At 36.8% G+C, this 72,089-nt stretch overlaps 2 protein-coding genes across 2 annotated transcripts; both read right to left on the bottom strand.

The window, feature by feature from the left end:
- Positions 1-31,405: 31,405 nt before the first annotated feature.
- LOC131615093 (BTB/POZ domain-containing protein POB1-like) lies at positions 31,406-35,736 on the bottom strand. The gene is made up of 7 exons (XM_058886598.1): positions 35,343-35,736; positions 34,019-34,147; positions 33,633-33,721; positions 32,893-33,039; positions 32,749-32,812; positions 32,369-32,648; positions 31,406-32,228 (listed from the first exon to the last, which is right to left on the bottom strand). The coding sequence occupies exons 1-7, from the start codon at positions 35,734-35,736 to the stop codon at positions 31,406-31,408; spliced, it is 1,926 nt and encodes a 641-aa protein (XP_058742581.1).
- Positions 35,737-35,989: 253 nt separating this feature from the next.
- On the bottom strand, positions 35,990-59,374 carry LOC131615092 (uncharacterized). The gene is made up of 5 exons (XM_058886597.1): positions 59,069-59,374; positions 58,125-58,987; positions 53,883-57,164; positions 51,132-53,614; positions 35,990-36,036 (listed from the first exon to the last, which is right to left on the bottom strand). Exons 1-5 carry the CDS (start codon positions 59,372-59,374, stop codon positions 35,990-35,992), a joined length of 6,981 nt encoding a protein of 2,326 aa, XP_058742580.1.
- Between the last annotated feature and the right edge of the window lie 12,715 nt (positions 59,375-72,089).

Below are 72,089 nucleotides of genomic sequence, written 5' to 3'. Positions count from 1 at the left end.
TAGCTGAAGATTTTGTTCGAGAAGAATGTTCTTCGAAGAGTTGGAATTTAAAAGAGGATGGTTACTGATGATCATCTTTGAAGATAAAAATGGCTACTGATGGCCATGCTTCGAGAATGATATTTAAGTCGGAACTAAAGACAGTGAGCGCTGAAGCTAAATTCGAAAAGAATGATCTTTGGGACTTAGAAGTTTTTGCGAAATATGCGAAGTATTGAAGCTTAGCATGTTTTCGTGGCATTCTCGATTACAATTATGTTGCCACGCTCGAAGGAAGATTCAGGCAGGATGATTTGAATTTCGAAGTAGTTTATGTAACCACACGAAGACAGATGGCATCCCTGGATTTTCTATGGGCAACGTGGCATTAGATTAGTGTAGGACCGTTAGGGTCGAAACTAGTATAAATAAGGGTTTTAATGTTAGGATTCCGTGTGTTCATTTTGTATAAATCACTCACATATTGCTCAAGTGCTCAAGTGTTAAGAGAAAGAGTTCAGAAATGTACGTATGACACCAACACCATTTTAAATACATGTGTATTTTCTTTTATTCAAGTATCTTTCGATATTACTACGTTTCATTTACTTTCTGTCATTTACATTCCTGCACTCTTTATTTTCATGTCATTTATCTTCGAAGCATTTAACTTTTCTCCACTTTAAGACTCTTGCACTTTTACAGTTTTGTCTTATGTTTTATCTTTAACTTACCTTTCGCTGACGTTATATTTACGTGTATAACAAGGTGATTGCTAATCTTTATTTCTTTGATTAAGTATTTCTTATTTCGAGACACACCAATCATAGACATAATTCAAACTATCATGAATAACAACCTATTTGACTATGTCCTAGGATCAATCTAGTCGATCCTGCGAGTAACCAAATCATATTTATTATAGTTTGGAAGACTAGCGGTTGTTTACTGGAAATCACCGTAAACAGCTCTGCACTCATAATCCGTCATATTTGGCTCCACACCCAGATAGTCCACCATCCACTCAATGGCCTCCTCCTCCGCATCATCCTCGCCGGGCTCAGGGTGAACATCGGGTATCTCCTCCTCAACTCCCACGTCATCCTCATCCTCACGTACCTCATCCTCACAGGAATAAGACGCCCGAGCCAACCGACTCCTCGATCCAGATGAGGAACCTGCAGGCGCCTCATCCATTTGGACGGGTACTCGTACTTGACCTTGTCCGCGTGTTACTGCTAGCTGTGCAGCCTTCTCGCGTCGAGCCGATTTCGTCTGAGTCTCTCTACCTGTCTAAGGCGTGCTTGGTTTCACGACATTTTCTTGAAAAAATTAAAACTGGTAAGACGTTGAGACAATTTAGAAAAAAACAATTGAGACTACATTTCGGAAGTGCATTTCCGAAACTGGTCAGATGTGATTTCGGAAATGCACTTTCGAAAACACTTGCGAGACACCATTTCTGCAGAAACCCAGTTCTTGCCCTAAATGATTCAAAATCCATTTTTTCCTATCTAAACACACTCATTGAAATACAATGACTTAACCCTATAACATTTTGCTAATTTATAAGTGCCCTAACAACATAAACAACCTAGAAATCAAAATAAGAGAGCTTACAACTTGTTGATGATTGGAGTTGATGTTGAATGAGACTTTGAATGCTTGTCAATAGTTAGAATGAGTTGTAGAACAAATTTCGTTTGTGTAGTAGTTGGAAGAAATGGGTATTGTGTTGAAAATTTTGTGTTTTGGGTAGAATAAAAAGAGGAAGAGGCTGCTTTGAATTAATAGAAAAACGCGGGTGTTTTTAAAGATGTATTTCCGAATCAATTTTTTTTGGTGTTTTCGGAGATGCGTCTCCGAAAACACCTTTTTTTTTCATAAAAAATGATTTCGGAGATGCATCTCAGAAATAACCGTTTTTTACGTCTTCGGAGATACATCTCCGAATTATAGGGACATTTATGGAATTTTGTCAGGGATTGCCAAAAAGGCAAGGAGGTAGATAAAGAAATTGTCTTAAGAAGTTAATAGTTGGGCCACTCAAATTTCAAGCCCAATTACAACTCTATAAATTATATTTTAATTTTAAAAATGAAAAATTAATTGATGTTGATGTTTTATAAATAAACCTATTAATTATTTGGATGAAAAATGTACTAATTATTTGTACATAGGACTATTTTGAATCATTTTAGATAAACATAATAGAAATCAATTGTCCATCATCCAACACAAAGTTATTGTACAAGTCATATTTGTTACAAATTCTATAATATTATTATAAATTATAGCAAACATTCAAATATATAATGAGTCATATGGAGAGATAAATGTGTTATGTCCATATTTTCTCCAACTCATTCATGCAAGCAATATATGGCATAAAAATTTTAAACAAGAGATAATAGTTAACAAAAAAAGAGAAATCAATAATGAATAATGATCAATATTAATGATAAATTAAGAGAGATTGTGTCTTAATCTAAAGACAAAAATTTGAACAAAATGAAATAACAATCTTGAAAATATGCAAGACACTTAACTTTTATCACTCACAAGATCATAAAATGTGTATTCATTTAGTTAAATCTTCATCTAAGATTTGCATCTATGCGACTGTTTCAAGTTTTTCATACAAGTTTCTTATTTCTACAATACTGTTTAGTGTCTCTTCAGTAGTAAAAAATGGTGAACATGAACCTTTTGTAAACAAAGATACAACTTTGTTTCAGTAACTCAATTGAAAATGACAAAACTATGCAGTCTAAGGATGAATAAAGACCTGTCTCTGAAGCTGATTCTGATACCTCAAGATCTCTGCATCACCTCTAACTTGAAAATCTGCAACAAACATAACCATTTTATAGTAGTTATATACTTACTCATAAATTAGGGTCATGTAAACATATTTTAAAATTCCAAAATTTATATAGTTGATCTAACCCATGAGGGATAAATCCCTTGATCTTGTTGAGAATAATGCAAGTGTGAGTGTGGATAATAATCCCACATTGGAAATGCATGTGGTGACTTGAGCATATATAAGTGGGAGAACCCACTCACCTATCACCTTAAGGTTTTAGGTGGAGAAGTGGTGTCTCTCACACAAAGGTGTGTTGCTCAAAGGAATGTCGTGTTAGAACAAGATTTGTTCTTATCAATTATCTTAGTTTTGATGATAACAATAATATGAATTTTGCTTAAGATAATATGGTACTCTAATCCAATGCAATTTCCCTTTCAGGAAATATATATAAAGAGTACGCATAATTCAGCGCTCAGAAGTTGTGTCTCAAATGGTTCAGCATGCAACATCAGAACATGGTCTGGCAAGACATCAGAAGATGGTCGAAGCAGAATCAGAACATGGTCTGGCAAGACATCAGAAGATGGTCGAAGCAGAATCAGAACATGGGTCTATGGAAGCATCAGAAGAACATGAGATCAGAAGCACTGAAGATCAGAAGATGGTATCACGCAACAGAAGCACTTCAAGATCAGAAGATCAGAAGATGCTATGCACCAAGCTGTTTTGACTCTGATGATATTCAAACGTTGTATTCACAAACATCAGATCAGAAGGAAGTACAGGTGGCAAGCTACGCTGACTGACAAAAGGAACGTTAAAAGCTACTAAAGGCTACGTCAGTAGACACAGCGTGAACAAGGCTCGAGGTAGTTGACAAAAGCGTATAACATTAAATGCGATGCTGTACGGAACACGCAAAGCATTAAATGCATCCAACGGTCATCTTCTCAACTGTAAGTATAAGAGTGCGCCTAAGAGGGGGGGTGAATTAGGTTTTCAAAAATTTAATCGGTTTTATGAGAATACTTCTAATAATTTTTGGTTAAGTGTTTGAAGGTTTTTTTTAAGGTTCTTTTCTTTTCTTTGGTAATGGTGATGAATGCAATAAAGTGCGGAAAAGTAAAGAACGCAACGATATATACTGGTTCCCCTCACAATCCGAGAGTACTCCAGTCCCCTTTCAAACACGAAAGAGATTTCACTATAGTTAGAATTATTGTACAAGCCTATGCCTACTATCTAACCTATAGGGTGATCAAAGGTTCTTAACACCTTTAAGATCAAATCAATACTAATGTGAGTGAAGAACAATCCTCTTCAAACACAACACTTACTTCCAACAATCCTGGATAGTAAGGAGATAATACTTTTGAATTTATACAAGAGATTTAGATGAAATTTGTATAGCACTATCAATCTTGGATTGATCTTCTTCTTCAAATAAACAATTCTAACAATGAATATAAATGTTCACAATGTATGCATGAAACTTTGAATAGATTTCTCAATGAAAATGTGTATGGAAAGTTTCACTTGAAAATGAGAATTTATGAACACTTGAGAATATTGAAAGATGAAGAATATGGTTTATGAATTGTTAATGAAGAAGGTGATTTTTGAATATGAAAGATGTGTAATATATAGTGTGTAAAACACCTCTTCAAAAGGTTATTATTCCATGAAACAATGCAATGTTTAAAAGATATAAAGACAATTTCGTTTGAGTGTAAAATGCAATGGAAAAACACACTGGTTCAGTAGGAACCGGTTCCTGCCTGGGACAACCCGGTTCCTGCTGAACGTTACAGCAGAAAATTTGAATTTTGAACGTGGGAACCGGTTCCTGCATAGGGACAACCCGGTTCCCCATAGTAAACCACAGATTGCTGAAATTTGAGAATGCTGGGAACCGGTTCCCCCATAGGGACAACCCGGTTCCTAAAACCTTTATTTTAAATTTTAACTATGAAAAAGGTTTTAAATGAACTCTTTGATATATGAGACTTGTTCATGATTATGATATGCATGAGAGTATATTTTGTGAACAATTATATGTCAAAGTGAGTATTGTTTATACCTTTGCCATTTATTGCTTGATTCTTGAATCTTTATTATTTCTTCAAGACTTTGAAATTGTGTGTTCTTTGCTTAAGACTTGAGATTCTTTTTGCACATCCTTTATGAAAGCTTGATGTCCATATTGTCTTCATCAAAACAAACTATGCTTGAGATGCTTTTGCAATTACATTCTCCCCCTTTTTGATGATGACAACCAAGACTTGAAAACGTTTTTGAAGAGAGTTGTTTTGTGCTTTTGAAAAAGTGTTTGAATCAATGCAAGGCTCCCCCTATGTTAGAGACTCCCCCTAAATCCATGATTCCTTGATTTATGGTGATGAGTTTCATTTGATAATTTTAACAATGGCCTGCACTTTCTTTGAAACAAAACAACAACAATACAAGCATATCCTTCTCCCCCTTTGTTATTATCAAAAAGGATGGGGAAAAAGCGAGAAAAAATATGTGAAATATAACACACACAATGTAAAGTACCAAAAAGGTTAACACACAAATGAAATACTAGAAACAATACGAAACGGAGTTTTTTACGGTTACAACATAAAACAATAATAATCCTAAACATCACGAACATGAATGGAACATTGTCTAGAAAGCATAAGTAAAATACGAATAATAGAAAGAAAACATTACAAAGAAATTAAAGGAAATAAATTAATCACTTTCATCCATGTGTTCTTCATCATCATCATCATCATCATGTTCATCTTCTTCTTCATCACTTCCTTCCTCTCCCTCATAATGAGCTAAGATACGCCTTTGAGTCCTTTGAATTTCCCGCATTTGTCTTCTTATAAGGTTATGCTCATAGTTATTCTCCCTCTTGTTGTTATCAATGGATGTTTGAATAGAACAAAGCTTGGCAAACATCATATCCATTGTGTATCCACCTTCGGGACGTTGAGGATCTTGTGGCACGGCTGGCTCAAAATCAACTTTGTAAACGAATCGACCTTCACGATCCGTAACTATTCCTGTATTTTTAAGAGCAGTAGCGGTGGTGATGGCACACTCTTGTTCATCCATATTTTTCTTTGGTTCTCGTTGGAGGAGAACACCAGCATTCCGAACAATATGAGAGATGGCCCTTGCATAAGGTAAGCCTCCTTTAAGGGAAGCCATAAGCTGCATGTGGCGCATAATTGAAAGCGCCCAATTGACTTCAATGCCCCGCCTTAGAGCAAGCAAAACCATCAACTCGAACTCATTGACCCTGGAATGGTTAGAATTCTTTGGAAATAAAACATAAGCAATGATAAGATGGAGCATCCTATCACTCACCGATAAGCTTGAACCGAACATGTTAAACTTGATAGCAAGCTGTTGGCGAACTGACTCGCGTTGAGTTGGTCGGCACATATCCACAAAAACATCAATCTTACTATAGGGTTGCCAATCCTCCGGTATGTTACCTTGAAGGAGCACTAAGCCTTGAGATGGAATTCCTAATACTCTTCCAAATTCCTCAACATCTAAGCATATTTCCTTATTTGAAACTTTTGACAATAATGTAAAATCATCAAATTCATCGGTTACTATCCTAAGATTGTGGTAAAACTCTCTAACCAAATCCGGATAATAATCACCATGGTCAAGCACAAAATTAGCTACCCCTGCATTAGCTAGTCTACCCGGAAAATTGAAGCTGTGATTAGGGAAATCGGGTAGTTTACCGTATTTTGCCGCAAGGAGTTTTCGACTCCGGATGTTGAATGTGAGTCTCCGACTCTTGACCGTTGGTTGAATCTCTTGAGGATCTTCACTTGTCTCTCCCATTTTGTTCTTTCCCTTTGCACTTCTTGAAACTTTGGGTGCCATTGTTGAAAGGAGGTGAAAGTTAGGGTTTGGGATTTTAGGATTTGGTGAGTGGAGAAGGATTTGAGTGAATTTTGTGAAAGAGTGGAGGATTATATAGTGTTTAGAGGTAGTGGGTAATTAAATTTGGAGAGTTATGGAGAGATAATGGAGCTTTGATTGGGGTTTGACTATGGAGGTGGAAGGTTGAAGAAGATGAAGATGAATGTTGAATGAAGATAAATGTGAGTGAATGTGTGGTGTAAATGATATAATGTGAATTAAATAAAAATAAGAAGTAAAATAAAATAAGAAAATATATATAAAACAACTATTCACGTACAGCCACAAAGAGAAAAAAAATCTGGAACAAGTACGTGGGAACCGGTTCGTCCCTACATGGGAACCGGTTCCTGAGACACAAAGAAAACACGCCTCTGGAAATTAGTATGGGGAACCGGTTCGTCCCTACATGGGAACCGGTTCCTGGAGTGAAAATTTCCAAAAACTTTTATTTTATGAAATATAAAGCATATATACCATATAAAATTATCAAGACATAATAAATGAACATTTATAAAGCATTTTTTATCACATAAAATGTTAGAAACATGTACCTTTGATGTATGAACATATTTTAAACATCACCTTCGTCTAAAATTCCAAGCTCTCGTCGAATTTTGTAAAAAGATTCTTTTGGGAGAGGCTTGGTGAAGATATCCGCAAGTTGATTATGAGTATCTACAAAAGTGACTTCAACATCTCCTTTAAGCACATGATCGCGAAGAAAATGATGTCGAATGTCTATGTGTTTGGTTCTTGAATGCATGACCGGATTCTTTGTAATATTTATAGCACTTGTATTGTCGCATCGAAGAGGAATGCATCCGAGATCAAGTCCGTAGTCACGAAGTTGTTGCTTAAGCCAAAGAATTTGTGCACAACAACTACCCGCTGCTATGTATTCTGCTTCGGCCGTACTAAGAGCAACACATGCTTGCTTTTTACAAGCCCATGATACTAATGCATTTCCAAGAATGTGACAAGTGCCACTTGTGCTTTTACGATCAGTTTTACATCCTGCATAATCCGCGTCAGAATAACCAATTAAATTGCAAACACTACCTTTAGGATACCATAAGCCAACGTTGGTTGTTCCTTTGAGATACTTCATGATCCTTTTAACCGCCATAAGATGTGATTCCTTTGGATTTGCTTGAAAGCGAGCACAAAGACAAACACTAAACATTATGTCAGGACGGCTTGCCGTCAAATACAATAAAGAACCAATCATACCTCGATACTTGGTAATATCAATTGGAGTACCGGATTCATCTTGATCAACATATGTACCGGAGCCCATTGGAGTATTCATTGCTTTGCAATTATCCATATCAAACTTCTTCAATAGTTCTTTACAATATTTGGATTGATTGATAAAGATTCCATCTTTGAGTTGCTTAATTTGTAGTCCAAGAAAGTAATTCATCTTTCCCATCATAGACATCTCGAATTCTCCTTGCATCATCAATGAGAATTCCTCACACATTTCTTTGTTAGTCGATCCAAAAATGATATCATCAACATAGACTTGAACCAATAAAGTGTTACTCTTGATTTTCTTAATGAACAAAGTTTTATCAACCTTACCCTTTTCGAAACCCTTTTCACACAAAAAATTGCTAAGTCTATCATACCATGCTCTAGGTGCTTGCTTTAATCCATAAAGAGCCTTTCTCAACTTAAAGACATGTGAAGGATTTTTGAAGTCTTCAAATCCCGGGGGTTGTTTGACATAGACTTCTTCATTGATGTAGCCATTTAAGAATGCGCTCTTGACGTCCATTTGATAAAGCTGAAAATTTAATGAACATGCATAAGCAAGTAAAAGACGGATAGCTTCTAACCTTGCAACCGGAGCAAATGTTTCTTCAAAGTCGATTCCTTCTTCTTGATTGTAACCTTGGGCCACCAATCTTGCTTTGTTTCGAACAATTATACCATTCTCATCAAGTTTGTTCTTAAACACCCATCGAGTACCTATGATATGTTTATTACTTGGTCTAGGAACAAGTTCCCAAACTTGATTTCTTTCGAATTGATTTAATTCTTCTTGCATTGCATTTATCCATTGATCGTCTCCTAAGGCTTCATCAACTTTTGAAGGTTCAATTTGAGAAACAAAAGCCATGTGTAAGCAAGCATCTTTGAGATTTAATCTTGTTGCAACTCCTTGACTAATATCACCAATAACTTTATCAATAGGATGATCTCTATGAGTTCTCCATTCTTTTGGTAGATCATTGGTGTTTGATTCTTGTTGTACACTTTCTTGTTGAACACTTTCTTGTTGTACTTCCGGTGCCTTCTCAATTATATCATTTGAAAGTTCTTCCGGTGCCTTTACAATTGTATTATTTGAAGGTTCTTCCGGGGGTAAATCTAAAGGATCATCATCATCACAAACAACTTCTTCCTCTTTGGAAGTGTTAGTCTCATCAAAAGATACATGCATGGATTCTTCAATAGTTAAAGTTCTTTTATTATAAATTCTATATGCTTTACTAGAAAGAGAATAACCAAGAAATATACCTTCATCGGATTTCTCATCAAACTTACCAAGATTGTCTTTGTCATTGTTGAGAACAAAGCACTTGCATCCAAAAATGTGAAAGTGAGCAATGTTTGGCTTTCTTCCTTTGAAGAGTTCATATGGAGTCTTCTTTAAGATAGGTCTAATGATTACTCGATTTCCAACATAACATGCCGTACTAACCGCATCCGCCCAAAAATATTTAGGAAGATTTGCATCACTAAGCATTGTTCTTGCAAGTTCCACTAGAAACCTATTTTTCCTTTCAACTACTCCATTTTGTTGTGGAGTTCTTGGTGCTGAAAAATTATGAGAGATACCATGTTCTTCACAAAATTCTTCAAATGATGCATTTTGAAACTCTCCACCATGATCACTTCTTATGGATACAATCTTTAATGATTTCTCATTTTGGATTTGTTTTGCATACTTCTTAAAGGCTCTAAAAGCATCACTTTTCTGCACAAGAAACAAGGTCCAAGAATATCTAGAATAATCATCAACAATAACTAAAGCGTATACATTACCTCCGAAGCTTCTTGTCCTTGATGGACCAAATAAATCCATATGTAACAATTGAAGTGGTCTTGTTGTAGTCACCACATTCTTTGGTTTGAAAGATGATTTGGTTTGCTTTCCTTTTTGACAAGCATCACATAGTTTATCTTTGACAAACTTTATCTTAGGTAAGCCAATGACAAGATCATGTTTGGTTAACTTATTTAAATGATCCATATGAATATGGGCTGCTCTCTTATGCCATAACCATGATTCATTATTGTTTACCAAAAGACATTTTACTTTCAAAGATAAATCATTTAAAGAAATCATAAAAATGTTATTAATTCTTGTACCTTTGAGTTTTACCTCATTGGTGACTTCATCGATGATCAAACATTCTTCCTTAGTGAATTTGATCTTGAAGCCTTTGTCACAAAGTTGGCTAATGCTTAGAAGATTATGCTTTAGTCCTTCAACATAAAGAACATCTTCAATGGATGTGAAAGGTGGTGCACCAACTTTGCCTTTGCCAAGAATTCTTCCCTTATTGTTGTCTCCATAAGTGACAAAACCCTTGGCCTTTAACTTTAGATCTGAAAATTGGTTTAAGTCACCCGTCATATGCTTTGAACAACCACTATCTAGATACCATAGGTTTGAAGTGGTCTTCAAGCATACCTACAAAACAAATTAAGTTTTGTTAGGTACCCAAATGGCTTTGGGTCCATCATAGTTAGTTCCTTTCTTCACCCATACATAATGTCCACTAGGAACACTAAAGTTCCTTACATAACAAGCATTGGGTGTGTGACCAATAATACCACAATAAAAACAAGTAGGTTCGAAGTTACTTCTATATCTAGGAGGATAAGATTTCTTCTTAATAAAGTTCTTCCTTTTAGGATAATGTTGCATTACTTTAGGCTTAATCACTTTCTCTTGAATTGGTTGGTTACTAGCTTTGACAAAGATAGTCTTGTTGGATGTTGGTTTATCAAATTTAGAGAAACCAAGTCCGCTCTTATCATTGGAGTATCTTTGTGTGCTAAGAACATTTTCCAATCCAATTTGCCCTTTTTCATATCTTTCTAAAACACGTTTTAATTGGACAATTTGGAAGGAAAGTGATTCACAATTCTTGCATGCAACATTATCTTCTTGAACACTAATCATTTTTTCTTTGTCATTTTTATGTTCTTCTTCAATTATCTTAACTTTCTCTTCTAAAGATGATATTATCTTCTTTTGAGATGAGATAGTTTTATAGAGAATTTTACACTCATTTAACAATTCATTTATTGCACCTTGTGCACCATTATTAAAAAGAGAATCATCGTAACTAACCTCGCCTTCTTCATCATCGGAGTGGTGTGATGCCATCAGTGCTAGATTTGCACTTTCGTCACTATCGGAGTCCGATGAAGAACTTACTTCATTATCTTCCCATGCTATGTAGGCCCTTTTCTTTTTGAATTCATTCTTGCCTTTGAAACCATTCTTCTTAGAAAGTTTTGGACATTCCGGCTTTATGTGTCCTTGTTTCCCACATTCATAGTATGTTACTTCTTGTGATGAAGTGGATGCTTCTTTATCTTTATGCTTTGAGAATTTCTTCCTTTTGACAAAGTTAGCATTATCAATATTATTTTTATTACCAAAAAATTTGCCTAACCTTTTTACAAGAAGCATGAAGTTTTCATCTTCATCCGATGTATCTTTCATTTTGCTTTCCTTTGAATCTACCTTTAATGCAATGCCTTTGGATTTCTTCTCTAAGTTTTCATGCTTTTCTAATCTTCCAAGTTCCGTCTCATATTCTTGAAGTTTACCGAACAATGTTGCGGAAGTCATTCTAGATAGATTCTTTTTCTCGGATATCGCTGTTACTTTCGGTTGCCATTCTCTAGTTAAGGATCTGAGCACTTTAAGATTAAGTTCTTCGGTAGTGAGAGTCTTACCAAGTGCCTTCAAGTGATTTGTCAAATGTACGAATCGTTTTTGCAAATCGAGAATAGTTTCTCCGGGCTTCATTCTAAACAGTTCGTACTCTTGACTTAAAGTATTCAACCTTGATCTTTTAACTTCAGCGGTACCTTCATGAGTTTCTACAAGAGTATCCCAAATTTCCTTTGATGTTGTACATGTTGATATTCGGAAGAATTCATCCATACTAAGAGCACCATGAAGGAGACTGATCGCTTTTTTGTCAGCAAGAACCCTTTTTCTATCATTATCATCCCACGACGCTTTAGGTTTCTCCGATCCAACACCATTAACGACCGTTGTAGGAACATGAGGACCTTGTAGGACAGCCTCCCAAACTTCTTCTCCTTGTGCTTCTAGATGAGCCTTCATTTGGATTTTCCAAAAGTCAAAATATTCACCACAAAACAATGGAGGCTTGTTGTTAGAACCACCATCTTTGAAAACCGGTCTTTGATTTGCGGAAGCCATTCTGGATCTTTAGGAACAAGTTACCTATAACTTGCTCTGATGCCAAATGTAAGTATAAGAGTGCGCCTAAGAGGGGGGGTGAATTAGGTTTTCAAAAATTTAATCGGTTTTATGAGAATACTTCTAATAATTTTTGGTTAAGTGTTTGAAGGTTTTTTTTAAGGTTCTTTTCTTTTCTTTGGTAATGGTGATGAATGCAATAAAGTGCGGAAAAGTAAAGAACGCAACGATATATACTGGTTCCCCTCACAATCCGAGAGTACTCCAGTCCCCTTTCAAACACGAAAGAGATTTCACTATAGTTAGAATTATTGTACAAGCCTATGCCTACTATCTAACCTATAGGGTGATCAAAGGTTCTTAACACCTTTAAGATCAAATCAATACTAATGTGAGTGAAGAACAATCCTCTTCAAACACAACACTTACTTCCAACAATCCTGGATAGTAAGGAGATAATACTTTTGAATTTATACAAGAGATTTAGATGAAATTTGTATAGCACTATCAATCTTGGATTGATCTTCTTCTTCAAATAAACAATTCTAACAATGAATATAAATGTTCACAATGTATGCATGAAACTTTGAATAGATTTCTCAATGAAAATGTGTATGGAAAGTTTCACTTGAAAATGAGAATTTATGAACACTTGAGAATATTGAAAGATGAAGAATATGGTTTATGAATTGTTAATGAAGAAGGTGATTTTTGAATATGAAAGATGTGTAATATATAGTGTGTAAAACACCTCTTCAAAAGGTTATTATTCCATGAAACAATGCAATGTTTAAAAGATATAAAGACAATTTCGTTTGAGTGTAAAATGCAATGGAAAAACACACTGGTTCAGTAGGAACCGGTTCCTGCCTGGGACAACCCGGTTCCTGCTGAACGTTACAGCAGAAAATTTGAATTTTGAACGTGGGAACCGGTTCCTGCATAGGGACAACCCGGTTCCCCATAGTAAACCACAGATTGCTGAAATTTGAGAATGCTGGGAACCGGTTCCCCCATAGGGACAACCCGGTTCCTAAAACCTTTATTTTAAATTTTAACTATGAAAAAGGTTTTAAATGAACTCTTTGATATATGAGACTTGTTCATGATTATGATATGCATGAGAGTATATTTTGTGAACAATTATATGTCAAAGTGAGTATTGTTTATACCTTTGCCATTTATTGCTTGATTCTTGAATCTTTATTATTTCTTCAAGACTTTGAAATTGTGTGTTCTTTGCTTAAGACTTGAGATTCTTTTTGCACATCCTTTATGAAAGCTTGATGTCCATATTGTCTTCATCAAAACAAACTATGCTTGAGATGCTTTTGCAATTACATCAACGCCTATAAATATGAAGTTCTGATGAGAAGCAAGGTTAACGATTTTCGCACCAAAACAATTCAAATTAACTTGCTGAAACTCTGTTCAAATCAAAACTCAGAATCTTCATCTTCATCAACTCACTACATTGCTGTTGTAATATATTAGTGAGATTAAGCTTAAACGATTAAGAGAAATATCACAGTTGTGATTATAGCTTTTAAGAAGCATTTGTAAACTCTTGAATAGATTACATTAAGTTGTAAGGAACTAGAGTGATCGTGTGATCAGTATACTCTAGGAAGTCTTAGCAGTTGGCTGAGCAGTTTGTAACTAGAGTGATCAGGTTGATCAGTAGACTCTAGAAAAGTCTTAGAAGTTGTCTAAGTAGTTGTTCCTGGAGTGATCAGTGTGTGATCAGAAGACTCTGGAAGACTTAGTTGCGGACTAAGTGGAAAACCATTGTAATCCGTGCGATTAGTGGATTAAATCCTCAGTTGAGGTAAATCATCTCTGCGGGGGTGGACTGGAGTAGCTTCGTTAACAGCGAACCAGGATAAAAATAATTGTGCAATTTATTTTTATCGTCCAAGATTTAAAGTCACACTTATTCAATCCCCCCCCTTTCTAAGTGTTTTTCTATCCTTCAATTGGCATCAGAGCGCCGGTTCTAAGGTGCAAGCACTTAACCGTGTTTAGAAAAGATTCAGGAAGAGAAAAACGCTTCAGTAAAAGATGGTTGATGAAAGTGAAAAGACTACACCTACACCTGCATCTACATCTGGCTCTGCTGAGCAATACAACGGTAACAATGGTTATACTAGACCGCCGGTATTTGATGGTGAAAACTTTGAATACTGGAAAGATAAACTGGAAAGTTACTTTCTGGGTTTAGATGGTGATCTATGGGATCTTCTGATGGATGGTTACAAACATCCAGTAAATGCCAGTGGCGCAAAGCTGTCAAGGCAAGAAATGAATGATGATCAAAAGAAGCTTTTCAGGAATCATCATAAATGCAGAACTGTTTTGCTGAATGCTATCTCTCATGCTGAGTATGAGAAGATATCTAACAGGGAAACGGCCTATGACATATATGAGTCCTTGAAAATGACTCATGAGGGAAATGCTCAAGTCAAGGAGACTAAAGCTCTAGCTTTAATCCAGAAGTATGAAGCCTTCAAGATGGAGGATGATGAAGACATTGAAAAGATGTTTTCAAGATTTCAAACTCTTACTGCTGGATTGAGAGTTCTTGACAAGGGATACACCAAGGCTGATCACGTAAAGAAGATCATCAGAAGCTTACCCAGAAGATGGGGTCCTATGGTGACTGCATTCAAGATTGCAAAGAATCTGAATGAAGTTTCTCTGGAAGAGCTTATCAGCGCCTTGAGAAGTCATGAAATAGAGCTGGATGCAAATGAGCCTCAAAAGAAAGGTAAATCTATTGCATTAAAATCTAATATCAAGAAATGCACTAACGCTTTTCAGGCCAAAGAAGAAGATCCTGAAGAATCAGAATCTGAAGAAGAAGATGAACTGTCCATGATCTCCAGAAGGCTAAATCAACTCTGGAAGACCAAGCAAAGGAAGTTCAGAGGCTTCAGATGTTCAAGGAAATTTGAACGTGGAGAATCTTCTGATGAAAGAAGATTTGACAAGAAGAAGGTCATGTGCTATGAATGCAATGAGCCTGGACACTACAAGAATGAATGTCCAAATCTTCAGAAGGAAAGTCCCAAGAAAAAGTTTCATAAGAAGAAAGGTCTTATGGCAACCTGGGATGAGTCAGAAGATGATTCAGAAGATGAGCAGGCCAACTGTGCGCTGATGGCGACAGAAGATGACGGATCAGAATCTACATCAGAATCAGATTCTGAAGAGGTATTTTCTGAACTTACTAGAGATGAGTTAGTTTCCGGATTAACTGAACTTCTGGAATCCAAGTCTCAGATTTGTATTAAATACAAAAAGCTGAAAAAGCTATTTGAATTTGAAACAAAGAGGCTTGAATTGGAAAATTCTGAATTGAAAGATAAACTTTTAAAATTATCCAATGATGTTGGATCTCCTTCTAATTCAGAAAAATCCACTCCTAGTCTAAACCATATTATGAAAGAATATGATTTAAGTTTCAGGAAGTTCTTATCTAGAAGTATTGGCAGAAGTCAGCTAGCTTCTATGATATATGCCGTATCTGGAAACAAAAGAGTTGGCATTGGTTATGAGGGAGAAACCCCATACAAACTTGAACCTGTTGATGAAATGAAACTCACATACAAGCCATTGTATGATCAGTTCAAGTATGGCCACTCTCATGATATTAGGCACACTTCACATGCACAAAGTTTTCACATAACACACACCAAGAAGCATGTGACACAACCTAGGAAATATCATGAAACTCATATTAAAAATTATCATGCTGTTCCTCCTATTGCTTATAATGTCAAACCCAAGTTCAATCAGAACTTGAGAAAATCTAACAAGAAAGGACCCAAGAAAATGTGGGTACCTAAGGATAAGATTATTCCTATTGCAGATATCCTTGGCTGCAAGAAGGACAAAGCACAACATGTCATGGTACCTGGACTCTGGATGCTCACGACACATGACAGGAAGAAGGTCTATGTTCCAAGACCTGGTGCTTAAGTCAGGAGGAGAAGTCAAATTCGGAGGAGATCAGAAGGGCAAGATAATTGGCTCTGGAACTATAAAGTCTGGTAACTCTCCTTCCATTTCTAATGTACTTCTTGTAGAAGGATTAACTCATAACCTCTTATCTATCAGTCAATTAAGTGACAATGGTTATGATATAATCTTCAATCAAAAGTCTTGCAAGGCTGTAAATCAGAAGGATGGCTCAATCCTATTTACAGGCAAGAGGAAGAACAACATTTATAAGACAGATCTGCAAGATCTTATGAGTCAGAAGGTGACTTGTCTTATGTCTGTTTCTGAAGAGCAGTGGGTCTGGCACAGAAGATTAGGTCATGCTAGTTTGACAAAGATTTCTCAGATTAACAAACTGAATCTTGTCAGAGGACTCCCTAATCTGAAATTCAAATCAGATGCTCTTTGTGAAGCATGTCAGAAGGGCAAGTTCTCCAAACCTGCATTCAAGTCTAAGAATGTTGTTTCTACCTCAAGGCCATTAGAACTCTTGCACATTGATCTGTTTGGACCAGTCAAAACAGCATCTGTCAGAGGAAAGAAATATGGATTAGTCATCGTAGATGATTATAGCCGCTGGACATGGGTAAAATTCTTGAAACAAAAGGATGAGACTCATTCAGTGTTCTTTGATTTCTGCATTCAGATTCAATCTGAAAAAGAGTGTAAAATCATAAAGGTCAGAAGTGATCATGGTGGTGAATTTGAGAACAAATCCTTTGAAGAATTCTTCAAAGAAAATGGTATTGCCCATGATTTCTCTTGTCCTAGAACTCCTCAGCAAAATGGAGTTGTAGAACGAAAGAATAGGACTCTACAAGAAATGGCCAGAACCATGATCAATGAAACCAATATGGCTAAGCATTTCTGGGCAGAAGCAATAAACACTGCATGCTATATTCAGAATAGAATCTCTATCAGACCTATTCTGAATAAGACTCCCTATGAATTGTGGAAGAATAGAAAGCCCAACATTTCATATTTCCATCCTTTTGGATGTGTATGCTTTATTCTGAACACTAAAGATCATCTTGGTAAGTTTGATTCCAAAGCACAAAAATGTTTCCTTCTTGGATATTCTGAACGCTCAAAAGGCTACAGAGTATACAATACTGAAACATTGGTTGTAGAAGAATCAATCAATATCAGGTTTGATGATAAGCTTGGTTCTGAAAAACCAAAGCAGTTTGATAATTTTGCAGATTGTGATATTGACATATCAGAAGTTGTTGAGCCAAGAAGCAACGCATCAGAAGCAGAGCTTCTCAGAAGCAAAGAATCTGAAGATCAAGTATCAGCTTCTCTGGAGGATCTAAGCATATCCGAAGAACCATCTGTCAGAAGATCATCTAGACTCATCTCTGGTCATTCAGAAGATGTCATTCTTGGAAAGAAGGATGATCCAATCAGAACAAGAGCATTCCTTAAGAACAGTGCAGACTGTCAATTAGGTCTTGTATCTTTGATCGAGCCAACTTCTGTTGATCATGCTCTAGAAGATCCAGACTGGATAATTGCTATGCAAGAAGAACTAAATCAGTTTACAAGGAATGATGTTTGGGATCTTGTTCCTAGACCAGATGGATTCAATATAATTGGTACAAAATGGGTCTTCAGAAACAAGCTCAGTGAGAAAGGTGAAGTGGTAAGGAACAAAGCCAGACTGGTGGCTCAGGGTTATAGTCAGCAAGAAGGGATTGATTATACAGAAACCTTTGCACCAGTGGCCAGGTTAGAATCTATTCGTTTATTAATTTCTTTTGCCACTCAACATAACATCACTCTCTATCAAATGGATGTTAAGAGTGCCTTCTTAAATGGTTACATAGATGAAGAAGTTTATGTCCATCAACCTCCTGGTTTTGAAGACTCAATGTCTCCTAATCATGTTTTTAAACTTAAGAAATCATTGTATGGATTGAAACAGGCTCCCAGAGCTTGGTATGAACGCTTAAGTTCTTTCCTTCTGGATAATGGTTTCACTAGAGGAAAAGTGGACACTACTCTCTTTTGTAAAACCTTTAAAAGGGATATTTTAATTTGTCAAATATATGTGGATGATATTATTTTTGGAACATCTAATGCTACACTTGGAAAGGAGTTTGCTAAGTCTATGCAGGCTGAGTTTGAAATGAGCATGATGGGAGAACTCAAGTACTTCCTGGGAATACAAATAAATCAAACATCAGAAGGAACGTATGTTCACCAAACCAAGTATGTGAAGGAACTTCTGAAGAAGTTTAATCTTCTAGACTGCAAAGAAGCCAAAACTCCTATGCATCCAACATGCATCCTAGGTAAGGATGAGGTAAGTAAGAAGGTAGATCAGAAGTTATACAGAGGTATGATTGGATCTCTCCTATATCTGACTGCTTCTAGACCTGACATTCTGTTCAGTGTTTGTTTGTGTGCTAGATTCCAATCAGATCCTAGAGAATCTCATTTAACTGCTGTTAAGAGAATTCTAAGGTATCTGAAAGGTACTACTAATGTTGGCTTAGTTTACAGAAAATCTAAAGAATACAACTTAGTAGGATTCTGCGATGCTGATTATGCTGGAGACAGAATTGAAAGAAAAAGTACTTCAGGAAGTTGCCAATTTCTTGGAAGTCATTTGATCTCCTGGTACAGCAAGAAGCAAGCAACTATTGCTCTATCAACAACAGAAGCAGAATATGTCGCAGCTGCTGGTTGTAGTACACAGATGCTCTGGATGAAGAGTCAGTATGAAGATTATCAGATATTTGAGAGTAACATTCCTATATTCTGTGATAATACTTCTGCTATATGTTTATCTAAGAATCCTATTCTTCATTCAAAAGCTAAACATATTGAGATAAAACATCATTTCATAAGGGACTATGTTCAGAAGGGTGTTATATCTTTAAACTTTGTTGATACAGACCATCAATGGGCTGATATCTTTACAAAACCCCTGGCTGAAGATAGGTTTAAGTTCATTCTGAAGAACATCAGTATGGATTTATGCCCAGAATGAGAAGATGAGAAGTTCTCATGTATGAGTATCTTCTGAAATGAATGTGGAACATTTCTTTTAATCAGAAGTTCTGATTGAATTCTTTTAGAAATTATGATTCGGTTATTACTAACGTTTCATTGTCTAAGTTGATTCAGAACCTCTTTTAAAGCAAAACAGCTGTTACGTTTTATCTCGGGATGGTAAACCTGTTGTTACTATTCATGGATAAGCGCGCGTGCAGTTGAAGGGACGCCGACCATAGGTAACTGTGCTAGTCACCTCATTTGTCTTTATTATCTCTCCTCACGTCACGTAACATTAAATGCTAGTCATCATTCGTTTCATTTCATTTTCTTTTAAATACTCTTCAAAATGGTTTTTGGTTTCCTATCTCTTTGTTTTCCTCTTAAAGTTTTTTTTTTTCTTCTCTCTCTCTCTCTCTCTCTCGTTTTTTCACTTCTTCTCTCAAAACCTAGCGTTCACCCTAAGCCTGTTGTAGCTCCATGACTCAAAGGCGACAGATCTCTGTGCATCTCGGGATGGCTCTTCTAATACCTCTCAAGTCAGATCCTTCTTTGATGTTGTTATCAACTTTCATCCAAAGACAGAAGACTTTCTTGAGTTGTGGGAAGATAGGCTCAACGTCTATGTTGAGGGAAAGCCCCGTTTGCAACATTAGCTCTCTGTCTGTGAACTGTCCCTCACTTCCTCCTTGGTTCTGGGATCTCTCCTACAGTGGAGGTTTCAGTCTGGAAGACAAGAAGTCCTCCGGGATTCTTGATGGGTTGACACAGAGCGTGTCTAGCTAGGGTTCTGTTTTTAATTTTTGTAGTAATTTCCTCTTTGGAAATTCTACTTTGTATTTGCTAGGAATGTTTCTCATCTTGTTAAACATAGGAACCTTTTGTAATATCTTTTGATTATGAATGAAAAGTTTCTTTGTGTTTTACATTCCAGTAAATGTTTTCTTTTGTCGTTTTATGCATCTGAATCTTTTTAAATATTCTTTTTGATGTTATGACAAAAAGGGGGAGAAGATAAATGATAAATGATTTGATTAAATCTATCAGTTGCTGGGTAAAGAGGCTCCCACACATTCACTAACAAGAACTGCAAGTTCTATATGGTTTAAGTGTTTTGCAGGTACAGAGAAGTGAAGTGAATCTTCAGAAGCAAACACTAGAAGCAAAACCATAAGAAGCGTTATTCTGTAAAAGGAATAAGCTCTTGGAAACTGAAGCAAGCTGAGTGCTGTCAAGCTTCAGAGATCAGAAGCAAGAAAGAAGAATGAATCAGAAGCACTGATAATAGAATTTGAATATCATTGTCTATCCTGTTCTGACAAAATTCTATTTGCTCTGATACATATAATGTTATGGCTCTGATACATTATTTGCTCTGATACATTATTTCAGCCTATATGGCTCTGATACATATAATGTGTTCAAACATACATTTTATGTTCTAACTCGTTCATGCTGACTTTTGTCGTTTAGTTTTTGTTCTGTAACATTTCAGGATGTAGAGATGCTCTGATGATGCTCTGGTACATTCAACAATGTTCTGATACAAATCTAGCATGAAGTGATGTTGGTAGACATTCAAAGTTCTGAAGCTATCCGAGGGAAGCAGAAATCAGAAGATGTGAATGTTCTAAAAGATCCAGAAAACTCAAGTTCTGAAGCTGTCCTGAATGGAAGCAGAAGTCAGAAGCTGTGAATGTTCTGAAGATCAAAGAAATTCAAGTTCTGAAGCTGTCCACGATGGAAGCAGGAATCAGAAGCTGTGAGTGTTCTAAGGATCTAAAGAAATTCAAGTTCTGAAGCTGTCCAATGGAAGCAGAAGTCAGAAGCTATGAATTCTCTGAAGGCAGAAGCTTATATGATCGTCTCTACCGAAATAATCAGGGAAGTCTTTTATTAAAGTTCTTCGAGTATTTATTTCAGGGGGAGATTATTTATCTCAGGGGGAGATTGTTAATCTCAGGGGGAGACATATTCATATGCTTATGCTATAGCTGTGTAATTTGTCTTTTGCCGTCTACTCTTTCTGATCGCAAATTCATATCATTTATATATGTTTTTGTCATCATCAAAAAGGGGGAGATTGTTAGAACAAGATTTGTTCTTATCAATTATCTTAGTTTTGATGATAACAATAATATGAATTTTGCTTAAGATAATATGGTACTCTAATCCAATGCAATTTCCCTTTCAGGAAATATATATAAAGAGTACGCATAATTCAGCGCTCAGAAGTTGTGTCTCAAATGGTTCAGCATGCAACATCAGAACATGGTCTGGCAAGACATCAGAAGATGGTCGAAGCAGAATCAGAACATGGGTCTATGGAAGCATCAGAAGAACATGAGATCAGAAGCACTGAAGATCAGAAGATGGTATCACGCAACAGAAGCACTTCAAGATCAGAAGATCAGAAGATGCTATGCACCAAGCTGTTTTGACTCTGATGATATTCAAACGTTGTATTCACAAACATCAGATCAGAAGGAAGTACAGGTGGCAAGCTACGCTGACTGACAAAAGGAACGTTAAAAGCTACTAAAGGCTACGTCAGTAGACACAGCGTGAACAAGGCTCGAGGTAGTTGACAAAAGCGTATAACATTAAATGCGATGCTGTACGGAACATGCAAAGCATTAAATGCATCCAACGATCATCTTCTCAACGCCTATAAATATGAAGTTCTGATGAGAAGCAAGGTTAACGATTTTCGCACCAAAACAATTCAAATTAACTTGCTGAAACTCTGTTCAAATCAAAACTCAGAATCTTCATCTTCATCAACTCACTACATTGCTGTTGTAATATATTAGTGAGATTAAGCTTAAACGATTAAGAGAAATATCACAGTTGTGATTATAGCTTTTAAGAAGCATTTGTAAACTCTTGAATAGATTACATTAAGTTGTAAGGAACTAGAGTGATCGTGTGATCAGTATACTCTAGGAAGTCTTAGCAGTTGGCTGAGCAGTTTGTAACTAGAGTGATCAGGTTGATCAGTAGACTCTAGAAAAGTCTTAGAAGTTGTCTAAGCAGTTGTTCCTGGAGTGATCAGTGTGTGATCAGAAGACTCTGGAAGACTTAGTTGCGGACTAAGTGGAAAACCATTGTAATCCGTGCGATTAGTGGATTAAATCCTCAGTTGAGGTAAATCATCTCTGCGGGGGTGGACTGGAGTAGCTTCGTTAACAGCGAACCAGGATAAAAATAATTGTGCAATTTATTTTTATCGTCCAAGATTTAAAGTCACACTTATTCAATCCCCCCCCTTTCTAAGTGTTTTTCTATCCTTCATGTCGTGTGTTGCTCAAAGGAATGTCCCAGAAATTAACAATGCTCCCGACTCGACCATCCCCCAAATTGTTGTTCCAACAGATCTTTCACTCAGCAACAATGGCATCCGTTGATCTATCACTCAACTATAAACACAAGATTTCAACACTTTTAGGAATGAAAACCATTCAACACAAGATTTCAACTCAACTATAAACAAAAAAGTGATAACCACCGCAAAATCCAAAAGTATGACAACAACATTAATACCAATAACAAGTATCATGAAGATAGAAGCAAGAATCTACAACCTAGCAATAGTAAAATGAAAGACATCAAAGAAATGAAAGAGAAAATGAAGAATAAAATAGATCAAGGAGTAAAGAATAGAAATAATCTTCTCAGACAGAATATTGAGAGTCACATGTCTGAAGAAAAAACAAGAAATCAAAATACAACCAAAACATATCTAAATTTATCTTAAAGCTCACAAACCCCAAATGTTAAAGTCAAAACCTTAACAAACATTACCTTAAAAGAAGAATCACCCTTCACTCTATCACTAAGTTGAACTTGAAAATCAAAACAAAGCTAAAATTAAAATAGATCTAAATTTATTTTAAAGTTCACAAAACCCAAATGTTGAATCAACGTTTTTAAGACACAAATAATACAGATAAAAAAACCTCTAACTCTATAACACTTTTAGAGATACAGTTAACTAAACCCTAAATAACAACCCTTAAAAATATTAAAAATCAACAAAAAAACCATTGTAAGATTTCTTTTCATCAGAGTGGTATAAATACCACTCGTAGCTCTAAATCACTTCAACATCTGAAAATAAACAATTTACGAAGGTAACATGAGTATGAGAAGACTATGAAGGTAAACATGTGGTGCGGTGATGATAAGAGAAGGAGATAAAGGTGAAACAAGGACGGATGAATGACGATTGACACGGCGGCAGAGAAGAGAAGAAGGAATAAGAGTGAGAGAAAAAAAATTAGGGTTTTTTTAATCTATTGAGAGAGTGAGAATGAATACATATGAGAGAGTGATAGAAGGAATAGGAGTAATATCAATAATATAGACGTATATTTATTGGACTCGGTCGGGTTCGATACCCGACGGGCCCAACATTTTCATCCGAACCAAACCACTGGTACCCACTTAAAACCGAATGGCCAAACCGTTTGACTCGTGAACTCGAAGTTGACCCGATTGAAAGCAATCGGGTAGCATGGGTCGGCCAATTATTAACAGATGGTAGATTTTTGTCCACCCCTAGTATATAGAGAGGAGAAGATAAAAGAAAATATAAATATAAAAAGAAAAATATTGGATGGAGAGATACACCTTAAAATATGATATTATGAAAGATCTAATGTCTCTAAGTCATGGTTCACAATGAACCATTTAAATAACGGTTCACATTAGGCGTCACCAAATCAACAAAAAAAATATATATATTTTTTTTTTTTGTAATTGTAGCGGTGAAAAATTAATACCAAAGCCATTTGATTGACTCAGCTCGTATTTTTAGTGAAAGTCGTCACCGCGCTTTATTGTTTCCAAAGGAAAATGGAAAAAGAGTGAAATAAAACTTAAAGAAGTTTTCAAAATAAAACTAATAAAAAGATAGAGATCTTGGGTTCGGGGGTTGGTTATGCAAGGGGAATATATTAACACCCCTTACATCTGTAGTACTCTACAAGAACCTCTTTGAAAATATATTGTTATTATTCTCATTTATAAACTGTTTTTGCGTTTTGTTTAAATAGAGTGAGATGATGAGAAAAGAAGATTTATTACAAGTGTGTTCGACAAGACATCGCATCTTGTGCCTAGATACCCCTTAAGTGTAATAAGGAAATCCGAGCATTTGTAGTTCCCCTTAAAAGGAAAGTAAAAGAGCCAAGTGGCAAAATATTTTTTGGGTGTTGAGCTTTAACAATACTCAACGGAGTTTTTGAAATGTTAAGCTTTAACAATACTTAACTAGTTTTAAAAAGGTGTCAAGCTTTAACAATACAAAGCAAATGGTAGTTTAAAAGAGTGGTGGTTGAGCTTTAAAAATACAAAACCAATGGTTGAGTTTAAAAAGGTTCAGCTTTAACAATACAAAACCATTTTTAAAACAAGGGAAAAGTGCTAAGCTTTAACAATACTAAGCACAAAGTAAAAGAGATAGGAAAAGCGAGTGAGTACCTTGTCAATTTTAGTCAATACCATTTTCATTCCTTTGGATTTTTAGCATCGATGAGAAATTAAACATCTCAAGTAAGAATATATGATGAGTATCTCAAGTGGTGTGTGAATCATAGCATGTGTATCATGGATACAATCAAAGTGACTATAAACAAAGATATCAATGTATAAACTCAAGTATAAACTCAAGTATAAAAGGTGTTATGAATAAAAGAGATGACATACCTTAAGATCATTTTATGTATGTATGAATATGATGTGATTATGGATGCATGTATCATGGATGTGGGGTTTGTCCAACAATGATATATACAAAGATAAAGACATAACCAAAGTCTAAAAACACAAAGGTATAAGACAACAAGCATATGTACAAATAGATAAATAACAAGAGTTCATAGCAACAAGCTAGTTAATATCAACATGGCATTGCATATAAGATCAAGGAGAATATTAAAGGATAAAAGATTAGAGTTTTGGTATGTGTACACTAACCTAATCATTTTTAAAAGTAGAATAAATCCTAAGTGAAAAAACTATAGGATCACAGTATATGTGTCAAAGGAAGATAATTCCTATCCTAAAGGGATCATAAAATTTTAATCAAGACATTTTAGTGAGAAAATTATTTGGAAAAGGTTTGATTTAAAGGCCTTTTAAAAGGCATAAAACATTATTTTTGATTTTATTTAATATTGGTTAAATAAATAATATTTTTGGGTTTTTTAAAATATATTCACAAAATATCTCAGATGAATAAAGATTGTACAAAAAATCAAGTGAAAATAAGTTGATTTGCTAAGGTAAATAAGTATCCATAGTTGTGAAGAAAATGAATGAAAATAAGTATAAAAAAATGTTTTGGCTCTAGGAAGTCTTGAACCCCCGCCCTCAATATCACAACTTAAAACTTTAGCCATCAGGCCAAGTGTTTATGTTGATCAAAAGGCGCTTCCAAACAATTATATAATAAAACAGGTTAAAAATTAGAAAAATGTACAAAATAGCAAAAGGTGGGATACGAACCCACACCCTTGGAGGCAAGAGACTTAAATCGCGCGTTTCTACCACTAGGGTGGTGATACATCCATTAGAGTATGCACTTCCATTTTATTATATGTGAAACAAAGTTCAAAAACCATATTTTTCACTTCATCTTCAACCTTTAAACAACTAAAAAATTTCAAAATCGTGTTTCTTCATTTCTCAACCAAATGCAGTGATGTAAATATGAAACTTATTCCATTTTTTTTATCACGATCCCAAATATGTATCAATCATAAATTTATTTAACCTGTAGCTCAAGAATCATTGAAACTCGTATGAACCCTAATTTTTCAATTTCAAATTAAATGACATACATGTAACATAAATGGTAACCAATTAGTGGCTTTTGATCCTCACATTGTAACCAGCAGAATATAATCGAGTTTTCCAAAATTTATGCACAAATGATAGAGTTAGAGTTTGAAGAAATTGCCTCTTGCAGTGCAGATCGAAAGCTATTTTGGAGCACTTCCAGATGAGTGTTGATGATTTGAATAGCTTCTTGGGACCTGGGAGATACTAACTGAATGCTCATTTCACTTTGAGATGGCCTGAGTTGCTATACCCGAACCCACTTGCAAATGAAAAAAGTTGAAAATAGAGGATGGTGTTCAAGGTGCTACAGATGCAAAGTCTAGGTTTGGACAATTACTATGAAGTGTATGGATGGTGTTTGGTTGGTTGTTTGACACAGAAGTTGTTTGGAAATCAAAATTCGCATGTGCAAGTTGGAATTTTTAAGCTTTCAAGTGGGAGAGTGAATTGGAGGTTTTCTGTGTGTTTTATTTTAGAAAAAATGCCTCTGTTTATAGGCAAGATTTATGGTTTGTGAGTGAAGAAATCAGATCATTTGAAGTTCCCAAGCTCAAGTTGACTTGGTTTGCTTCACGGTAAAGCAAAGTGAAAGTTATAGCTCCCATGGACTTTGGCAAGCTTTAATCAAGAAATTAGGGAGACTCTTCTAATCTTTTGGGTATTTCTTGTTGGTTTCGTGATGATTCAAAGTCAGAAGCAACAATTTATGGGCTCAAGATCAAAGTGGTTGCGATTAAAGTCAATTTACAAGAATAGAAGTGCCATCTTTATGCCATAAGTGGAATGATCTTGTGAACAAAGGCTTAATCACTTGATCAATAACTCAAATGGCTTAAACTTCAAGATTGGAACCCCAACTTCATCTCTTCTAATCTTTTAGCACACAAATGCTATGGAAGATTTCTTGTACTTTTTGGAAAGCCCTAAACATCCTTTATAACTTTCATATTTGGTGTTTTCTCAAAGTCTCAAAGGATCATGTTGAAAAGTGGCCTCAAAGTCACTTACTTTTAAGGTTTAAAACCATTTTGTAAATTTTCTAAGTGTTGGAGAAAAAGTCATCAACTTCATGGTTCCATAACTTAAAATCCTTTCATTTATGGAAAAATCCTTAGATGGACAAATTTGTAGATCTTGACTTCTGTTAGAACAAGATTTGTTCTCATCAATATTCTATGTTTTGATGATAACATTATATATGAATTTTGTATAAGATAATGTGGTACTCTAATCCTTTGCATTTTCCATTTCTGGAAATACATAAAGAGTATGCACGAATCAACGCTCAGAAGCACTAACTCAGAAGGTTCTGGATGGCTACAACAGAACATGCTCTAGAAAGACCTCAGAAGATGGTGAAGCAGAATCAGAACATGAACTATGAAGCATCAGAAGAACATGAATTCAGAAGTAGAAGCAGTGAAGTTCTGATGGTATCACGCTCAAAGCTCTTCAAAGTCAGAAGACAAGAAGATGCTCTGCACCAAGCTGTTGACTCTGAAATTCAAATGTTGTTATCTACAAATCTGAGTTCAAAAGCAAGTAAAAATATAATCACTTAAGACATCAAAAAAAGAGGCAAACGAAATTTGAGAGGGAAACAAAAAAAATTCTACACCAAGATTAGCATCGGTTAGAGCCTTCGCTATTTAAAAAATAATAATTACTTAAAGTAACAAAAAATAAATGCAAATGAATAAAATGTGGAGATTCGAAATTAGCGTTGGCCTCAACCGACACTACTTTTAATGATTTTAAAAAAATATTAAACAAATGACTTCATGCGTTAGCGTCGGCTTCGTGTGGCGTATTATCAACACTATCAACGTCGGAGTCGTGGCCGACGCTAAAAGCTTGCAGCTAAAACGTGATTTTCTTGTAGTGTTGGATGTTGAAATGTAATGTTTAATTTATGCTAACATCACCTATGCAATGCTTTTTCTATGCTATCAATGGAATTTTTATTTTGTCAACCTACACCTTTTTGTTTTTCTACTTTTCTTCTTTAGTATAATACAAAAATACAAATTCGTATTATTTACAGAGATGCATTTCTAGATGCAACATAACCACAAACCTGAGGCGTGTTTCATATTCAACTTTGGTTTTATGTTTTTGGGTGCGTCCGAAGATGCATCATTGGAATCCAGGGGCATTATTGTATTTTCACATGGTGTACTAGTAATGCATAGGGTGCACTAATAAATTCCCAAAAAAGGAAAACCTAATATTTGTCACATATTCTTTATAATATATACCAGGTAGTAATGAATCCAAAAAAGTAAAGGCTATAGATATGTGACATATATTAGTAAAAGAAAATTGCACGATTACTTCCTTTTATAAATATGCATGAGATGGTGAAAGACCTGAAAAAAACTCGGTGCAAGTATACCATTTGTTTCTTAATTGTCGAGGAACTAAATCAGTTTAATAGATGTAAAAGCTTTGACCACAGTGCTTAAGAATAATTTCACCTACAATTTTCTCCAATCCATCTCTTTGTCTAGTTCAATACAACAAGACATCTTATAAAACTCGTATGAAAGAGAATTCTTCCAAAAGAGTTGTTCAATAAACACAATAACACAACTACCTTTGTTGTTGTGTGCTTTGCCCACATCACATGCTCATTTCAAATAAACTCTATTGTATGGAAGGGAGTCATTGTCCTTTGAAGAAGTTCAATCAGTCTTGTACTCTAAGTATTTGAACAAACGAAATGAGCATAAACCATCGTCTATAGGTGAAGATTTTTCCGTTAAGGTTCTTGAAGGAGGATGGTAAGTTTTACAATAAGAATGGTAAAAGTAAGAAAAAGTCTTATGGTGGTAATTTTCTTGGTATTCGATGTTATCACTGTAAGAATAAGGGTCATACAAGAAAGGTATGCCCTGAACGCCTGAAAGATTAGGGAGGAAAGGATAATGGAAATGCAGCCAATGTTCAAGATGATTTTGACTTATCTGATGTTCTTGTGGTTTCAAGCAGCGACTCGAATAAGGAGTGGATTATGGATTCAAGGTGCACTTAGCACGTGAATCCAAACAAATATTTGTTTGAAGATATATGTGATCAAGATGGTGGGTCAGTGTTGTTGGAAAACAATAAAGCCTATAAGATTGAAGATTGTTGAGGAGTCAATAAGGTTGTTGAGCCTGTGTAGAGGCACGAGAACAAATAGAAAAAAATAGAGTCGTGTGTGAGCCTCCACTTTTTAACACGGCGAATGAACCAACATCAAACACATATTAATTCACAAACCAACAACTTCTAGAAAAAAAACAGCATGAAAGAATAAGTCTCTTTCAAGCCAAACAATCTAACATAAAAAACATAGAATGATACGAATATAAATCAAACTGACAACAATCACGATGACTGATACTCATTTAGAGTTAGCACCAGTGTAGAGGAGACCATTCTTAAATCTTGAAATTTGCATATCTCAACATATATGGAGACAATTTGAGAATCAAAAGCTCAGAATATTAACTCTGCAGTAGAAACACAAAACATGCGACCATGGCAAAATCATTTTCGGTTAAAATATTCACCAGAGAAAAGGTAGGAGATGTTAAAAACCTCCATACTTCAGCATGGAAGAAATTGTAGCACACAATAATCCTTCAGCGAAAATATCTGCCTCTAGAGAACCATAATCTGGTGAGAACTCAGCCGAAAAAATCCCACTAATGAAACATAAACACAATTCGAAGTTGACCCAACTGATTTCCGATCTGGTTGTAGCGTTCATTTGCCAGCGATACCAACCGCTGTTGGAACCAAATCGATGGAGCAAAGGGAAGCAAGAACAACCAAAATATAAGTCTCAAGGAGATAAAGAGAAGAAACCAACAACCACACGCGACAACGCCGTTATGAGAGAACCCCTCAAAGACTACATCAAAGCTATCGACAATGATGATTGAACATCTTCAAGGGTAAAAGGGTGGTGTGGAGGAAGGACCTCATGGCACCACCAAAAAACTTATGTACATGTTGAAACTTGAAAATTGGATTTTGGGAGAAGAAAAGTGGTAAGCTGCGGAAAGGGTTTCCACAATTACTCAACCATAAAATAGTAAATAACATTTATGTTTTATGGTATGGCTTGTAAAAAATTTAGAACAAAATCTATTTTTAAATATTAAAATTTTAAAAGAGATCCAACTATAAAATTTCTACTTAAGATTACACACATTTTAAAGTTAATAATATTTATTATCAAAAACTAATTAGAGAGCAGATAAAAAACTATTAGTAACTGGCTAGAAGATAGATTATCTCATGCTAAAAATTTAGAATATCTTTCGAGGGATCAAATCATAAAATTTCTATTATTATTTTTTAACTAATAAATTTTATCATTAGTAAGTTATTAGAATATAGATCACCCATTATTAGCAACTAACTAGAAGCTAAAAGAAAAAAAATTATCTTATCATTTTCATCATCTTAATTCTTAACCTTAATTAATTGAAAAAAGCAAAGAAAGATCTTAAGAACCTAACAAAAATTAGTAAATGCAAACATAAGTCAACAATAAAACTTATAATTGAAGACATTTGTTTTGCTTGTTGATCATGACTCTCTAACCCATGTCTTCAAAAGTAACTTTTGCGATATTTTAAAGAATCATGCTAAATTGTCTATTTTCTTAACTATACATCATCATTCACAAACCTCTTCCCTTCTTTCTTCAACCCTCGTTTTCTCTTATTTTCATCCATTAAAGAGGGGTGATTTTAGGGTCAATTTTTGATATAAAATACCCCTCTAAATTCTTTTTTATTTCTTTTTTATTCAAATAAGTGATTTCAAATATTTTTTTCTTCGTGATTTCATCGTCTTAGTGTGACATTGTGTTGGTTGACGTCATATTGCAATGTTATTTTGTTTTTCCATCTTAGTGCAGTGTTTGCTCGGTTCAGATTGACAAATTAGTTTCGATTTGGTGCATATTCAATCAATAATTTTGACGTCGTCATTGGTGTAGACTCGAAGGATATTCTGAGCAATTCAATTTTGTCATATGTCTAGGATTTGTCAAATTTGTAGGCATTTTTCTGTTATATTCTATTAACGTGAGTGTTGTGTGTTTTTTTGTAAAATCATCCTTTTCAGTTTATAGCGATTTAGAATTTGTATTATTCGATGTATTCTCTCAATTTGAAAGAATGAATGTCGTTTTTAGTCACGAAAAAAAAAAGAATCACACTAAACTCTGAATAAAATTTACTTGATAGAACAAAAATTAACAAAAATCACTTATTTCAGAGGGTTGAAGGGAAATAGAAAAAAGTGCTACAAAATATCATAACTGCAAATTTATAAGACTAATCTTGCAAGTTTCTCACTATTATCTCTACTTTAAGATAGAGAACATCATTAATAAAGTAGAGGTTGTCCTCCGCCATGAAAGATGTCCATGGTGCGGAAAAAAAATTCTTGAAACCGACTGCTTCTCTTCCCCCGGTAAATATAAAGTTTCCTTTAAATTTGCAAATATAATCTAAGGTTGGCCTCGATCGAACATCAAATTCATAGTCAACACTAAAGTTCGCAGAGTCATTCTCATACATGCCAAAGCACAAGCCGAAGCAATGGTAGGAGCTCTGCGGGTCCATATTGCAATGCGCTGACAAGAAAAACCCATGACCGCCTAAATGGAAGGGTCGTGAACAGACTTGGCCAGAGGGGAACAAGTTGGAGCACTCCTCCCGCCTTAGGTCTAAATATACCACACATTGTTGTTGTGGATGTTCAAATTCCACAACTTTAATAGGGTGGTACTTGTATGACCGCTCAATGAAGAAACGACTAGTGGAAGCCGATTCCGCCGCTAGCATTTGGTTCTGCTGTGGCCCCTCAACCTTGAAATATAAGGCATCTAATACTAGCTTAGAAGTGACTTCATCTTCAAAGTCATTGCAACTGCGGATCATCTTCAGCCTGCGGAACGTCATGTATGGGAAGCGGATGAAGGGGATAAGCTTTTCTCTTAGAATTTCTCTCCTCTCTTCCAGACTAGGGTATTGGGTTTGAGCCCACATCAGCACAAAGTCATATAGTACATCCTCAGATGCGACCTGCAGCTCATCGCTGGATAGTAATGCCATGATCCCAGCAAGTGGCAATCTCATCAACTCCTCCTGATGTCTGTTCAATAATAAAATTTATTGTTAAAAAAATCAGCGATGATTTAGTACACAATTATAAATATATCAACCATTTCCCAAAAATCATCTGTAACATATTTTAAAAAAACTATTTAAACTAAGATAAATTAAAAAACATACTTTATGACATCCTTGTAACGAGCAACCAGATACTTTTTTGCTGCTATAGCCAATGGCCAAACAACTTCAGTCATTAGGACACTATGAGGAAGATCTAGGTAAAGCAACGCAGCCTCTAGTGTAATGGGGATGTTTAGCAATATTCGGATGCAATATCTCATGCAGGACGCCACCCCAAACTTGTCCGCCGCCATCAAGATATCCATCAATCTAGGTGGTGAGGTCACGTATAGAGAATCATTGTACATAAATTTTAAAAGCTCCATGAATGGAGCTTCCTCTAAAACATGAAAAATATATCAACATTAGAAACCAAACTATTGGAAAAAACATATCTGAATAAGAAAATAATCTAAAAAGCTTTTTAAATATGTTTATACCAGATGCAGTGATTCTTACGGTGATGTGCGCCTGCTTGGACTCCTTCATCCTATTAGAAAATAGCTGCAAAATAATACATATAATTAAGCAAACAATATTTTCCAAAAATATTCAAATCTAACAAATAAAGAAGAGACGTCTACCTTGTAGAAGAACGAGCTCTTCTCGGCTAGGATGGAGGAGCTGACATACAATGTCTTCTCTTTAACGACTGCAGAGTAGTCCATATGAAAATTTGCAGTCACACCAGCATTGGCAACCTCATCACCTATATAAATAATAACCCAACTCTAACCAGTGAGTAGAACTGAAAACTTAACATTCATTGAAACGATGTGTTTAGCTTTGCAAGCAAAAGAAACATGTTTTTAGGCTTAAGACCTTGTTGCTACATAAGCAATTCAATCAATGTACTGACACAATTCACAATTACTTCTAGATTGTGCTCCATGTATCAAGAAGATTATCATACATCACAATTAATGTAAGAAAATTAAAATTTTGATAAACATTGTCAAACCAACTGTAAGATTTTTGTAAGTTATCTAAGTACCAATTGCGGGCACTTCAACATTTGCATCCTCCTGAGACTCACGCAGCACACCATCATCTACATCAGATTTGTCCGATAATAAATCTGCTACCAAAAACAGAAGAGAACATATGTTATGAAGATGCAAAAAAATATAACCTATGCACAAAATCAAGTTTTTATTGTTGCTCAGTCTCCTATCATAATGATGAAAAAAATATAATATTTAACTCAATCACAAGGATTTACTATTGAAATATATTTAGATTTAACTCATAATAAAAAATTGCTCATAGCAAAATTCGAAAATCAATGAACAGACCCCTTAAAATTGAGTATTAATCAACATACCATTTTTATGACCCCTGTATACCCACCATTAAATTCAGTAGAGTATTGTTGAAAATTTTGTGCCTTAGTAACCCTAAACAATTCAGCACCTTTAGAAAAACACATTTAAGTGTGATTCCTTTCATTTAACATAGAAAAAAAAATTCCTTTTCAGTTTGTGTACGTAGACCTTAATATGGTTCATTTGATATGAGTTTTAAATTTCAACTCGTACACCGATTAAATCACAATAACACCTGGTTCAAAGCATGGTACCAACTCTAAATGATGAATTGAATAAAAATATATTTAACCCAGACATAAGAAATGAACACAACTAAAATTATATATTCAGACACTTTTGAATTTTTTAAAAGAAGAGTTTTGAGAAAAATATTAGTGTATACCATTTTCTTTCAGTAAGTCCTCCCTTCTTCTTTCGTCGAGGCTAGTAGGATCAGCACTTGTGGAACCATTCTTGATATTGGGGAAAACTTCAATATCATCCTTCATGATTTTAAGTTGAATGATTCTATCTGAAAAATTAGAATCGTTGAAGGCAAAACTTAAATCGGCATCTTCAAAATCTCTGTTTCTAGACTCGTCCATCACAATTAAATTGGTGTTGTTGTTGATAGTGTTCATATTGTGATAGATAAAAGGACACACAGAGAAATTTCTCGCAAAGAAGAACAACGAAAATGAGTGGCAAAAGATATAATTCTAAACTATGAGAATGGGATATATATATAGATATGAGAATGAGAAGGCAATTGCATGCATTTAAAATTTAATCTTGTTTATTCATATACAGCGAATTAAACCATTGTTATAAAGTATTTCTACGTATAAGGATATTGCTATTTGCTATTTTCCATTTTTATTTTTATGCTATTTTGAATATTTCTAAACAATTTTGGATAATACAAATAAGGATAGTAGTTCTTTTTTCCATTTTTATTTCTTAGAATCCTTCGAATTTGTACACTATACACCTTTTCACATAACTAAATTTCTATGTTCTAATTTAATTCTGATTTTTCTTTTCTTTTACACATCAATGTTATATTCCAATTGTGTATAACTAAATATGGCAAAATACATGGTATGTATTAGGGGCGGACTTGGGTTCGAGTCGGTTTGGGCCCAAAACTTCAATTCGGCACAATCCTCGAGTGACATATATTGGCTCAATTCCGACCATTTAAACTTTCAATTTTTTTGGATTCCAGTTAAAACGGGTTCAAGTAACTGTGCCGGTTAATTTTGAATTTCATTTGCAGTTGGGCGAATACATATTCCAGTCCAAATACTAAATCCAATAGTAATTTTCTAGACAATTTTTTTTATAGAATCCAATGGGTGAGGACCCCTGCTAAAAATCACAAAATACCCTTTTATTTCGGAGATGCATATCCGAAACACCCTTTGACCAGTTTCGGAGATGCATCTTCGATATATGCTCTGAGTTTTACCTTTTCTTTACAAAAGAATGATTAATCCCATATTATACATTAATTGACAAAATTGCAAAATAGAATCAGATAACACGTAAACTATAATAACTACGGCTATATTACAACCCAAAAATGGTAATTGTTCAATTAAGTCAAAAATGTAAAAATATTACAACCCAAAATGTCATGAATAAAACATAAATAGGAAACTACTACTGAGTATGCCTAATCCTAACTCCCTGGGACCTCCTCTCCCTCCTATACGCAGTCGCACCGGCCGCGTCACTGATCATCCTCTCCACAATGGCAACTACCTCTGGACCACCCTGCTCAATGATACATATGTCCAATGCATCCTGACCAAGCATCAGTATCTGCTGGCATATCGACAGGAGATCAGTGGCATGGTCATTATCGGTCAACTGGTTCTCCAAGACCTCCTCATGTGCTGGCCTAGGTGGATCTCCGGGAGCATCGGGTGTCATCAAAGGATGTGACACCCAATAAAACCATGTCACATAATCATCCACACAGTGCCAACTCTGGGTGGCCACCAAACGCCGATACTCCTTGGGCACCAGATGATGCGCCCGATCCTCAAATATAGCAGTGAGGCCCACTCGGGTAATAGTGTCGGGAGCAGCCTCAAGCAGAGACCTCAGTATCATCTACACACGTCCAAACTACCTCATGCACCACTCTGACAGATACCTCACCATGGTGTTGGTCCCACATGCCAACCATCCAGAATATAATGTGACGTGGTTGAATGAGACAACATTACCGTAATTAGTGAATGGCGTCCAATGAATGCCATCATGAACAGTACGGTCGAGGTACACGCGATATGGACCCACCTTGTTATTCCCGCTCTAGAGGATGTATATTGCGGCCCTGGGCATGGCGTCATCGTACACAAGATCAATGTCGATTCCGTGGATGAGGTGGAATTATGAGATGATCCAACCCTGAAACACAAATACGAAAATATGTTAAAAAAAAATATGAACCATAATTAAATGTTAAATAATTAAAAAGAAACGTATCGTAAGGAGTGTGCAAGAGCCAATCAACTGCATGGTCTTCCAGGTGGAGGCTTCATTCAGCTTCTAGTATAGGTATACCAGAATGGCGGCCCCCTAGTTCCACTCGTGAAGTGTAGTCAGATCAATAAAATACTGGAGATAAGTCATGTCGACGTAGGTTACATTTTTGTCCACAAATAGTGCAGTGCCTATCAAGAACATGAGCCAACACCACATAGCGCAACCACTATGATACTCAACAACCCGCGTCCTCGGACTCCGCTTCCGCCACCAAGTGGTTCTCATAAAGCTCTTTAAAGCTGGAGAACCGGATATACATCCACAATTACACAACATAAAACGTTGAAACAGAAACACATAAAAACAACAAAGTGAAGGATAGAAAAACACTTAGAAAGGGGGGGGGGGTTTGAATAAGTGTGATTTTAAAAACTCTTAAGATAAAAACAATGAACACGATTATTTTTATACTGGTTCGTTGTTAACGAAACTACTCCAGTGCACCCCCTTAGAGTGATTTACCTCAACTAAGGATTTAATCCACTAATCAATCTTGATTACAATGGTTTTCCACTTAGATACCTTCTAAGTCTTCTAGAGTATACTGATCACAACTTGATCACTCTAGGAATACACCACTTAGATAACCTCTAAGTCTTCTAGAGTCTACTGATCTCACTGATCACTCTAGGAACCTTTTACAATCAATGTAAAATAAATGTTTACAAGAGTATGAATTGCTTCTTAGAAATCTATAATCACAACTGTGATATTTCTCTTAAGTTCTAAGCTTAACACTCACTAAATATTACAATAGTTGTGAGGTTGAAGATGAAGTTCGTGAGTAATGAATTCAGCAGCCACTACAACACGGAAGGCCTACGAAAGCGCTTATTTTGGGCTTTAAAAGCGCTTTAAAGCGCTGTGAAAGCCACCGCTGGCGTAGGTAACAAAAGCGCTTCTAAAAGCGCTCTGGTAGACCCCCCCTATAAGAGCGCTTTTCTGGAAAAAGCGCTCTGGTATCCCCCCCTATTAGAGCGCTTTTTATGGAAAAAGCGCTCTGATAGCCCCCCCTATAAGAGCGCTTTTCCAAAAGCGCTTTCATAGGTTGCGTTTTTTATTTTATTTTTATGCTTTTTTTTTATAAACCTATTATTTTTATAATTTCTAAACCTGCATTTATGGAAGCATTCTTTCATGAACCTGTAATTTACCATTGTTATCCCATAAACCTATAATTTACAATCGTAATCCCATTATTTCAGTAATCTCATTATTTCAACAAAGAAGCGATTTCGATTATATACTAAACATGCATTATAATTATACCATTGTAATTAATCCAAAATATATATACACCGATTCACATATTTCTAACATGAAAACAACTAAACCAATTCACATGACATTATAACAATAAGAAAATCATCCCTAAACAACTAAATCAACTAAATCGGTCCTAGTCCTGCAAAGTCTGAACATCTTCAAATGACTGAAAATCTTCACAATCTGCAAAATAAAAATAATATAATCAAAATAAGATTATTATTATATAAAGGCTCTAAAATAAGAAGGTAAAGAGTAGAACGAGTATATATATATATATATGTCGTGTAAAAAGAATAATCAAATTAAATATATCAATAAATACAAATTAATTTATTAATATTTAGGACTTTATATATCTAACTTGAATACATGGAATGGAATATCATTTATTGTAAATTAGTTCAACAAATTTTGTACATAAAGTTTACCTTAAATTTAACACAGCCACGTCATATAGCCCAGAGGGATAAAGAAATATAGATCACTAACAATAATCCTGTCACAGACACCCTCAAGAACAACATTAGCTACATGTTATTGATAGGAACACTATTAGAAACTCAACCAACAGCATGTCAAACAATTACAGAATTTGAGAAGTTGTTACCAAATTGATCAAAAGAGCCCAGTATCCTTGTGAGCTTTCTACTATCTCTTAGCAATATAAGAAGTTTCTCTGCAACAACAATTAATGTAAAGTTCACAACCAATTGACAGGAAAAATTAGACACAAATAAAAGTTGAATATTAATTTCTATGACAAATAATACATGACAACTAGTTACTACTACTTACCCTTCAGCGTTTTCCTTCATCTTTGAGCTATGCTATATCTACACTTATTTTCCTACACTTGTATATTACACCGTATATTTTAACACAGATAGATACTTGTGCACAAAAATTAAGATAGAATAAATTAATAAAAAATGAATTGTATACCTTGTATGTAGAAAATTACGGTGTTGGTGTAAGCTAGGGGTGTATGTTTACTCAATCAATAAATGTTGCAATAATGAGAAGGGATTGTTGGACTAGAAATTTGAAGGTTTTGTTGGACTTAACCTGCATCGCCTCATTTCTATCCAAGTTGTATTGTGTCACAGAATATGAATCAAGTAACTGTACCCCGAAGGATCCTGCCACAGAAGACTTCGGGGTACAATTACTTGATTCATATTCTGTGGAACATAATCGGCAGGGGCACATTGTGTTCTATCCTTTACCAGTCCATCCACTGTTTGAAGCTCAACCTACAATAGAAAAACGTGATTATTACTAACTACATATAGAAAATCTTGAATCATGTAAAAGTTGATGAAACAGATATCTCTTGTAGGTCTCATTATCAATAACATCTTCTACTTACTTGATACATGTCTTTAATACTCTAAATCACTGATAAAAACCTAACAAACTTTGTCTTCAATACTCTAAATCACACTGATAAAACCTAAATCACTGATAAATTAAAAAAGCCCCAATAATATTAACTATAACCCTAAATAAAATTTTGTATTTTTGAAAGCAAACAATGAAAAAAAGGAAAATTTCCGGCACAAAACCCTAACCTGAACAGAGAAGAGACGGTTGAATGGTGGCGATGGAGTGAGGAAGGCGGCGGCGGAGTCGGTTGAAGGTTGGAGAGGGAGTGAGGACGGCGGAGCAACGAAAGGAAGAAGAAGGTTCGCGTGTTTTGGATCTGAAACAAAACGCGTGTGTTTGTAAAATATATAATTTTTTAAATGGGCTACCAGAGCGCTTTTCAAAAGCGCTTTAATAACACCCCCTACCAGAGCGCTTTTATCCCAAAAGCGCTTTCGTAGCACCCACCCTATAAGAGCGCTTTTAAAAGCGCTTTCATAACCCCCTACCAGAGCGCTTTTTAAAAGCGCTCTCATACCCCCCTACCAGAGCGCTTTTTGAAAGCGCTCTCATAACCCCCCCTACCAGAGCGCTTTTTTTGCATCATTTTACCTTGTTTATTAATTTTGTTTTTAGCGAGCCCTACGAGAGCGCTTTTGCTAAAAGCGCTTTAGTAGCTACGCTGCTACAGCCTAAATTTGGCGTAGTGAGCGTTTCTTTATTTTTGCAAGAGTTGTTCTTTTTTCTTCTGATCAGAACTTCATATTTATAGGCGTTTGAGAAGATGACCATTGGGAGCATTTAATGCGTTGCGTGTAAAGTACAACTCTGCATTTAATGTTTCATACTTTTGTCAACTACCTCGAGCCTTGCTTTTGCTGCTTTTACTGACTTTGCCTTTTGTAGCTTCTAACGTTCCTTTTGTCAGTCAGAGTAGCCTGTCATCTTGTACTTGCTTCTGATCTGATGTTTGTAGATACAACGTTTGAATAATCAGAGTCAAACAGCTTGGTGTAGAGCATCTTCTTGTCTTCTAACTTTGAAGTGCTTGGTGTAGTTGTACTGTTTGTACCTTAAACTTGTTCACTAAGTTTAGTCTGTTAGGGCCTACGTGGCAAGAATTTCTTTTGTATAAATAGCCTTCTAGTAGCTATCATTTATTAACAACAACTTTATTCTCTTTCATTAACCTTTTGCGCCGTTATTCTCTTTGTCATCATCTTTATTCTTTGTGCACCAACAAAAACATACAAAATCTAAAAAGTGTAATTCTTTTAATTTTTTTTTTAGTTCAAATGTTGATGAACTATGAATGAAGGACCAGATGAAAAAATCAAACTCTTTGACTTTGTTTTAGTTGCTATGCATGAATGATAGTAAAATCCACCAAGAGTGGATGAAACCAGCCAACTCTGACTTTTCATCCACTTTGACTACTAAGACTTGATAAGATAAAATAAATAAAAGCATAGTTTTCTTAATTATGTTGCTATTCAAGTTTAGTGCTAACTATATAATGATAATGTATATTCATATGTTCTTTCTAAGTCCAGCTTGTGAATCTATATGTACAAAGTTATCATCTATGATAATTAACATGTAATAAGTTGTTAATTATTTAAAATGACTGCGATCTTGTTTCATTGCCGTAGCTTGAGAAAAAGAGTTTGTGGTTGATAGTAGTGGAGTGGAGTCTATGTAGTGAAACCTACGTTAGTGTTAGTGTCATTGACGAGTTTATATCGTAGCTTTTGAATTTCCCGTTTTCTTGTTTTTTATGGTGAATTTTATGTAGTTTTATTACTTGCATGACTGTAGACTAGTTGTATGATTGTATCATATTTTAATGATTTATATAGTTTAATTAGTTTAGATTCATGGTATGGTATGGGTTTATAGTATATTTCATATCACGAGCCATCCTTGATGTTGCGAAGAATTGTGGTCAAATATGGTAAACCCAGAACCTTGATGGGCCACTGCGATTTTGATCAAAGCTACACTTTGTAGTATTGCTCGAACTCACTTCCGATCAACATATGCACTCTAGTCAAATGAAAAGCAATAGTTTTTGTATGTTGAAATCGGATAGTTCTTGAGGTGAGTTAACTTTGTTTTTAACAGGAGAAATTTTTGCAAGTCATGCTGTTGATGATATTGGACCGGAAAGAAGACATACTCCTGATCATTATGTAATTCAGCAAAATAATTGTTTCCCTTGCCTTACTTCTTCTAATGTTCCTGCTATCGAGAAAAAAGCCAATGAATCCCGATGAGTTGAGCGGGCGAAGAAGGATGCTTTCTAAACCTTCCTTCACAAGTAAGAACACTCATACTCTTACCTTAATTATCTACTGCTAATTGATTCTAAAATATTAGTTTTAAATTATGAAAATTAGAAAGTGACTGTAACCCACATCAAGCTTGGTACTAATCATTGTTAGAGTGAAAACCAGGTCCACACGTTTATTACTTGGCAAGAATCTTATATAGCTATTACAACAACTTATGCAAGTAGCTAATACAAAGTTCACTCCTAAAAGATACAACAGGCCCAAAGTATATGGACACTAAGCCCAACAATCATTACAGAAGTTAGAACATTGGTATAATAAAAGAAGACCAATTAAAAGGAGTTTCATTAGTAAAAGAATTTTTAGTCTCCTTTAAAATGTAATTCCTGTAAAATATAGTAACCCAATAGTGGGGTATTGTCCAACGGTGGGACACTGTCCAATGGCGGGACATTTTGCTCTATGGAGTGGAGAAAATCCGGATCATGTACATTGACATATAGACTGCCTTGATAGACTATATGACACAATTATGACTTGCCTTCCAGGATATTTTGTTAACCGTTATATGTTTCATCTACTGAGGATGCAGAACTTCGAGAAAGTTCTAATGACACTTTGGAACTTCATTTTTGGGTATCTTATCGTCGAAAGACTATAGCAAGAACATGTTATAAATTCTTGGCAAATCCTATTTGTCTGAGTTTATGTTTCCATTTGATATATGAGTTGATGCGTAAAAAGTGTATTCCCCATAATTTTGGTCTCTTCCCTTAGTGCTTTAGACTTAGTCTTTTGATTTTCTATGTGTGGCACTTTGCTTCAGTATTTATCCGACTAAATATGTTTTGGAACCATCTCTCTTTGGCTAGGAATTTGTTAAGTTTTGTTGGTAAGTTTTATACTTATATTATCTTGTATGTTGGTAGGTTTGAGTGAATAATACAAGATGAATTTTTCTTTTATAATGATGTACTTTTCATAATTGTATTAATATTTGAGTTGCATTTAATTGTTATTTTCTATTATAATGAATAAGTTGAATGACGTATATATTAGTTTTTAGAATAAAAGAAATTGTTTTATAAAAGATAATACTTTTTCATAACCTATAAAATCCTTTTTTATAATATATACAATTTTGAAAGGTCCTAAGATAGCATTTTAAGGAAAGTGCTATTAATAGTGGGTATATAATAGCCCTTTTAGAAAATAGCTATTAAATCATAATCCATAGCATGTATATAAGTGTAATACATGCTACGATAGCGCTTTGAGAGAAGTGCTATTAAAGAATGGATTTTAATAGCCCTTAAAAAGCGCAATCATATGTGGACAATCTATAATAGCAAGAGTTTTAATAGCACTTAAAAGCGTTGTTGAATGCCAAAAAGAGTTAGTAAGGCTCTGTTTGATAAAAATAGCGGTTGACTGATAAGCTAGCTGATAGCTGATAGCTTATAGCTTATGGCTAATAGCTAATGACAAATAGCTTATAGCTTATAGCTGATGACTGATGACTTATAGCAGATAAGCTGATTGAAGTGTTTGGTAAAATTAGCGGTTCAACTAACTGATTAATTAAAATGACATAAAGGACATTTAATATATAATTATTTTATTTTAAATTAAAATAAATTATAGAGGGTAAAAGTGGATTTTAGTTAACATTATAAGGATAAAAATGGAAGAAAAAATGATAAGGTATAAGCTATAAGCTAAAATGCTATCTGAAATAGCGTCTGAAAAATAAGCTATTATAAGTTAGTAAAATAAGCTATAAGCTCGTAATGAAAAGACCCTTACCAAACAGGTCTTTTATTATTATATGAGCTTATAAACTATAAGCTATAAGACATAAGCTCAAAAAGTGACATGCCAAACAGAGCCTAAAAGTATTTTCTTGCGTAGTGATTCATTGACGAGATGCTGGTTTTTATGCACAACACACATTAAACATATCATCGATGTAAAGGGTGACAGTAACTATGGATTTCGAGTAGTTTCTGCTTTGCTCGGTAATGTCGCTACCGCGAAAAATGGAATCAGAGTCGCCACTAATATATTCATCCCATCGCGGGAAAGGAATATCAGAAACCTAACTCGAAATAAGAACAAGGTCTTTCGACCAGAGAACAGGGCACGGGAGTCGGTTACGCAAGGGGAAGGTGTTAGCACCCCTCACGCCCATCGTACTCGATGGTATCCACCTATGTTTGTTTCTATCTAAAGGGTGTCTAATGTCTAAAACCTAAATGCGAATGAATGCAAAAAAGAAATACGGGGAAAAGAAGGAATTATTTACAAGTGTGTTCGCTTAGGCCCCGCGACCCAATGCCTACGTATCCTTTTCAGGAATCAGAACGACCGTAGTTCGGCTCCATAGTTTCCATTTGTTTTGTGTTTTTTAGTTGAACAGCGGTTAAGGTCACAATCCACGATGCTCGACCTTTGGAGACTTATACGCCTACTTTTGGAAAGGACTTAACTTGTTCTTAAGCGCCTAACAAGGCAAAAGAATGAACTTGGGTTTGTGTTTTTTATGTAACTACATGATGAACAAAACCCAATACAAGGTTTCGCACCACTTCGTCACTTTGTTTTAATTCGAGCCTTTATTAAGTATTTTAAATGTTTTTGGTTGGGTATTTTTTAAGGGAATTTACTTTGCGATTAGAATCACATAACAATGTATAATGATCGAGAAGCAGATTAGGGAATGAATCCCACTCACTTCTATCCCATTATGTAATGATCGAGAAGCAGATTAGGGAATGAATCCCACTCACTTCTCTCCCATTAATTAATGTTTGAGAAACAGATTAGGGAATGAATCCCACTCATTTCTCTCCCATTAAATAGTGACCGAGAAACAGATTAGGGAATGGATCCCACTCATTTCTATGCCACTAAGTGATTGAGAAACAGATTAGGGAATGAATCCCACTCATTTCTCTATCACTTTCTTAATGTGATTCGCCTCTTTATTTATTAGTGTTTTAAAGTCGAAAAGAAAAAGAATGAACAAGGGAACTAACCTATTCTCTAATCTAAGTTATTCTAATCTAAGTCTAATGGCCCTAAGGTCAAGGATAACTATCTTAACCTATCTCAATTCCTCTTAACAAAGAAGGAAGAGTCTAAGGGAACATGGCAAAAGAATGGAGTTACAACTCCAACAAGATGAGAAGAGAGCCCTAGGGCAGTAGCAAACCAAGGAAATAAATGTCCTAAATCAAACACAAAAGCCATATGGCACTACACGAAAATATTCACAAAGAGTTACCAAAGTATCGCATAAATCGTCACTTAACAATTAGCGAACAAACATCCATTAATCGAAACAAAAAGCAAATGAAAAACATGAACAAAGCTTAAAGTCAATAGCAATTAGTTCATTTATGGGTCCAAGACCTTATACCAATCTATGTTAGTCAATTAACTTGAAACAAACAAAGTTCTAACAAAACTATACAAAACTAGGTCAAAACTAGTTAATAGAATTCAAATTAGGAGTGAAGTTAGAAAGATGCAATCAAATGATGGAAGTCAGTAGCTAATGACCTCTAAAAGGTGTCTAAGCAATCACAAAACAAGTCAAGAAGTTTCACACAAAATTATAGGTCATTCGGACAAATTATGGTGCGATCGTTAACCAAAGGTGAGTTATTTACAAGTGAAAAAGAAAAATCAAGTAAAATAAGAAAACATGACTAAAAAAATTCAACTCCAGGTCTTAGGACCTCTAAACATCCCTACTTATATGTACAAAAAGAAACTAAGTCAATTGCATAAATGCAAAGCAAATTATAGGTCAAATTCACATGGTTATCTGCTTAAGAACGCACATAAATCGGGTATAGAGAACCTAGTGAAAACCTAACCAAAACATGGAATTGGACTTTTATCTTTTTCACATCATATGGTATATGAGTCTACTGATATCACACAAAAAATGGCAATTAAATTCTACTCCTAAGGTATTAAACAAAATTAATTTGCAAAACCGATTGAACTTAAAAAACATAATGAACACACTAAAGAAAATGATTTATTAAAAACAACAAACTAAGTTCTAAAAATCTAACAAAAATATCAAAAATTTCTACACACATTATTCTATTTAAAACATATTTTTATTTATTTTTTATATGAATTAGAACTGGTCAATGAGTCAAAAGTTAAATGGGAAACAAAATTAAAGTGTAATCAAAGTCTGCCTAAACTGGGGGTGTGTTAGTAAAGGTAATATGAACTAAGATTATGCTATTGGCGCGTTGGGCCTAAGGAACAGGAGGTGTGGGGAGCAGAACGCTGAGGCCCACGTTAACAAACAAACGCATGGCCCACTGAGGTATCACATATGTTCCTTCATTTTATTTTAATCAGCATTTTCTTTTCAGCGCTTATCAATGTTAACGTGACCAAAAAGGAACACTTGAAATCAATTGGACATAGCATCACTTAAGTTATTAAAAGACAAAATAAGGCTTGAGCCACTCATAAGCCTCTACGTCGTCTCCTAATGATTAGAATAAAACAAAACAAACAAAATAAATGGGAAACGGAACCAATGAGCGAGTGCCACCTCAGCCTGACCGTTGGGGAAAAGAAAAGAAACCAGACGCCGGAGATCCTACTCCGGTCGTCTCTTCCGGCGAAGCTCCGCCGCAGCTAGGACTCAATGCACCCAGAAAACATGAAAGCTTACACCTTTCGACTCGTTTTTTCGCACTGATCATGGATCCGCAATTAGTTTCTTTTAATTCCTACTCTATCATCCATACCGAACCAAATTATGTAAGCCCTAACATTCAAGATCCACTCTAAATCACACAAAACGAGTACCAAAACAATCCTCACGACGCAAGGCATTCAAATACGTGATCCATACATTCATATGAGAGCTATACCACGCAAACCGAATTCATGTTCAAAACAAAACCATACACGATATGCAACACCTTCAATGCAAACATGGTGGTCTAAATCCTAACCCAATCCCTGATGACGGGTTCCAGGCCTATATGCTTCTAAATGCGAAGGAATAGAGCTTACTTGTTGCGGATCTTGATCAAGATTTGTAGAGGAGTTCCACAGCTGCGTTCCTTGCTTCTTGAGAATGATGATGGTGACTTGCAGTGGAGAATGAATGCACACTTGAGAAGTGAATTTAATACTTGCAGATTGAACGATGAGGATACTTGCTTCTTGGTGATTGAAAGATGATAAAGATGATGATTGAAAGATGATCAAAATGATGATTGTTGCAGCTTCCTCTTAGTAGTGATGCTTGATGAGGGTAGTTATGGTGGAAGAAACGGTTATGGTGGTGGTGATGGTAGTTGAAGAAGTTTTGTTGTGGTGGTTGGTGGTTGTTGGGAGAAGAGATTGATGAGAGTGAGAAATGGTGAGATTCGAGGAGAGAAAGAAAATGAATGTGAGAGGAAAATGAATCATCCCCCGTGTGAGAATGAAGTATGGAGTTTATATAGGGTGAGTGTATATGGAATATGGTGGGGAGTGTTGTAGCATAGTATTCTTACTCCCAAACTTAATGAGCAAGTATGGAGTTTATAGTAAACTTTTGGAGAACTTTCTGACTCAGAATCCGTGCATGGCTGATAGTGGTAACATGTGTGTGCATGTATCTTCACGTGTGTAGTGGCTGCAGTATTTTTCTGACTTGGTGTTTTTGTTGTTGTGGCCATGATGCTCACTTTGTGCTCACATATTATTAATTAGGGCTTACCGTTGGGCTCGATTTTTGTACCACAGTGAAGAAGACATGGAATAGCAAAGGTTTCATGTTGGAGCTCTCTTGAAATAAAGCTTTGAAGTATGAGCAATATGATCAAAAGTATGTTGAATCCTCATTGCATGGGTCTGCATGAGCGTGGCTTGGGACTGTGCCTTTGTTTTGGCCAAACGTGACTCGACGAAGTCATAACTTCAAGGCTCGATAAATGATTCAACTCCTATCAAAATTGCTTAATTCTTGAACCAATGGATAGACAACATGGGGATGAAGAGATCCATACTAAGTTTGCACTTTGTGGGCCTTTATATTTCTCTAAAATCAATCTCAAAGTCAGCACACCACGTGCTTGATCATTTGCATGCGATGGCGAAAAAACTGCCTGGAAACTTGCCCTGATCCAGTGGTAATCTTCCCACTTTGAGCTTCTATATCTCTTGACCCTTGCCCCATATGGAAAAACTCCCAACTACAATATTGTAGAGGGCCACGAAAGGAACAATGTTGCTCTTGAACTTGTCTCGAAATAAGGCCTAGATCCCTGTGTAAATATGACCTGAAGTCAGCTGCCCAGCTAAATTTTAGAATTTCAAAACTCCCCAAATTTTTCTAAGTGTTAGAACTTTCTATTTGTGGCAAGATCAATTTTTAACTAACTTTCCATATTTGGCAACTTTGAATATTTCTTGATTTTATTTTGTTTTGTTGACTTTTCTTTGACCGATTTTTCACCATGAGTCAATATTTACCAGTTGACTTTGACTTTGACCAAAAAGTCGACTTTTCTTGATTTTCCAGATAAATTTCCCGATTAATCCATTTCTGATCTAATTCTCAATCAATTTTCAACCAGAGAGGCTTCAATGAACAGGACAACCATATTTTGCATCCACAAACATTTTCCTGATTAAATTTTGACCAGAAAGTCAACTGGGTTGACTTTGGTCAAAAAATCCTAATTTGACGACCCTGATAAACATGAGATTCGTATCTTTTAATATGAACCCTGTCTTGGAGAGAGCGAAATCCTGATCTTTAGGGGAACTTCCATGAGAATAGTATTGTGCAGTCAGACTCTCAATCTCTCTCCTTTGATCCCAGATGTCTCACACATAGAAACTCTTTTTTCCTCAGTTTTCTTGGATAGTAACAATGATGTGAATGAATGTATTGGGTGAATGGCCTATATGAGGTATGCACATGAATGTGATGTGAAAGCCAATCAGGAATAAATAAATGGGCAAATTTTGGGGTGCAACAGCTGCCCCTATTCAATCTTCTTGGACCTGAATGTACGAACGACACAAGTTCTGGACATTTGAGGTGTAAGTGGATTGAATACTCGAAAGTACCATCAAAATTTGCATTCTGCGGTAAATCAAAGAGTGTTGAATGTTATCAAAGGATACCAGCCGAAGGTGGACCTTACACAGGTTGCTAACCACAGCTAGACTTCAAAAGGAGACACAGCCGAAGGGTGACTCGATAAAGGATGTAACCAGCCGAAGGGGAAACCGATCCTAATTTGCTAACCTCAGTTAGACTTCAAAAAGAGGCACAGCCGAAGGGTGACTCGATAAAGGATGAAACCAGCCGAAGGGGAATCCGATCCTAGTTTGCTAACCTCAGTTAGACTTCAAAAAGAGACACAGCCGAAGGGTGACTCGATAAAGGATGAAACCAGCCGAAGGGGAATCCGATCCTAGTTTGCTAACCTCAGTTAGACTCCAAAAAGAGACACAGCCGAAGGGTGACTCGATAAAGGATGAAACCAGCCGAAGGGGAATCCGATCCTAATTTGCTAACCTCAGTTAGACTTCAAAAAGGGAGACACAGCCGAAGGGTGACTCGAAATCTAGAAGGGTATGCCAATAATCATTGGACTTGGCGAAACACAAGAACTACAAGGTTCCTTCAGGCCGAAAGGCGGGATGTAATTGTACAAGAGTGACAATCATTCGGATTGCCATACACAAAGTATGAGTTATCTAAACGATTGAACTCAGCAAACGGGAAATCACCAAGGAGATAATGATCTTTGTGCAGCATGACTTTGTATCCAATCCACACTGGAGTGAGACTTCTTTTGGGAATATGTTATCTTGTGCCTTTTAGAGCACATACAAACTTGGCTTATGCATTGATGCATGTTTTGAACTTTCTTTACGTAATGCCCCATATTCATGGGAATGCTACGCTTTTGAGGATGCAGTGTGAATGCAATGATTGCTATATGCAAAGTGCCAAACAAAGGCATTCGTGTGAACACCGGACATCTTTTATCTGATGAACTCTGTGGGGATTCTTTTTGACTTCTTGACTTTGTGAGGCCACCAGATGGTTTCTTGGACGACCCCCAGTATGTCACTTCTATAGGGGGGGAACTTACACCAGAGGGGCCATATCGTCATCTTGTTTGGAGACTTTGAAGATTGCACCTCCCCTTTTTGAACTTCCACATCTTTGTCGAAGGATAAGGGAATCTAATCAACACTGCGGAGCATTTGAGCCTTGGCTCCAGAGAAATAACCTCTGGTACTTGAAGGAAAGGAGACCTCTGGGTTCTTGAAGCGTGGATACTGGCATCTGACTATGCTGAATGATCGGAGGTTCCTGCAAGACAAATCAAGCAAATATGCCCCAGGCATGATGGTTCTACCTCGTCCATCATCCCAAGTACTCAAAATCTTTAAGCAATTCTATTTAGTTTAGCTCATGTTCCTTTTGTAGGACTTCGATGTTAGAAATGCAATGCTTACCAAAATAATTGGACGCTTTTGTAAACAAAACAGTAAAAATAAAACAATGTAGGAATTTTGAGTAAAATATCTTTTTATTAATGAAAAGGAATGCCTAACATAGGCGAGTACACCAGGAAGCGGCCCCTTAAGGAGGTGGCCACCAAAAAAAGAAAACAAATAGAATTTACAAACATGGCAACGTAATAAAAGGTTCCATTGAGTTCCAATCTTGCTATGCCTTGCAGATCTTCGATGTTCCTTCTGCTTTGCTTTCCGAAATGGATGAATGGATTGATCCTTTGTCCTTGTGAGCCCTCCAATTATGATGACTAATTATGCTTGAAGATCTAATGCACGACGCAGTCATTCGCTTTTTGTCCCTCTTTTGCCTGGACCGCCCTTTCGGGTTTTCAATCCACCAGGACCCCTTTTTTGCCTAAGTCGCCCTTTCGGGTTTTCAACTCAGCGGGTGTACTTTATTTCTTTTTCATTCTTTTTCCTGATCTTTTCCTTTTCTTTTATTTTTATTTTTTGATCAGGTTTATGCGAAGTATTTTTTAACTGCGTCGGCATTCACGGGAAGTGGGAAGTCTTCGCCATCCATAGTTGAGAGGATCATGGCGCCACCTGAGAAGACTTTCTTTACGACATAAGGCCCTTCGTAATTCGGAGTCCACTTTCCCCTAGGATCGTTGTGAATAGGCAGGATCTTCTTGAGCACAAGGTCACCAACCTGAAAGTGTCGAGCTCGAATCTTCTTGTCGAAGGCTCTCTTCATCTTCTTTTGATAGGCTTGCCCGTGGCATATGGCTGCTAGTCTCTTTTCATCAATAAGGTTCAATTGATCAAATCTGGTCTGGACCCAATCAGCTTCACTGAGCTTCACATCTGTTAATACCCTTAATGAAGGAATCTCAACCTCAACCGGAAGAATCGCTTCCATGCCATATACCAACGAGAAAGGAGTTGCCCCTGTGGAAGTGCGCACCGAGGTACGATAACCATGTAAAGCAAAGGGCAACATCTCATGCCAATCCTTATAAGTGACCACCATCTTTTGCACAATCTTCTTGATGTTCTTATTGGCCGCTTCAACTGCGCCATTCATCTTTGGCCTGTACGGGGAGGAGTTATGATGCGTGATCTTGAAGTCCTCGCATAGTTCCTTCATCATCTTATTATTGAGGTTGGATCCATTATCAGTGATAATTCTCTCAGGAACCCCATAACGACAAATTATATGGTGCTTGATGAAGCGAGTCACTACTTGCTTGGAGACCTTTGCATAAGACGCAGCTTCGACCCACTTGGTGAAGTAGTCAATAGCAACGAGGATGAAACGATGTCCATTAGAGGCGGTGGGCTTAATTTCCCCAATCATATCGATGCCCCACATAGCAAATGGCCAAGGAGATGTCAACACATTCAGAGGGACCGGAGGCACGTGAACCCTATCTGCATATACTTGACATTTGTAACATACCACCACATGGTTGAAACAATCATGTTCCAAGGTCGACCAATAATAACCTGCTCTCAATATTTTCCTAGCCATGGTGTGCCCACTTGCATGTGTACCAAAGGATCCTTCGTGTACCTCTTGCATGATCTTTGCTGCTTCGTGTCTATCCACGTATCTGAGCAACACAGAATCAAAGTTCCTTTTGTACAATACACCTCCAGCAATGAAGAACTTGGCAGATAGTCTCTTCAGAGTTTTCCTATCTGTGAGGGAAGTACCCTCAGGATACTCTTGGGTTTCCAGGAATTTCTTAATGTCATAAAACCATGGTTTCTCATCAGGCACATTATCAATGACGCCACAGAATGCAGGTTCATCCAACCTTTTGATCACAATTGACGGCGCTTCATTGTCCCATTTGACTTTGAACATGGATGCTAAAGTGGCCAACGCATCAGCCAAGTGATTTTCCTCTCGAGGGATGTGATCGAAAGTGATCTCATCGAAATATTGAGCCAGTTTCACAACATGTTCTCTATAGGGAATCAAGTTGGGGTGGCGTGTTTCCCAATCTCCGTTGATCTGACTAATCACCAAAGCAGAATCTCCATAAACTGCGAGATTTTTAATCCTCAAATCAATGGCCGCCTCAATACCATATATGCAAGCCTCGTATTCAGCCACATTATTAGTACAATCGAAACAAATCCTGGCCGTAAATGGAATATGAAAACCTGTTGGAGAAGTAAGCACAGCCCCAATACCATTACCCAACGCATTAGAGGCACCATCGAACACGAGCGTCCATCGCGCCCCTGGTTCAGGTCCTTCCTCTTGATCTTGACTTTTGGAAGTTTCTGCCACGCACATTATATTTTCATCAGGAAACTCAAAGTACATAGACTGGTAATCGTCCACAGGTTGATGTGCGAGATAATCAGCAATCACACTACTTTTAATGGCCTTCTGAGTAGTGTATTGGATGTCATATTCTGTCAAGATCATTTGCCAACGGGCAATTCTCCCTGTCAATGCCGGTTTCTCAAATATATATTTGATTGGGTCCATCTTTGAAATCAATAAAGTGGTGTGAGTCAACATATACTGTCTCAGTCGGCGAGCAGCCCATGCCAAAGCACAGCAAGTTTTCTCGAGTAGTGAGTATCTTGATTCACAATCGGTAAACTTTTTGCTAAGGTAATAAATTGCGTGCTCTTTTCGACCGGACTCGTCATGCTGACCCAACACACACCCCATTGAATTCTCGAGGACCGTTAGGTACATAATCAAAGGTCTACCTTCCACTGGAGGTATGAGGATTGGAGGCTCTTGCAAATACTCTTTAACCTTGTCAAATGCCTTTTGACAATTGTCATCCCACTCTATTGCCTGGTTCTTTCTCAATAACTTGAAGATAGGTTCACACGTGGCGGTAAGGTGTGAGATGAACCTTGCAATATAATTTAACCTTCCCAAGAATCCACGAACCTGTTTCTCAGTTCTCGGCTCAGGCATCTCTTGTATAGCTTTTACCTTGGCGGGATCGACCTCGATACCCCTTTCACTAACAATGAAACCAAGCAATTTTCCTGACCTCACCCCGAAGGTACATTTATTGGGATTCAACCTCAACCTGAACTTTCTTAACCTCTCAAACAATTTCTTCAGGTGAACCAGGTGTTCCTCTTCAGTATGGGACTTTGCAATCATGTCGTCCACATAGACCTCAATCTCTTTATGAATCATGTCGTGAAACAAAGTCACCATAGCTCTTTGATAGGTTGCCCCAGCATTCTTCAACCCAAACGGCATGACCTTGTAACAAAAAGTGCCCCAAGGCGTAATGAATGTTGTCTTTTCCATGTCCTCGGGTGCCATCTTTATCTGATTGTAACCAGAAAAACCATCCATGAAGGAGAAAACCGAGAATTGAGCAGTGTTATCTACCAACACATCAATGTGAGGAAGCGGGAAGTCATCCTTCGGGCTCGCTCTATTCAGATCTCGATAGTCGACACACATTCGTATTTTCCCATCTTTCTTAGGTACGGGTACAATATTGGCTACCCATGGCGGATAAATTGTTACAGCAAGAAAACCTGCATCAAACTGTTTCTGAACCTCTTCTTGTATTTTCTTGGACATATCAGGACGTGTTCTCCTGAGTTTCTGTTTGACGGGCGGAGAATTTTCTTTAAGGGGTAGCCTGTGCACCACAATGTCAGTATCTAATCCAGGCATATCTTCGTAAGACCACGCGAAGATATCAGAATACTCCTTCAACATTCCAATCAACTTTTCTTTCACATTCTCATTCAAAGAAGCCCCTATTTTAACCTCCCTTCTCGTCTCTTCGGTGCCAAGATTCACCGTCTCAATAGGCTCTTGATATGGCTCGATCACTTTCTCTTCTTGTTTCAACAATCTGGCCAACTCATCGGGCAATTCACAATATTCCTCATCCCCTTCTTCAGCAGTATAGATAGGATTGTTGAAGTCATAACGAGGCATAGCAAGATCGTTATCAACAGAATCTGGAGGAGCGATGGATCTGCATGGATTATGATTTATGCTTTATTTTAGAATGGAGGGATGATTATGAGTAAGAAACGTTGCCATTTTTTATTATTTTTTTATTTATCTAAAACAAATATAAAAGTAAAAATGAAAGACAGGGAGCGAAATATTTGAATGCAAAAACGTCCTTTTATTAATGGTTTTAACATTGAAAAACAACAAATGATGCCCTACATGTGTTCACTGTGTCTTGGGCAGAACACAGGAATTATTGTATGATAAACAAAAACAGACAGTATTACTCTCGATCAGGAGCAATTGAGATGATGTCTTTGGAAGACCAGTTGAGAAGTTTCTGTCCTGGGACACACGGCTTGATCCATTCTTCGATGTCATAATCGCTATCCATATCATCATCAGCAGCACAAATATGATCTTTGGCGATGCCAGCACTGGAGAACTTGATCGGAATGAGGGTTCCGGGCTTCTTGGAGGCCTCCCCAGATGAACTCTGACCCCACTGATATCCAATCCCACATTTATCCTGCTTGACTGGTAGATCCAAGACTCGGCCCCATCCTTCAGGATGACCAGATTCAACCACAGCTTTAGCTTCCTTTAGTGAGGACATGGGAGCCTCTAACTTCTTCTTTTCAACATAAGGGATCTTGATAGTTTGGACAGCCTCAAACGCTTGACAAGGTGTTTCGTGGACCTCCCCTTCCACATCAATATACTTGAAAGACGCAAGATGGCTTACCACATGCTCTTCCTCCCCACATATTGTGACTATCTTCCCTTGAGTGGCAAATTTGAGTTTCTGATGCAATGTGGAAGTCACGGCCCCAGCAGCATGGATCCATGGACGCCCCAGGAGACAACTGTAGGCCGGGTGGATGTCCATCACAAAGAAAGTAATAATGAAGAGTTGAGGACCTATCATCACTGGTAAATCAACCTCCCCAAACACCGACCTCTTTGAGCCATCAAAGGCTCTCACAGTTAATTCACTTGGCCTTATCTCAACACCAGAATAGTCTAGCCTCATCAAAGACGACTTTGGTAACACATTCAAAGAAGATCCATTATCAACAAGAACACGAGATAGCATAGTCCCCTTGCACTCCACAGATATGTGCAAAGCTCTATTATGTTTTCTACCTTCAGAAGGCAAATCTGCATCAGTGAATCCCAATCCGTTTCCAGCATTGATATTAGACACAACCCCTTCAAGCTGATTTACTGAGATCTCAGGAGGGACAAAGGCAGTGCCTAGGAGTCTCAATAAAGCATTTCGATGTGTCTCCGAACACAAGAGCAACTGCAAGATCGAAATCTTTGATTGAGTTTGACTCAATTGGTCAACCACTTTATACTCACTTTTCTTGATGATCTTTAGGAACTCTTCCATCTCTTTGGCCACAGTATCTTCAGAGTTAGAGCTTTGCCCCTGATCCACCGTATCTTCTACCACTCTTTTCCCTTTTGCTTGAGCTAGAGCTTCTACATTGTCATCACGAGTATTCTGGGGAGGATTGAAAATGCGACCACTTCTCGTCATTCTTCCAATGCCCACAACATTATCAACATCTTCTTTCTCAACCGGCGCTTTAACCTCATACTTGGCCCCTTGGTAAAAAACTTCTCCTCCATAATTCCATGGGATCGCTTTTTCACTGTTATACGGGACGGGACCAGGAAGTGTGATAACCAAAGGAGGTGCTCTTGTAGGAATTGGAATCTTGGCAGGAGTATACGGGATAGATGCCACATTAACTGCGTTTTCAACCATTTCAGGACGTCGCACACGCTCAAACTGTAGATACCCACTATCTATCAACTGTTGAATCCCATCTTTCACCTTATCACAAACTGATGAAGTGACCATGCAATTAGGACAGAATTCTCCACAACCAGCGTATAGTCTCATCCTCAACAATTCCTTCTTCAATAATGGCAACAATGAACCCAATTCGATCACATCCTTAACCAGGTGAGTGTCTTCAACAACCTCAATAGCATTTGCCGCATGGGTTCCATGGGGAGGCATAGGATTCTGAACAACATTAGGTCCTTGAGTAGGAGTAAACTCGATGGCTTTGGAGTCGAGCAAATCCTGGACTTTATGCTTCAACGCTTTACAGTTTTCAATATTATGTCCAGGTGACCCAGAGTGGAATTCACACCTTGCATTAGCATCCCAATTAGGAGGCAGCTTAGCAGGAGTGGCTAGAGTCCTCAATTGGACCAAGTTCAAATCGAGGAGATATGGCAATACTTGTGCGTATGTCATTGGGATCGGATCAAAAGCTCTTTCTGGCAATTTCGGTCGTTGTTGGTACTGACGCGGCTGATACCCTTGTTGTTGATGTTGGAAAGGAGCATTTGGGATAGTCACAGCGGCTACTTGTTGATGAGCCTGATTTCTGCCACTACCATAGTAAGCAGCACTCGTTTCACCTTCTCTTTTCTTAGCAAACCCATTATATGGCTTCTTTCCACCAGCCCCAGAGGAGGAACTAGCAGCACTCGGATTCTGTATTCTACCAGCCTTAATTCCACTTTCAATTCGCTCACCAATCATAACCAACTCGGCAAAACTTGAGGATGCAGAACAGGCGGAATAGTATTGACCCTCTAGAGTGTTGGTGAACAGGTCCATCATTTCTCTTTCCAACATGGGTGGCTGGACCCTAGCCGCCAGCTCGCGCCATTTCTGCGCGTATTCTTTGAAGGACTCATTAGCTTTCTGGGATAAATTCTGTAACTGAGTGCGATTTGGTGCCATGTCAACATTATACTGATACTGCTTTATGAAGGCATCAACCAGGTCTCTCCAACTTCGGATGTGAGTTCTCTCCAACCTCATATACCATTCCAAGGATGCCCCAGTCAGGCTATCTTGGAAAAAGTGCATCAACAGTCCTTCGTCCTCAGAGTATACATGCATTTTGCGATAGTAAGCTCGGACATGGGTCTTGGGACAAGTATTCCCCTTGTATTTCTCAAAATCTGGCACTTTGAATTTTGGCGGCACACGGACACCAGGAACCAAACCCAAGTCATTAATGTCCATACCGAGTCCTTGGCCTTCCATGGCCCTCATCCTTTCCTCCAGTCCTCTGAACAATCTTCCAGCATCATGTGGAAATCCCAACTCACTTTCAGGAAATAGATCCTCATGTCGATCTTCTTCCAACACGGGGATGGCAGCAGCTCTTCTGATTTGTTGTGTGGCTTGTCCTTCAGGAATGGGCTGGGGAGGCCCATAAGGATTACCTTGATTAGCAGCGGGAGGAATTACACCAGGTCCTCCGATCACAGATTCACCATTGACACGAATATCAGCAGGGTTTCTTTGTGGAGGGTCCGCAACAACCTGAGCAACTGTGTCCATCCTGATTCTGAGTTCTTCTTGGCGATCAGCCATGTTTTGCATGACTTCCATGAACTGAGCCATTTGAGCAGTAACCTGAGTTCTCATCTGAATAAGATCATCCCTTAACTGATCCATTTGCAGTGAGTGATTAGCCCTTGTGTAGTAGCGATGTGTAGGCGGAGGTGCAATTGCTGAAAGAGAAAACCTGATCAGTCAGATAAGAACACCATCTGATGTACCTGTTTGTGCATGATGTGCATGAGGTGCATGTGTGCATATGATGTGAGGTGCCATTTTCAGAGTATCCAAAATATTTAATATTAATCAAGAATGTTTAACAATGTGACAAAGGATAAGCATCAAGAGGAAACAAAAAGACTCAAATTTCATTAATAACCTCTTATTGAATTTGGGCATACCCATACATTGACAAGATAGTTCAAACAACAGAAAAGATAAAGGACCCCATCCAACAAGCCTGGTGGTGGTCGTGAAAAACAAGCTCAAACACTAATCCATCTGGGTGTAAAACAAAGGTCCTCCTTGTTTAAAGTGCTCGTCGCTCCACTTCTTAGTTTCATCAAACATCTTCTTAGTCACTTCTCGATCTCTTCCTTTGACAAAACTTTGAATCACCACATCTTTGCGAAACAACTGCCCATCTAACATATCACAGTGGGCCACCAAGCTCTCACATCCTTTGCAATCAGGGAGGGTATTCTTTTCAGATGTACTTTCCATTTCTGCTATCTGGTTTCTGAGCTTTGCATTCTCTTCTGTTAGTCGAGCGGAACGGAGATGACTACCTTTAAGTTGTGTCTCCACGGCCATCCTTTGAGTAACTTCCTCTTCAAGCTTCTTCTGGATTGCTACCCTCTGAGTGGTTTCCTCTTCAAGCTTCTTTTTCAAACTCTTTACCTCGGCCCTAGCCTCTTTCTCTACCCTGAGCTTGTGAGCCTTTAAGTCTTCTCTGTACTCTCTCTTGAGCTTTTCTTCTGCCTTTTTTACCGCTTCTTCTATAACCCTTTGATGGTCCTCAATACGAACAGTGGTAACTCTTTCACCCTTTTCAGTTCTAGCCCTTTTTTGAACTCTGGAAGATCCTCCTTTCAGCATTTTAACCTCATGTGCTAATTCAGCCCTTTTCTGATCCACCAAGAAGTACTTTATTTTAGCGTCTTCCCCTTTTTCTCGCAACCTGATATTCTCCACATGTACTTGGTTGTACTCCTCAGCTGGTACAGTGGCAGTTAAAATCTCAGGTGGTTGTTCATATAGAGGGCTAACCTTCGGGAAAGGCAGCAGGCGCTCCTTAGCTCTTTCTTCAACCCATTCAGTATAAGCTTTCTTAGCAATAGCATTCTTTCCCCCCAAGGTAGTTCGGTCTTCTGTATGAATTTTGTTCCACGCACTCCTTACTTTCTCCAAACCATCTGGATCGGTTCCTTTTTCAAAGCAAACAGACTCAAATATCTCTTTATCCAACGGCTTGTCCTTCAGTGCAAAACCCAACTGGCGCAGTGCTAGCTTCGGATTATAGTTGATGACTCCTTTTGTCCCTATGAGAGGAACATTGCCAAAACTTCCACATCTGGTTATAACTTGCTCGATGTCCGTTCGGAGGTGATACCAAACAATATCATTTGCAGTAAGTCCCATAATCCTTTGGGGCCACTTTTGTGAATCTCTTGTAGTGACAAATGCTCCGCTTTTAGGCAAATGTGAAGAAAACCATTCGTACAGTATTGGCAAACAACCCCCAACTGATCCCTTTTTTCCATACCTAGAATGGATGGCATAATAAGTGTCGGCCAACAGAGTGGGTACAGGATTTTGATCCATGAAGAGGCAAATGGCAGTGAGATCAACAAAATTTGGAATATTCGGGAACATCACTAATCCATAGATCATGACGGCCAGGAGAGCATTGAATTCTTTCCACTTTTCCTTATCAGCAAGGGTTTCAGCTTCCCTCATCAGAAATTTCACATAGAATCCATGGGTCCCACCATTAGGCTTCCAGTTATCCTTAACGTCCTTCATGCTCAAATAAAGAGCACCAGCAATGCGATCCATTTTGGGCTTTTCAGGTGCACACACAAAAGGAACCTTAGGTTGAACTTTGATTTGAAGAATGTGTGCATACTCTTCGAGGGTAGGGGCTAGTTGGTAATCTTGAAAGGTAAAGCAACGCAGCTCAGAATCATAAAACTGAAGAAGAGTGTAGAGACCCCACTCATCAATACGAGTAGTTAACATAAGCAGAATGTGGCCATAAGTCTTTCTGAATTCATCCAAATTTTGCCCAGTAACTCGGGTGCTCAATCGAACCAAAGGTGTTATATCCTCACGGTAGAAACTGCAAGAGAAGGTATGCTTCGTAGTCTTTTTGTTGACGGTCACACTGTTAGCCATTCTTGATGAGAAGTGTTGACTTTGGATACCTGAAAAATGGCATGCATATGAATGTTAATCTCTTTTCTCTTTTTTCTTTTTTCTTTTTTCTTTCTTTTTTTTTTTTTCTTTTTTCTTTTTTCTTTTTTTTTTTTTTCTTTTCTTCTTCTTTTTTTTTTGGAAATTAAACATGCTATGATGATTATGATGCAATGAAAGATCCTCCCCACATAGGAGAAGTGTATGTTTCTTCTGAACAGGATTGGATGTTGCAGGACCAAAAGTCCGGCATAAATACCGCAAACCCATAAGAACCATAGTCACCAACAGAATAGAACAGTCACCAACGGTACCTGTCATGAATATCCCACCCCACTCACAGGTGAATCTAGGTCAAGGTAGGTCGAAAGGTCTCCAGCGTTAGCAACTCTCCTGAAACACCGTCATTGTTGCAAATACATGCCAACAACGGTATCCCATTCGAGTCTCAGCTGGTCGTGGGTCTCATGCTCGCAATCAACAGAACCTGACATTCTGTTGGCGTCATGACTATCCACTCTATCCTAGGTATCCTATGTGTTAACTCTGGCCTGGGTATTGGGCCTTTTACCTCATATAACAACCCACCCAACCTGCAAAACAGAACAGAAGACCCCAAGGAACACAGAATATAATCCATATGCATGATATGCAAACAGAAATAAACATGATATGCAGGCAGAAAAGTAAACATGTAAACATATATACAAGGTATAGACATGAAAACAAATAAACACCCAGTAAATAAACAAACAAACGCAGGCTAGGATCGACTCACTAAGGATGGACCAGCAACAGGTCTATCAACATCCCCAGCAGAGTCGCCAGCTGTCGCTACCGCGAAAAATGGAATCAGAGTCGCCACTAATATATTCATCCCATCGCGGGAAAGGAATATCAGAAACCTAACTCGAAATAAGAACAAGGTCTTTCGACCAGAGAACAGGGCACGGGAGTCGGTTACGCAAGGGGAAGGTGTTAGCACCCCTCACGCCCATCGTACTCGATGGTATCCACCTATGTTTGTTTCTATCTAAAGGGTGTCTAATGTCTAAAACCTAAATGCGAATGAATGCAAAAAAGAAATACGGGGAAAAGAAGGAATTATTTACAAGTGTGTTCGCTTAGGCCCCGCGACCCAATGCCTACGTATCCTTTTCAGGAATCAGAACGACCGTAGTTCGGCTCCATAGTTTCCATTTGTTTTGTGTTTTTTAGTTGAACAGCGGTTAAGGTCACAATCCACGATGCTCGACCTTTGGAGACTTATACGCCTACTTTTGGAAAGGACTTAACTTGTTCTTAAGCGCCTAACAAGGCAAAAGAATGAACTTGGGTTTGTGTTTTTTATGTAACTACATGATGAACAAAACCCAATACAAGGTTTCGCACCACTTCGTCACTTTGTTTTAATTCGAGCCTTTATTAAGTATTTTAAATGTTTTTGGTTGGGTATTTTTTAAGGGAATTTACTTTGCGATTAGAATCACATAACAATGTATAATGATCGAGAAGCAGATTAGGGAATGAATCCCACTCACTTCTATCCCATTATGTAATGATCGAGAAGCAGATTAGGGAATGAATCCCACTCACTTCTCTCCCATTAATTAATGTTTGAGAAACAGATTAGGGAATGAATCCCACTCATTTCTCTCCCATTAAATAGTGACCGAGAAACAGATTAGGGAATGGATCCCACTCATTTCTATGCCACTAAGTGATTGAGAAACAGATTAGGGAATGAATCCCACTCATTTCTCTATCACTTTCTTAATGTGATTCGCCTCTTTATTTATTAGTGTTTTAAAGTCGAAAAGAAAAAGAATGAACAAGGGAACTAACCTATTCTCTAATCTAAGTTATTCTAATCTAAGTCTAATGGCCCTAAGGTCAAGGATAACTATCTTAACCTATCTCAATTCCTCTTAACAAAGAAGGAAGAGTCTAAGGGAACATGGCAAAAGAATGGAGTTACAACTCCAACAAGATGAGAAGAGAGCCCTAGGGCAGTAGCAAACCAAGGAAATAAATGTCCTAAATCAAACACAAAAGCCATATGGCACTACACGAAAATATTCACAAAGAGTTACCAAAGTATCGCATAAATCGTCACTTAACAATTAGCGAACAAACATCCATTAATCGAAACAAAAAGCAAATGAAAAACATGAACAAAGCTTAAAGTCAATAGCAATTAGTTCATTTATGGGTCCAAGACCTTATACCAATCTATGTTAGTCAATTAACTTGAAACAAACAAAGTTCTAACAAAACTATACAAAACTAGGTCAAAACTAGTTAATAGAATTCAAATTAGGAGTGAAGTTAGAAAGATGCAATCAAATGATGGAAGTCAGTAGCTAATGACCTCTAAAAGGTGTCTAAGCAATCACAAAACAAGTCAAGAAGTTTCACACAAAATTATAGGTCATTCGGACAAATTATGGTGCGATCGTTAACCAAAGGTGAGTTATTTACAAGTGAAAAAGAAAAATCAAGTAAAATAAGAAAACATGACTAAAAAAATTCAACTCCAGGTCTTAGGACCTCTAAACATCCCTACTTATATGTACAAAAAGAAACTAAGTCAATTGCATAAATGCAAAGCAAATTATAGGTCAAATTCACATGGTTATCCGCTTAAGAACGCACATAAATCGGGTATAGAGAACCTAGTGAAAACCTAACCAAAACATGGAATTGGACTTTTATCTTTTTCACATCATATGGTATATGAGTCTACTGATATCACACAAAAAATGGCAATTAAATTCTACTCCTAAGGTATTAAACAAAATTAATTTGCAAAACCGATTGAACTTAAAAAACATAATGAACACACTAAAGAAAATGATTTATTAAAAACAACAAACTAAGTTCTAAAAATCTAACAAAAATATCAAAAATTTCTACACACATTATTCTATTTAAAACATATTTTTATTTATTTTTTATATGAATTAGAACTGGTCAATGAGTCAAAAGTTAAATGGGAAACAAAATTAAAGTGTAATCAAAGTCTGCCTAAACTGGGGGTGTGTTAGTAAAGGTAATATGAACTAAGATTATGCTATTGGCGCGTTGGGCCTAAGGAACAGGAGGTGTGGGGAGCAGAACGCTGAGGCCCACGTTAACAAACAAACGCATGGCCCACTGAGGTATCACATATGTTCCTTCATTTTATTTTAATCAGCATTTTCTTTTCAGCGCTTATCAATGTTAACGTGACCAAAAAGGAACACTTGAAATCAATTGGACATAGCATCACTTAAGTTATTAAAAGACAAAATAAGGCTTGAGCCACTCATAAGCCTCCACGTCGTCTCCTAATGATTAGAATAAAACAAAACAAACAAAATAAATGGGAAACGGAACCAATGAGCGAGTGCCACCTCAGCCTGACCGTTGGGGAAAAGAAAAGAAACCAGACGCCGGAGATCCTACTCCGGTCGTCTCTTCCGGCGAAGCTCCGCCGCAGCTAGGACTCAATGCACCCAGAAAACATGAAAGCTTACACCTTTCGACTCGTTTTTTCGCACTGATCATGGATCCGCAATTAGTTTCTTTTAATTCCTACTCTATCATCCATACCGAACCAAATTATGTAAGCCCTAACATTCAAGATCCACTCTAAATCACACAAAACGAGTACCAAAACAATCCTCACGACGCAAGGCATTCAAATACGTGATCCATACATTCATATGAGAGCTATACCACGCAAACCGAATTCATGTTCAAAACAAAACCATACACGATATGCAACACCTTCAATGCAAACATGGTGGTCTAAATCCTAACCCAATCCCTGATGACGGGTTCCAGGCCTATATGCTTCTAAATGCGAAGGAATAGAGCTTACTTGTTGCGGATCTTGATCAAGATTTGTAGAGGAGTTCCACAGCTGCGTTCCTTGCTTCTTGAGAATGATGATGGTGACTTGCAGTGGAGAATGAATGCACACTTGAGAAGTGAATTTAATACTTGCAGATTGAACGATGAGGATACTTGCTTCTTGGTGATTGAAAGATGATGAAGATGATGATTGAAAGATGATCAAAATGATGATTGTTGCAGCTTCCTCTTAGTAGTGATGCTTGATGAGGGTAGTTATGGTGGAAGAAACGGTTATGGTGGTGGTGATGGTAGTTGAAGAAGTTTTGTTGTGGTGGTTGGTGGTTGTTGGGAGAAGAGATTGATGAGAGTGAGAAATGGTGAGATTCGAGGAGAGAAAGAAAATGAATGTGAGAGGAAAATGAATCATCCCCCGTGTGAGAATGAAGTATGGAGTTTATATAGGGTGAGTGTATATGGAATATGGTGGGGAGTGTTGTAGCATAGTATTCTTACTCCCAAACTTAATGAGCAAGTATGGAGTTTATAGTAAACTTTTGGAGAACTTTCTGACTCAGAATCCGTGCATGGCTGATAGTGGTAACATGTGTGTGCATGTATCTTCACGTGTGTAGTGGCTGCAGTATTTTTCTGACTTGGTGTTTTTGTTGTTGTGGCCATGATGCTCACTTTGTGCTCACATATTATTAGTTAGGGCTTACCGTTGGGCTCGATTTTTGTACCACAGTGAAGAAGACATGGAATAGCAAAGGTTTCATGTTGGAGCTCTCTTGAAATAAAGCTTTGAAGTATGAGCAATATGATCAAAAGTATGTTGAATCCTCATTGCATGGGTCTGCATGAGCGTGGCTTGGGACTGTGCCTTTGTTTTGGCCAAACGTGACTCGACGAAGTCATAACTTCAAGGCTCGATAAATGATTCAACTCCTATCAAAATTGCTTAATTCTTGAACCAATGGATAGACAACATGGGGATGAAGAGATCCATACTAAGTTTGCACTTTGTGGGCCTTTATATTTCTCTAAAATCAATCTCAAAGTCAGCACACCACGTGCTTGATCATTTGCATGCGATGGCGAAAAAACTGCCTGGAAACTTGCCCTGATCCAGTGGTAATCTTCCCACTTTGAGCTTCTATATCTCTTGACCCTTGCCCCATATGGAAAAACTCCCAACTACAATATTGTAGAGGGCCACGAAAGGAACAATGTTGCTCTTGAACTTGTCTCGAAATAAGGCCTAGATCCCTGTGTAAATATGACCTGAAGTCAGCTGCCCAGCTAAATTTTAGAATTTCAAAACTCCCCAAATTTTTCTAAGTGTTAGAACTTTCTATTTGTGGCAAGATCAATTTTTAACTAACTTTCCATATTTGGCAACTTTGAATATTTCTTGATTTTATTTTGTTTTGTTGACTTTTCTTTGACCGATTTTTCACCATGAGTCAATATTTACCAGTTGACTTTGACTTTGACCAAAAAGTCGACTTTTCTTGATTTTCCAGATAAATTTCCCGATTAATCCATTTCTGATCTAATTCTCAATCAATTTTCAACCAGAGAGGCTTCAATGAACAGGACAACCATATTTTGCATCCACAAACATTTTCCTGATTAAATTTTGACCAGAAAGTCAACTGGGTTGACTTTGGTCAAAAAATCCTAATTTGACGACCCTGATAAACATGAGATTCGTATCTTTTAATATGAACCCTGTCTTGGAGAGAGCGAAATCCTGATCTTTAGGGGAACTTCCATGAGAATAGTATTGTGCAGTCAGACTCTCAATCTCTCTCCTTTGATCCCAGATGTCTCACACATAGAAACTCTTTTTTCCTCAGTTTTCTTGGATAGTAACAATGATGTGAATGAATGTATTGGGTGAATGGCCTATATGAGGTATGCACATGAATGTGATGTGAAAGCCAATCAGGAATAAATAAATGGGCAAATTTTGGGGTGCAACAGGTAAAGGAGAAGAGGATCACACACTTGTTCTCCATCTACTTATCCAAAAGCTAAGGGACCATAAAGAATCATACACACATATATTTAGGAAAAAAAAGAAATTTTTTATTTAATTAATCATTCTTTTGTTCCTTGCATTAGCGGAGCTACACTAGAGGGTAAGTGAATGCGCTTCCCTGAAATGGGTCATCTCATAGCAAGTGTGTGTGATAGAGTGTGTATTAATCTTACAAGATATAATTTCCCAGAGACATGTTTTCTACTGCACACTGCCCAGCCTTAAAATCCAAATGATCGTATTAGATGAAAGTTAATGGACAACCCTACCTTTTGAAAACCTAATGGGTTAAAAACCTAATAGGTAAAAAACCTAATGGGTACGTAGGTTTAAAACCTAGACTCGAGGTTAATGGGCAACACCTACCTAATACGTTTTCGAGGTTTTCTATGGTTTTTGAAGTTAACGCTAAACCTAATTATAAACTTAAAAATTAATTATTGGTTAGAAACCTAATTAATTAAGTCAGTAAAAAAACCTAATCCTCATTAAATTAAAACTACCTAATTAAATTAATTATTTAATTTTTTCCTTACTTGAAATTAAATCCTAATTTAAATCCTAATAATTAAATTATTTAACCTAATTTAAAACCTAATTATTAATTCTAAATTAATTTAATTACATTGATAAAAAAGTATTTACTAAACTCAATTAACCTAATTATCTAACCTAATTGATTTAATTAAATCAACCTAATGATTAACTAACAAAGTGGATTAATAGATTAATAATTTAGAAAATAATAAAAAAAGGTGAAGGGAAAAGGTAAAAAGCTGGAAAAAGGAAGGGGAGTTCGCTAGGATTCGAACTCACTCCACCAAGGTGATAGTTGATTCCACACTGCCAGCTGAGACACGTTCACGCGCTGATAATTATCTGGAAATCAAATAATTTAAACAAAGATGTATTATTTAAAAAAAACGCGCGCGCCTTGGCTTGTCTTCTTCGTCTTCTCATTGAAACCATACATTTTAGCTACAAATTGGCCATAGATTTGCTACGATTCTGGACGCAGCTAAACACCTGCACATACCAACCTCACGAAATCGTTAAATAAATTCCAAATAAGGTCATGGTCCTACTCGGAAATGCCCTTTGAACGCGTTGATGCCATCGATATGGGTCACTTTTTCTTGTATCATGAACCCCCAAATTGGAGCTCTAAAAACCTAACAATGGCAAGTTAAGATCCCTGCATCAAAACTCAAATCAAAGTATCCAGAAAGCTTGAAAACATGATTATGAACATAATTATGCAACCAAATTACATTTATAACTCGTGAATCATTGAAATCGAAATTTGAAAAAGAGTGCAAACCGTGTTCGCCTATATCATGATTCTTGGTATTTAAGCTTCAGTGATGGCTGCAATAGCTTCAGAAAGGTCCCAAGATTCTGATTTGATCTTCCACTTGGCTTGATAATGGCTGCAATCCTAAAACTTAAGTTAACTTTTTATTGAGTTTTTTTTAAAGTTTGTTTAGGGTTTATGAGGCAGAGAATTTTGTCCCCTTGGCATCTAGAACTATTATGCATATATAGGAGATTGATTTTGGTTTAAAAACTGCATCCAATCTTGATGATTTGTAAGATCGATATTTGATTTGATCATGATATGCAAATTTTCCAAATTTGCTTCAATCTTCTTCGAATCATGCCAATCTTGTTTGTCATGAAAATTGCATCAAATATATGTCATTTGACGATTGATTGGAATCAAAAGCCAAATCAAATCCTCCATATTTTTTCAACTATTTGATTTAAATTCCATTTTAAATGAATAAAAATTCAATAAAAATAGGATAAAAATCACATAATCGTGGGATTGGGCTAGGACACTCTTAGTGACTTGGGGAACAAGTTTGGATCATAAAAGATTGGGCCTATTTGCAAGAAAATCCAGTTTGGCCCTTATTTGCTTCATGTCTTTCTTCAAAAATTTGCCAACTTCAACAAGTCATAACTCCTTCAATATTTATCATATGAAAGTATTCTAGGACTTTTTAGAAATCACAAGATGTCCTCTACAAGCCACTTTGAAACCTTTTATGCATTTGGAGATTTTATCTTGGTGATATTGGCTTTGACAGAAAACTGCTTTTTATTGACTTTCAAAAAGACTTGTAATGTTTTGTCTCATATCTCCCAAATGAAGCATTTTTGAACTTGGCTTTAAAGACACAAAGTTATAGAGAATTGAATTTCCATCAAAATGAGATTTGGTTGGGGAACTTCTGATGAACCATGTGAGAGTTATGATTTGTCAAAGTTCAGTTGACTTTATGCTATAAAAACCCTAGTTTAGAAACTATGAGTTTTGTTGATTTATGAAATTTTCTTGATGAATCATGATCAACCCTTGATCAAATGATGGATATCACTTCAAAATGTTAATGTTGACCAAAAATAAGGAGCTTTGACTGTAGGTTGACCATAGTTGACTTTTAGGTCAAATTGGTCGACTGTTGATCATCTGAGCAATTAATAGGCAATCTTGTATTGTGAGACTTGCAACTTGGTGTGAGGATCATTTGAGACATATGAGATGCTATGAAGTCCACTTGGATCCTTAGAACCTGATTTTACCTTGAGAGAAGCAAAACCCTAGTTGGAGGCTTGTTGCTTAGGAGACAGGTAAGTGTGCCTAATTCTTGTGTGGCCTTAAGTAGTTGGAGATCATATGAGTCTGAGAAGACTACTTGAGCCAAAATATCTTGACAGATGATGGGCAAATTTTGGGGTAAGGAAGCGTGTGACCCTCAGGTCTGGGGTTCAATTCCCCCTCGCCCCAGACCTTTTGTTTTATTTTTTTCTATGTGTTTATCACTTGTTTTACATTATACTGAACTGGATGCATTCCTTTGTCACCACACACACGCAGCTCAGCTAGTGGTTGTCTTGTGCAGTGATCTATAGGGCGTGGGTTCAAGCCTTGGCTCCCACATTCCCTTTCTTTTTATTACTTGTTTATTTAGTTTCTTTAAAACTTTGAAAAATCATTAAAAATAGTAGATTTAATCTTTTTAATCCCTTTTTTTTGTGATTTATTTACTTCGTGTATTTTCACATTATATTAAAAAATCCCCAAAATATTTAATATTTCTTCATTTAAAAATTAATTCAAAAAAATGTCTTTTATGTTAAGAAAAATCAACTAAAAAATCTTTTGTTTTGATTATTTCTTTTATAGAACTTTATGAGTGTTTGTAAATGTTTGTTTAGGGTTAGAATAGGATGTCTTTGACTTCTTCATGTACCCTTAGACCATTTATCTTAAAGAAATTGGTATTTAACAATTAAAATTAATTAGGTTTAGGTGTTTATGTTTAAACCCTAATTTCAACCTTAATTCAAAAAACCTAGGTTTAAAACCCTAATCCAAAAACATGTTGATCTTTGTTTATCCATGATTAATTAAGTTTGTTATCTTGTACATACTTGTTGATTTATCCATATTTTGTACTTGATTGTTATTTTAACCATTATCTTGGTAATTTCTTATATATGTTGTTTATCTAACCCCATGTTTATTCATCATATCAATCATTCATCATCCATATGTGAGTTTGAATCCAAGGATTTAGATACATCCATCTCTCTTATTTGTTGATTATTATACTCACTTGTTTGTTCTTGTGCCACATGATATCAAACACACACACACTTGAGGTATCCATTGTTGATTGCTTAAGTTTGTTGTTTTTGTCCAAAAGGATGGGAATGATATTGACTAAAATTGTCAACGTACTCAAACTCCCTTTCCAATCTCTTTTATCTTGTGTCTAAAGTATTGTTAAAGCTTTTTACAAACCCTTGAAGGATAGAAAAACACTTAGAAAGGGGGGGTTTGAATAAGTGTAGCTTTAAAACTTGTAAGAAAAAACAATCTGCACAATGATTTTTATCCTGGTTCGTTGTTAACTAAACTACTCCAGTCCACCCCCTTGGAGTGATTTACCTCACCCGAGGATTTAATCCACTAATCACACAAGATTACAATGGTTTTCCACTTAGACAACTTCTAAGTCTTCTAGAGTATACTGATCACAACCTGATCACTCTAGGAACAATCTCCTTAGATACCCTCTAAGACTTTCTAGAGTATACTGATCAACAACCTGATCACTCTAGTTCTTACAACTTAATGTAAACAAATTCTTTTAAGAGTTACAATGCTTCTTATAAAGCTATTATCACAACTGTGATTTTCTCTTAAGTTTAAGCTTAATCTCACTAAAGTATTACAACAGCAATGTAGTGAGTTTGATGATGAAGTTTGAGAGCTTTTTTGAATTTGACAGCGTTTCTGAATATTTGCACAAGAGTTATATTTCGTAGTTGGTAACCTTGCTTCTCATCAGAACTTCATATTTATAGGCGCTTGAGAAGATGACCGTTGGGAGCATTTAATGCTTTGCGTAATCCGTACAACATTGAATTTAATGTTTCACTCTTTTGTCAACTACCTCGAGCCTTGCTTTCGCTGTGTCTATTGACGTTGCCTTTAATAGCTTCTAACGTTCCTTTTGTCAGTCAGCGTAGCCTGCCATCTTGTACTTGCTTCTGATATGATGTTTGTGTAAACAACGTTTGAATATCATCAGAGTCAAACAGCTTGGTGCATAGCATCTTCTTGTCTTCTGACCTTGAAGTGCTTCTGAGCATGATACCATGAGAACTTGAGTGCTTCTGCTTCTGATCTCAACTTCTTCTGATGCTTCCATAGACCATGTTCTGATTCTGCTTGACCATCTTCTGATGTCTTGCCAAACCATGTTCTGATGTTGCATGCTGAACCTTCTGAGTCAGTGCTTCTTGCGCTGATTTTGTGCATACTCTTTATATAATTCCTAAAATGGAAATTGCATAGTATTAGAGTACCACATTATCTCATACAAAATTCATATACTTGTTATTATCAAAACTAAGAATATTGATCAGAACAAATCTTGTTCTAACAATCTCCCCCTTTTTGATGATGACAAAAACATATATAATTGATATGAATTTGCAGTCATAATATCAGACGACAAAAGACAATTACACAGATATAGCATAAGCATATAATCAGAGTGTGTGAATATGTCTCCCCCTGATATTAACAATCTCCCCCTGAAATAAATACTAGAAGAATTTATAAATAAAAGACTTCCCTGAGTATTTTCCATTTCGGTAGAGACGTTCACTTTGCCTAGAACTTCAGAACATTCAGAGCTACTGCTTCTTGCTTCCATAGGACAGCTTCAGAGCTTTGAATTTCTTCTTGAATCATAGCATGCTTGATTGTATCAGAACATTCTTGAATGTGTCAGAGCATCATCAGAGCATCTTTACATCCTGAAATGTTTCAGAGCATACTAGACGAAAATAATCAGAGCATGAATGGATCAGAACATTCTTTTAAGAAAGAACATGTATCAGAGCAAATGAGAGAACAAAATGTATCAGAGTAATTCTTTAAATAGAATATCAGAACATTCTTCTTGCTTCTGATCTTGAAGCTTCACAGCACTAAGCTTGCTTCAATTTTCCAAGAACACGCTTCTTTATAGAATTGCATTTCCCCATGTATTTGCTTCTCATGTTGAGCTTTTTCAGAATATCTTCAATCCTGCAAAAAATCTCAAAGACATAGAACTTGCAAATGATGTTAGAAATGTTGAGACTTGATCCCAGCAACTAATATAATAACCAAATCAATTATCATGTTTCTCTCCATTTTTGTCATAACATCTAAAAGCATTAAAAAGATTCAGATGATAAACGACACATAAAGTGAAGAAGATAATATTTCATCGATTAACAAAATATATCAAAAGTACAAGAGGGATAGAAGCAGATGCAAGAAACAGATGCAAGAAACAAGAAAACATATAAGACCAAGACATACTACGACTAGCCTAGCTTAGAAGCTATCTTGGCCAGAAGGTTTTGAATCTCAGCAGTGCTTCCTGTCTGCGTCTTCATAAAAGATCTGAACTCATTGTGAGTATCCTCATGCTTGTCTAGACGAGAAGCAAGATCAGCTTGATTCTATTGAAGAGCCTTCATGGTGTTCATCAGAACAGAAGGTCCAGCAGAAGAAGCATCAAAGCTATTGTCCATCAGAGGATTCTCAACAGCAGCGTCGACCATGAGAACATCAGCTTGATTTTCCTTAAGGAGATTGCATAGCAGGATGATTCTCAGCATTTTGAGTTGCAGCATCTTAGTTCCCAGCATCAGCTTCTGATTCAGAAGCAGCTTCAGCAAACACAGGAGAAGGGATTTCAGCTTCTGAATTCTCTAAAGCCAGAAGAATTTCAGCCAAATTCTTAGGATGTGTAGGATCAGCAGGTTCTGATGGGTATTCAACTTCTGGATATACCATATTTGGCGCTTTCTCACAGGGATTCTCCCTTAGCCAGTTGAATATAGACTGAAAGTCTCCAGTCAGAATGTTGTAATGAGGCTTCCACACAACCATAGCAAGTGGATGCACTTCGTCGAGCTCATCAGAAAATTCTTTCTCTTCAAGAGATTTCCAACTCCTGATGGGATAGAAGTAGCTGTCTTCAAAGTTCCTCAGAAATCCCATAGGGCCAGGAGCTTCTGCTACAACAGCTTTATGAAGCTTCAGAAGATCAGAGTTGAATTCTCTTCGGAAAGCCCTAAAGAGGCTCCTTGTTGCCACATAATCAATCCGAGCATTATGTGCAACCTTCGCGGCTTCTAAGCCTGTCTGTACCTTTAGCTTATGAAATTCAAAACTTACACCAACAGAAAGTTCAGGTTTAGGGGTTTTGAATTGGTTGGAAGAAGAATCTGGGT

This window comes from Vicia villosa, linkage group LG6 (genome assembly GCF_029867415.1).
Source record: "Vicia villosa cultivar HV-30 ecotype Madison, WI linkage group LG6, Vvil1.0, whole genome shotgun sequence".
Classification (NCBI taxonomy): domain Eukaryota; kingdom Viridiplantae; phylum Streptophyta; class Magnoliopsida; order Fabales; family Fabaceae; genus Vicia; species Vicia villosa.
The sequence above is the reverse complement of the archived record's forward strand: the minus strand, read 5'-3'. Positions and strand labels throughout refer to the sequence as shown.

Bases quoted from the DNA above. Each gene is read 5' to 3' on its own strand.
- LOC131615092 (XM_058886597.1), bottom strand. From the start codon at position 59,374: ATGGCTAACAGTGTGACCGTCAACAAAAAGACTACGAAGCATACCTTC. The intron at 58,988-59,068 runs GTTCCTTTTGTG...AAGGACGTTAAG, and splicing joins AAATCAAAGTTCAACCTAAG to GATAACTGGAAGCCTAATGG. The intron at 36,037-51,131 runs GTTATTATTGGT...TTTGTGTTTCAG, and splicing joins TAGGAAAATATTGAGAGCAG to GGTTGGATCATCTCATAATT.
- LOC131615093 (XM_058886598.1), bottom strand. From the start codon at position 35,736: ATGATACTGAGGTCTCTGCTTGAGGCTGCTCCCGACACTATTACCCGA. The intron at 34,148-35,342 runs GTGCGACTGCGT...CTAATTTTTCAG, and splicing joins GATGATCAGTGACGCGGCCG to ATAGAATCATTCAACTTAAA. The intron at 32,649-32,748 runs GTATAAACATAT...TTCATGTTTTAG, and splicing joins CGTAAGAATCACTGCATCTG to AGGAAGCTCCATTCATGGAG.